The sequence below is a fragment of the Bubalus kerabau genome, chromosome 2 (assembly GCF_029407905.1).
Source record: "Bubalus kerabau isolate K-KA32 ecotype Philippines breed swamp buffalo chromosome 2, PCC_UOA_SB_1v2, whole genome shotgun sequence".
In the NCBI taxonomy this organism is placed as follows: domain Eukaryota; kingdom Metazoa; phylum Chordata; class Mammalia; order Artiodactyla; family Bovidae; genus Bubalus; species Bubalus kerabau.
In genome coordinates, this window is record NC_073625.1 from 165,133,826 (window position 1) to 165,189,077 (window position 55,252).

Consider the following 55,252-nt stretch of genomic DNA (forward strand, 5'->3'; position numbering starts at 1 on the left):
TTTTTCACTCTCCTCTTTCACTTTCATCAAGAGGCTCTTTAGTTCTTCACTTTCTGCCATAAGGGTGATTGTCTTCATTATCTCCACCATAGTTTGGTCTCAGGGCAAACAACAGGAAGGGAACACAGCCTCACCCATCAACAGAAAATTGGATTAAAGATTTACTGAGAATGGCCCCACTCACCAGAACAAGACCCAGTTTCCCTGGCAGTCAGTCTTTCCTATCAGGAAGCTTCCATAAGCCTCTTATCCTTATCAGAGGGCAGACAGAAGACAACCACAATCACAGAAAACGAATCAGACTGATCACATGGACCACAACCTTGTCTAACTCAATGACACTATGAGACATGCTGTGTAGGGCCATCTAAGATGGACAGGTCATGGTGGAGAGTTCTGACAAAATGTGGTCCATTGGAGAAGGGAATGGCAAACCACTTCAGTATTCTTGCCTTGAGAACCCCATAAACAGTATGAAAAGGCAAAAAGATATAATACTGAAAGATGAGTTCCCTAGGTCAGTAGGTGCCAATATGCTACTGGAGAAGAGTGGAGAAATAACTCCAGAAAGAATGAAGAGACGGAGCCAAAGAAAAATAACGCCTAGTTGCAGATGTGACTGGTGATGGAAGTAAGGTCCAATGCTGTAAAAAACAATATTGCATAGGAACCTGGAATGTTAGGTCCATGAATCAAGGCAAGTTGGAAGTGGTCGAACAGGAGATGGCAAGAGTGAGCATCGACATTTTAGGAATCAGTAAATTAAAATGGCCTGGAATGGGTGAATTTAACTAAGACAACCATTATATCTACTACTGTGGGCAAGAATCCCTTAGAAGAAATGGAGTAGCCATCATAGGCAACAAAGGAGTCTGAAATGCAGTACTTGGATGCAATGTCAAAAGCGATAGGATGATCTCTGTTCGTTTCCAAGGCAAACCATTCAATATCACAGTAATCCAAGTCTCTGCCTCGACCAGTAACACTGAAGAAGCTGAAGTTAAATGGTTCTATGAAGACCTACAAGACCTTCTAGAACTAACACCCCAAAAAGATGTCCTTGTCATTATAGGGGACTGGAATGCAAAAGTAGGAAGTCAAGAGATACCTGGAGTAACAGGCAAATTTGGCCTTGGAGTACAAAATGAAGTAGGGCAAAGGCTAACAGAGTTTTGCCAAGAGAACACAATGGTCATAGCAAACACCCTCTTCCAACAACACAAGAATAACTATAAGGAGTAGAGGCAATTCAAGTTTAGTATTATGAAAACACTATTTATATTCAGCAAGGCTCCAGCCAGTTCTGCTTCCTGCTTTGTGAGATGAAAATGGGAATTAGGGACAAGATTCCAGTCTTGGCAGGAAACCTAAGCAAAGAGTCAAGCTTGAGGGTGTGTAATGGGGCAGGTGGGGAGGTTTTGTAAACCTGGCCATCCATGTAAGAGCCAACCCATGCCTGACCCAAGGAACACAAGCAATTCAAAATAAAAGACTTTTACGGGTTAATATGAAAATACACACATGCATACAAGTGCACACATGCAGACACACATCTAATTTCATTCCTGCCTAATATTACATTAGATTTACAATAAAGAGGTTTAAAAAAAAAAAAAAGACATAAGCCAACAAATAAGGGGAAATTATGGAGGAGACAACAGCAATAAAATTTTGGAAGCTATGAAGCATACTGATGAGATGTAACTGAAAAAACAACTCAAAAAACATGAAAATCCTGAGCTATCACTGGGGAAACTGAGAAAACCTGACTTATATCTTGAAATCTTCAAAATACTCCTAAGTGGATAGCACCAGATTCCTCTGAAACTGGGAGTAGAGGAAGACCTCTAAAACAAGAAGATTTGGGTGCATCCCTATGTCCCCTCTGCTCCCCAAGCCACTGGGAAGGGGCAGACATATAAAGTATATTCTCTGGAAATGGTCAAACAGAGGGTCTCTGAACTAGAGAACCAGGTTCACCCAAGATAGGGCTACTACACCAAAATCAGAGATTAAGGGACTGGTACATCCTTAATGATGACTATGAAGGCACACCCATCTCCAAGCCCTCTCATCCCACTAAGATCTCAGAACAGCAGCCATTATTTTGCTTTCCAAGCTGGAGTCTCTTTCTCAGGAGTCTGGCCAGTACAAGAGGAAAATATAGATACTGTGATAGACTGAATAAGTGAAAAGCCAAAGTGTTAGTCATTCAATTATATCCAGTTCTTTGCCACCCCTTGGACTTTGGCCCGCCAAGCTCTTCTGCCCATGGGATTCTCCAGGCAAGAACACTGGAGTGTATAGCCATTCCCTTCTCCAGGGGATCTTCCTAACCCAGGAATAGAACTCAGGTCTCGTGCAATGCAGGCAGATTCTTTACCATCTGAGCCCCTAGGGAAGCCTGATAGGCTGAATAATACCCCCCACCCCTGCAAATCAGTTCAATTCAGTTCAGTCGCTCAGTTGTGTCCAACTCTTTGTGACCCCATGAATCGCAGCATGCCAGGCCTCCCTGTCCATCACCAACTCCCGGAGTTCACCCAGACTCACGTCCATCGAGTCAGTGATGCCATCCAGCCATCTCATCCTCTGTCATCCCCTTCTCCTCCTGCCCCCAATCCCTCCCAGCATCAGAGTCTTTTCCAATGAGTCAATTCTTCTCATGAGGTGGCCAAAGTACTGGAGTTTTAGCTTTAGCATCATTCCTTCCAAAGAAATCCCAGGGCTGATCTCCTTCAGAATGGACTGGTTGGATCTCCTTGCAGTCCAAGGGACTCTCAAGAGTCTTCTCCAACACCACAGTTTAAAAGCCTCAATTCTTCGGCACTCAGCCTTCTTCACAGTCCAACTCTCACATCCATACATGACCACAGGAAAAAACCATAGCCTTGACTAGAAGGACCTTTGTTGGCAAAGTAATGTCTCTGCTTTTCAATATGCTATCTAGGTTGGTCATAACTTTCCTTCCAAGGAGTAAGCGTCTTTTAATTTCATGGCTGCAGTCACCATCTGCAGTGATTTTGGAGCCCCCAAAAATAAAGTCTGACACTGTTTCCACTGTTTCCCCATCTATTTCCCATGAAGTGATGGGACCAGATGCCATGATCTTCATTTTCTGAATGTTGAGCTTTAAGCCAACTTTTTCACTCTCCTCTTTCACTTTCATCAAGAGGCTTTTGAGTTCCTCTTCACTTTCTGCCATAAGGGTGGTGTCATTTGCATATCTGAGGTTATTGATATTTCTCCCCGCTATCTTGATTCCAACTTGTGTTTCTTCCAGCCCAGCCTTTCTCATGATGTACTCTGCATATAAGTTAAATAAGCAGGGTGACAGTATACAGCCTCGATGTACTCCTTTTCCTATTTGGAACCAGTCTGTTGTTCCATGTCCAGTTCTAACTGTTGCTTCCTGACCTGCATACAGATTTCTCAAGAGGCAGGTCAGGTGGTCTGGTATTCCCATCTCTTTCAGAATTTTCCACAGTTTATTGTGATCTACACAGTCAAAGGCTTTGGGGTAGTCAATAAAGCAGAAATAGATGTTTTTCTGGAACTCTCTTGCTTTTTCCATGGTCCAGCAGATGTTGGCAATTTGATCTCTGGTTCCTCTGCCTTTTCTAAAACCAGCTTGAACATCAGGAAGTTCACGGTCCACGTATTGCTGAAGCCTGGCTTGGAGAGTTTTGAGCATTACTTTACTAGCATGTGAGATGAGTGCAATTGTGCAGTAGTGTGAGCGTTCTTTGGCATTGCCTTTATTTGGGATTGGAATGAAAACTGACCTTTTCCAGTCCTGTGGCCACTGCTGAGTCCTTATACTTGTGAATATGGTGATTTGGGGCTTCCCTGGTGGCTCAGGAAGTAAAAAAAAATCTGTCTGCAATGTGGGAGACCTGGGTTCAATACCTGGGTTGAGAAAATCCCCTGGAGGAGGGCATGGCAACCCACTCCAGTATTCTTGCCTGGAGAATGCCCATGGGCAGAGGAGCTTGGTGGGCTACAGTCCATGGGGGTCTCAAAGAGTTGGACATAGCTTAGCAGCTATGCATGCATTTGAATATGTGACCTTGAAATGGACTTTGTGGATGTGATCAAATTAAGAATATTAAAATTGGGAGATTATCCTGGATTATGCAGATGTGTCCAATGTAGCCACAAGGGAGGCAAGAGTGGCAGATTCAGAAAGAACAGAAATGGAAATGGGAGAGGAGAGAAGCTGCTGCAGTGCTGGCTTTGAGGATGGAAGGGGACATCAAGGCACGCAGCCAGCCTGGAGAAGCTGGGAAAGTCAAGGAAATGACTTCTTGCCTAGAGATCCCAGAAGGAATCCAGGCCTGCTGAAGTTTTGCTTTTAGTCCAGAGATGCTGATTTTGGACTTTCTGCTCTCCAAAACTGTAAGACAGGAAACGTATGTTTTATGTCACTAAGTTCAGGGTTATTTGTCACAGTAGCCATAGGACAGTATTTTGTTGGCTCAAAAGTTCATTTGGGTTTTTCCATAAGCTGGTATAGGAAAACCATAAATAATTTTTGGTGAACTCAATGTTATAATGATATTTGAAATTACTCAATAAATGGCTCAACCAGTTCACCCAGAAGTGAATTTCAGAGTCCATAAGCTCCACCACCCCCCACCATACACACACACACACACACACACACACACACTCAATTCCAGTCAGCTGTTTCCTCCATTCATTGCCATCAGCAGATAGACAAGGATCCCCAGACATCTGATGAAAGCCTCCTATAGGAAAGACAGAGATCAAAACAAATTTAAATAAATACCAATTTGGAGGCAACCAACTTGCAGAAAAGAAAGCCTAAAACAAAATAAAAAAAATTATTACTCATTCCTTAGAAAGATAAGAGAAGATTCTGTGCTCATGAAAAAAAAAATAAGAAAGCTATTTTAGCAGGAATATTCATAGGACAAAAGAAGAGCTCTGGGGAGTTAAAAATAAGATAGCATAAACAAAATCTCAGTAGAAGACTGGGAAAATTAAGTCAAGGTATTATTCAGACATTCAGTTCAGTTCAGCCACTCAGTCGTGTCTGACTCTTTGCAACCCCATGAATCGCAGCATGCCAGGCCTCCCTGTCCATCACCAACTCCCGGAGTTCACTCAGACTCATGTCCATCGAGTCAGTGATGCCATCCAGCCATCTCATCCTCTGTCATCCCCTTCTCCTCCTGCTCCCAATCCCTCCCAGCATCAGAGTCTTTTCCAATGAGTCAGCTCTTCGCATGAGGTGGCCCAAGTACTGGAGTTTCAGCTTTAGCATCATTCCTTCCAAAGACATTAGAGCAGAAAGAAAAAAATATATTTTTAATGGTGTGAAAATTAAGAAAAATAGAGAACCAGTCAGTCTGAGAAGTTGAATACTAAATAACAGGAATTTCTACAACAGAAAAAATGGAGGGCAGAAATCATTATAATTCAAAAAAATTCCATGAAACTGAAGAGCATGAGTATCCAGATGGAAAGAATAGACCAAATGAAGTTTAAACTACCCTCTCCCCAACTGAAAGAAGATAGTGTATATGCTTCCAGAGAGAAAAGAACAGGTCACATAGAAACATAGAAAATGTAGGGAATCATATTGGCTTTAAGCTTCTGAACAGCTCTATTAGATAAAGACTGTGGAGCAGTGCCTCTTAAATTCTGAAGGAAATTATTTCTATGATGTTTGTGTGTTAGTCGTTCAGTCGTGTCTGACTCTGCGACCACACAGACTGTAGCCTGCCAGGCTCCTCTATCCATGGAATTCTCCAGGCAAGAATACTGGGGTGGGTAGCCATTTCCATTCCAGGGGATCTTCCCTGACACAAGGATCAAACTGGGGTCTCCTGTATTGCAGGCAGATTCTTTACCATCTGAGCCACCAGGGAAGCCCCCCAGGAGAGAATGCACTTCACCAAAATGAAAGAATTATTCTTCCTCCAAGAAGAGGAAAAAATAGGGTTCAGGAAACAAAAGACAAAGCATAGGAGGGAGGTCAGGGGAAGCCCCTGAAAGAAGGGAAAGAATGTTCTAGAATAAAACCTGTTCACCACATGTAAAGGAACCAGCCCACTGGAGTGGTGTGCCTTGAGAGACAGAAATGCCCAGGACAGTCATCACCAAGAACCCTGATGCCAATATCGTATCGTTTTGACCTCAGGCCAGTAAGCCTGGCTGCAATTTCTATCTGTATTTGGTTTGGCTTAACCATGTGCTGCTGATGTTTCTGCTCTTTCTGTTCTCCATGGTTTGGATCTCCTAAGAGCACTCTACTCCTGAGAGCTGGAGTGGAACCAGACTGTGACCCAGAGACTTTCAACTTATTTATTGCCCTTTCCGAACACAAACAGGTTTATGTTTGCTATTATTTTTTCTTCAAAAATAAACAACATATTGTTTAGGGATAGATATCCTAGTGAAAGGACTTCCTAGGTGGTGTTATCAGTAAAGAACCCACCCACAAATGCAGGAGATGTAAGAGATGTGGGTTCAAACCCTGGGTTGGGACGATACCCTAGAGGTGAGCTTGGCAACCCGCTCCAGTATTCTTGCCTGGAGAATAACATGGGCTACAGTCCATTGGGCCACACAGATTTGGACGCTACTGAAGCGACTTAGCATGCATGCATGAAAGTGAAAGTGAAGTCGCTCAGTCGTGTCGGACTCTTTGCGACCCCATGGACTATAGCCTACCAGGCTCTTCCATCCATAGGATTTTCCAGGCAAGAATACTGGAGCATCCTGGTAAAATCTTAAAATGATACAGAGTAGAAAAATTTACTTTCCAGGGTATGAGCTGTGTTCACCAAGGTAGATTCTAGTGTCACCTTGGCAATTCCTGGATCTTTAACTATCATTTGTGGCTTTCATACAAAATGTTTCATTGACGGAACTTTCCAGAACGCTCAGTGAGAGGCGGAGGAGCGGCAACTGCCCAAGCTGCACACAGCAATGCGCTCCTTCCCGCTCCAGCATCGGCCCGCACACCGGCTGTATAAAATGGTGAAAAACCACTTACTATGATGATTTGGGGGGTCAAACCCAATGCCACCCAAGAAGAACTGAAAAAGGCTTACAAGAAACTGGTCTTGAAGTACCACCCTGATAAGAATCCAAATGAAGGCGAGAAGTTAAACAGATTTCTCAAGCTTAGGAAATGGTCTCCGATGCAAAGAAAAGGGGCTTATATGACAAAGGAGGAGAACAGCAATTAAAGAAGGTGGAGCAGGTGGTGGTTTTGGCTCCCCCATGGACATCTTTGATATGTTTTTTTGGAGGAGGAGGCAGGATCCAGAGAGAGAGGAGAGGTAAAAATGTTGTGCATCAACTTATAGTAACCTTAGAAAATTTACATAATGGTGCAACAAGAAAACTAGCCTTGCAAAAGAATGTGATTTGTGACAAATGTGAAGGCCGAGGTGGTAAAAGGAGCAGTAGAATGCTGTCCCAATTGTCGAGGTACTGGAATGCAAATAAGAATTAATCAGATAGGACCTGGAATGGTTCAGCAAATTCAGTCTGTCTGCATGGAGTGCCGGGGCCATGGGGAGCGGATCAGTCCTAAAGATAGATGTAAAAGCTGCAACGGAAGGAAGATAGTTTGAGAAAAGAAAATACTAGAAGTTCATATTGACAAAGGCATGAAAGATGACCAGAAGATAAAATTCCTTGGTGAAGGAGACCAAGAACCAGGACTGGAGCCAGGAGATATTATCATTGTTTTAGATCAGAAGGACCATGCTGTTTTTACTGGAGGAGGAGACCTTTTCATGTGTATGGACATACAGCTGGTTGAGGTATTGTGTGGCTTCCAGAAGTCAATATCTACTCTTGACAACCGAACCATAGTCATCACTTCTCATCTAGGTCAGATTGTCAAGCATGGAGATATCAAGTGTGTGCTAAATGAAGGCATGACAATTTATCATGGGCCATATGAAAAGGGTCGCCTTATCATTGAATTTAAGGTAAACTTTCCTGAGAATGGCTTTTTCTCTCCTGATAAACTCTCTTTGCTGGAAAAGCTTTTCCCTGAGAGGAAGGAAGTAGAAGATATTGATGAAATGGACCAGGTAGAATTAGTGGACTTTGATCCAAATCAGGACAGACGGCACCATTACAATGGAGAAGCATATGAAGATGATGAACATCATCCTCGGGGTGGTGTTCAGTGTCAGACCTCTTAATAGGGCCCTTGAATAACACTCACTGCTGGTGTTTTATTTGCAGTAGTGATTGAGTGAAGGACTATAATCATAATATGCTCACTACTTGCTTTTGTTTTAATATTCAACTTTGCTGCTGCTGCTGCTAAGTCACTTCAGTCATGTCCGACTCTGTGCGACCCCATAGACGGCAGCCCACCAGGCTCCCCCATCCCTGGGATTCTCCAGGCAAGAACACTGGAGTGGGTTGCCATTTCCTTCTCCAATGCGTGAAAGTGAAAAGTGAAAGTGAAGTCACTCAGTCGTGTCCGATTCTTCGCGACCCCGTGGACTGCAGCCCACCAGGCTCCTCCGTCCATGGGATTTTCCAGGCAAGAGTACTGGAGTGAGTTGCCATTGGTAGTGTTTAAAAGTTAAATGAAGAATAAACTCGAATATAAAAGCTCTGATTTTGCCCTGTATGTATGATGACTTCAATGTGCAAGATAAGTTTAATACTTGTGAAAATTTCCCCTAGCATTTGTCAGGCCATACTTTGTAATTGATTTCAGCTATTGTACATGGAATAGCTTAGACTGAAATGCCAGGTATATGTATTGACTTCAGTGTATGACCCTTAATTACTAAGCTATGAAATTAAAACTGTATTTAACTGACGGTCAGACAAAGAACTTAATTTGTAGAGAAGTGTTGGTCTGTATAGTTGTATTAAGTAGGATTCATTATAATGCTTCTGCATTTATTCTATTGCCTTAACTGTTACCTGAAGATGGCCTGCTGTATAATTTAATTTAGCCTGTGGTATCAGTGCTAGAGATGATACCTTTCTAAAGAAGGGGTTTATCATAATATGCTGCTTCTTGAGAGCTTGCACTTGTAGAATTGCATTCCCTTCTGCTGTGCCATCTTTTATTAATATATATAACTATTGGTCCTGGTTACTTCCCCCCCGACCTCTTCTCTTTGGACCACAGTAAGCCTTAGAGTAGTGACTTCTGGAACAGGGAAACTTAGAGGTTAGAGTGGTGAGAACTTTACATAGAGAAGTAATTTGCATATATGAGATAGGAAGGTGTTTTTGTAGGTATGTTACAGGCTTACTTTAAACCATTTAACTTATGCTCCAGAGTAACTGTAACTTAATGTTGGTAGTATAGAAAATTATGATGAATAGCTTTAATTGTATGTTTAAAGTCATATGTTCACAAGCTTAAATATGGTATCAGAATTTAAGCAATTCTTGAAATTTATGAATGTTTCTTTAATATACTGATTACAAAGCAAAAAAAAAAAAAGTTTCACTGAAAGTCTTGGGAAATTCTAGTTCAAGGAAACCCCCAAGTACAGCATCCAGAGATTCACAATAATATTGAGATCTTTATCTCATATTCTCCAAAATTTGTCTGTGTAACCCAGATCTAGTCCTATAGTTCTCTCTGTGTTGCTTCAGATATTTGAGCTCTGGTGGTAGGAGAGTTAATAACTTGTCACTCTTGACACTAGGGTTTATATATTTGAGCAATGCTCTTCCCCCATGGCTCAGTGGGTAAAGAGTCTGCCTGCAATGCAGGAGACACAGGAGACATGGGTTCAATCCCTGAGTTGAGAAGATCCTCTGGAGAAGGAAACAGCAACCCACTCCAGCAGTCTTGCTTGAAAAATCCCATGGACAGTGGAACCCGGCGGGTCTTCATTCCATGGGGTCTCAGAGTCAGACATGACTGAAGCAACTAAATCCACACAGAGACATGTTTGGAGAAATTTATTTTTATCTGTAGACCAACTCGGAGGCCTGAGAGCTTCAGAAAGCAACTTCTGAACTCTCCCTCCACCCTTTTATCTTCATGAGACTCTGGTTTTCCACTTGCAGAACCACAGCATCTAACGTAGGGTACAGCAGAAGATACTCATTGAAGTTGGAGATCTTCAAGGCTGGGAGCTGAGTTTTTTTCTGCAGATGAAGAATACAGAAACCTACTCATTGAATACTACGGAGTTCTCTTGGCCTCGGGGCACATAAAGTTATTATCAAAAGATCCAGGGGAGGAAAAAAAAATAACAGAACTAGAAATAAGCCTGGGAAATAAGCAAGATAGGACCCTCTGCCCTGGGTTACAGGATTAAGGCTTGCATTAAGTGATTTAAGAGGGTGTGGAAGGAAACAAGGCCTTGCTCTGGATTGAATGCAGTAAAGAAGTAGGGATAATTCTACCATTGGATGTCTTCATAAATCTTGTCTATGAGGCAAAAGGGTTAAAACCAAAGGTGTAATTGGTAAAGAGGTAGCCTTCAGTTCTGGCCAGAATAAGGGAATGCTTGGTTACTGTAAAGATTTGGACAATGTTCATGCTCTCTCGTGTGTGTTCAGACATGATTATGGAATGGTCCTGTTTTCATCTTGATCTACCCTGGTCACCAGTGGTGTTGTCTGATATTGGTGTTCTAGAAATTACGTTCAACAGAACACCAGGCCTACCTGTGAATGCCAGGCCAATTCTGGATGTCAGGGGCTGCTTTTCTCTTTCTCATCAGCCCTCCGTATCTTACCTCTATGCCCTTCTATGCCTTGTTTTGTGGACATCTGGTCCTTCATGGAGTCTAGACCATATTGTGAAAGCTTGCAATTTCTATAGTCTTAACCCAAAAAGGATACAGGGATTTATCTCAAATGCACCCATTTGTCCTGGCTCCTAGCTCTTCTACTTATAGAATTTCCTCTAATATCAATATCCTACTTGATAGTTTGCTACAGAGTAATCTAGATTACAAGGCAGAACATTTAGTAGTAAGACCATCCACCAGCCTTTAAGGCCTTCATTTAAATTTTAGCTTTAATATCGAGTTGGCCAAAAAGTTTGTTCAGAAACATCTTATGGAAAAACCCAAATGAGCTTTTTGGCTAACCCAAAACCTACTTGCTTTGGAAAGTTGTTTAAAGCACTCAAGTTTCAGTTTCCTCATCTAGAAAAACAGCTTAGTAAACTTCCCTTTCCGGATTGGCTGACACAATTAGAACCAGTGTTTAGAAGGCAGCTAAGGAAAATCTGATGGCCGTTTCAACAAACAGTAATTATTGGTAAATGTAATAGAAAAAATAGAAATAGGTATGAAAGTTGCTGGCACATTCCTCTTGTTTTTAAACTCCTCATCTTGTCCCCACACCATTTATATTCCATTTGTTTGCCTTGTTGGAAGATATGGTTAGCATCATACATTCTGAGCAAAACTTAACATTTGTTGATATTAATAATATAGAAGTATGTGAAAGTGAAAGTCACTCAGTTGTGTCAGACTCTTTGAGACCCCATGTACTTAAATAGTCCATGGAATTCTCCAGGCCAGAATATTGGACTGGGTAGCCTTTCCCTTTCCCAGGAGATCTTCCCACCCCAGGGATTGAACCCAGGTCTCCCGCACTGTAGGCAGATTCTTTACCAGCTGAGCCACAAGGGAAGCCCAAGAATACTGGAGTGGGTAGCCAATCCCTTCTCCAGCAGATCTTCCCAACCCAGGAATTGAGCTGGGGTCTTCTGCATTGCAGGCAGATTCCTTACCAACTGAGCTAAATTATGAGGACAAGTAAGGTCACTTGAAATAAACATTTGACTTGGAATCCAGTGATTTATATTTGAATCCTGGCTCCATAACTGGGGAGTTTACATCCTGCAACTACATACCTGACCTTTGAGCTGTCCATATCTCAACTGTGAAACAAGTATGAGGGGTGGAAGTTAGGGGACAGTGTTTTGAAGATTACATTGGGTAATTTTTTTTTTTCTGTAAGGTATTTTAAATATTGTAAAGCTTTTTACAAACATAAAGTTCCATTATCATTGGGTCTTTATGCATAGTTTCATGTGCTCGGTTTATTTCTTTAACTTATTTTCAGCTATGAAAGAGGAAAACCAGAGGAGAATTCAAATTTTGTCCAAGGTGTTTGTGCTCACATGTTGGGACAAAATTCAGTGAAGCTTCTCTAAATCAGTTACATTATGTTCCTGGGCTAGCAACCAAGAATATAGTCAAATAATGATGACTAACATCAAATCCTGCTGTGCCAAAAAACTGACCTACTGAGGGCTAAGCAGGAAGAGATGGACAGGACTCCAAACATAATTTGCCTATGGGTGCATGTGTGCTAAGTCACTTCAGTCATGTCTGACTCTCTGTGACCCTGTGGACTATAGCCAGCCAGGCTCCTCAGTCCATGGGATTCTCCAGGCAAGAATACTGCCATGCTCACCTCCAGAGGATCTTCCCGACCCAGGGATTGAACCTGCATCTCTTATTGGCAGGTGGGTTCTTTACTACTAGCTCCACCTGGGAAGCCAAATTTCCCTATGGATGCTGCTGCTGCTGCTAAGTCGCTTCAGTCGTGTCTGACTCTGTGCGACCCCATAGATGGCAGCCCACCAGGCTCCCCCGTCCTTGGGATTCTCCAGGCAAGAACACTGGAGTGGGTTGCCATTTCCTTCTCCAATGCATGAAAGTGAAAAGTGAAAGTGAAGTCACTCAGCTGTGTCCGACTCTTAGCGACCCCATGGACTGCAGCCTACCAGGCTCCTCCATCCATGGGATTTTCCAGGCGAGAGTACTAGAGTGGGTTGCCATTGCCTTCTCCCCCTATGGATGAGCCATAAAGTATAATATTACCCAAGACAAAGTGTTCCCCACCTCAACTCCCAAAATGGAAGTCAGTTCTAGTCATTTGTTGAGAAGAAAACAAAGAAACAATGGACATTTACTAACACCATTTTCATTGTCTCAGGGGAGGATGCTAAGTTTCTTTAAATGCATACACTGTGTCAGGCTGGAAGAGGAGCCCTGAAATTTAATTATTATAACCTTCATATTACAAGTAGGAAGGGATGGGAGTTCAGAAGGAGTGTGCACCTCATTCCCAATCACACATCTAGTAAATGGCAGAGTGGGAACTGGAAATAGATCTGTTTGAAGTGATGTGTTTGAACTTACTGGGGTAACTTACTGAGAGCAAAATATGCCAGCTCAATGGCTCTTCTATTATCTACATTCCAGGCTAAAATTAATGTGCCTAAAAGAAAGAAAAAAGAAGTTATAGAAGGTAAAGAAACATCTGAAAGTCCTTTTAAGGGCATCTTGCCCCCTGCCTGATGGGTGGCCCCTTCTATGGCAACTAGTCTAAGACACAGTGGCAGGGAAGCTTGTAAGGTTTTTCCATACACAGAGGAATATGCGTGACTGCGGCATCCAACTGCTCCAACCAAGTTGGATCTCCTTACTGAGGCCAGAGAGCCCATCCCTAGCTCCTCTTTCATGAAACCCATTGTCCATGACCTGGGTCCTCCCCCAACCCTGTTCAGCTGCTTCCCAAAGGGTGCTTGCTCTCCTGGGGCTGATTTCTCCACCCACCATGGTTCCTCCAGGCCTAGCTTTTCTGAATTTCTTCTAGTATCTGCTGGTGACATATAAATCTCCCAAAGCAGTGGTCTGTTTCCCTAGCTTCCTCTTAAAGCTAACCAGAGCACTCACAAATGTGAAAAACTTAGTAATATGACAGCCTAGATGTCTTAGCCTTTGTAGAATTTAGTAATTGTTGCTTATAAGGAAGATACTTATATTCTCATTATTTTTCAATGAAAAAAGGATTAAAAATTGCAAATATTTTGTTGTTTTTAAAATCAAGTAATACGGAAATGTACTCTTCTCATAAAAAACATTTTTAATATAATAATTCTTTCTCTTCCTCTCAGAGCTGTATTTAGTTTATTATGTCCTTAAGTATGCATATTTATCTATATAAACAGCCAGAAAAAAAATACTTTGATCTTGTGTATTATTAAAAAATAAATGAAGGGGCTTCTGCACCCGTGCAGAACAGCAGTTACTTAACCATTTCCTTACCTCCAATCACCTTTCCCCACGCCTCAGATCACTCTGCTTCTTTAACTCATAGGTATCCCAGCTTTGAGGAGACAGATGTGAGACCTGTTCTCCTCTTTGTGTAAAAATCTTTTCTTTGCCACAAACCTTGGCATCTTCGTGTTTGACTTGCTGCCCATTGGACAAATAAACCTGATTCAGTAACACAGTAAATTGAGAAAGAGAGGGATATCTGTAGACTAGACTAAACTGGAGGTGATTCTTATCATGCAGAAATAGATAACAATCTTGAGGGGCTAATGAATAATCTGTGTAGCCCATCTACTCAGTAATTCAAGCAAGCTCTTAATTGGTAAGGTGTACTAGGTCAAGAACCGGCATTCTCTATGTGTTGTGCAACATTTCACCTGAGCTGACTAGTGAAAACTAAATGCATTTGGAATAGAAATGACATATATGTAGATGTAGCACTTGATGAACTCTTATGCAACCCTGACTTATGTAAACAAACATAAATAAATAAATAAAGGAAGAATATGTGGATTATAAAAGGAAGGGAAACATAACTCAGTTAGCCTCTCCAGGTGCAAGGTTTGAAAATGAAGATCCTTTTTTCACTGACCTATCTGATTTTTATTAGTTCTCTAGGTTGGACAATAGATAGGTACTATTACATAGGCATTGAAGAAACTACTTGGAACTATGCTCCTACTGGTAAAAACATGCTCAATGGAATGCCTTTTTCGGACGATCAGTAAGTAATACCTTTGCGTTGAAAAATTTGCTATCAGACACAAATGTTGGTAATTGTTATACACTGATAAAATGCTGCTGAAGAAGTTTCCATGATAGACTCTTTAAGGGCACATTTTGCTATTAGAACTGCTTCCTTTGAGTTTTTTAGTATAAGCGTACATGGAAGCCAGCTATTAATATAAATCAGAAATTGCTCCTTCCTGGGATTCCTGCCACTCTTGCCTTCACGATACATATTTCAGGGATCATCTCTAATCCTGTATTTATCATAGATTTTGTATAAGTGGTTGTTGTTGTGGTTGTTCAGTCATGTTTGACTCTGTGACCCCATGGACTGCAGCACACCAGGCCTCTCTGTCCCTCATCACCTCCTGAAGTTGACCCAAGTTCATGTCCATTGCATTGGTGATGCCATCCAACTGTCTCATGCTCTGACGCCCTCTTCTTTTGCCTTCAGTCTTTCCCGCATCAGGGATGAGTATGAATGGTACTCAAGAGCTAAAACAACGCTTTTCCTTCTGGTATGGAGTCTATGGCAGAGATTGTAAAATTGCAGCTGTCTTCTTGATTTTTCTGTTCAGAAGATTGGGACAAAGAAATCTAAAGGTTATATGCGGGGTTCTGATTCACTATGTTTGTCTGCCAAAATGCTCCCAATTCTACCAACAAATCCCTGAATCATTGAAATGTGTAAAGAATCTTAAATTGTAACATTGATCTAATGTTGGAGAGCTAAAGTAACCTCGAAGTAGGGTCAGAAACCTTCCTCCATACATGGCTCAGTACAAAGAATTTCTAAGTCATTAGAACCGAAATGCCATGCCTATGACTTGATACATTTGCATTTCATCTCTTCACCAGACTTTCCAGGCTTCTCCTTGCCTATGGTATTGTTTCTGACTTATTCTAGATTTTCACCAGTGTCTGGGTTTTCTCTGCAGAATTAGACTGGAAAGATTCTTACTCCTAGTTTCAGCTGATTTGACATTGCTTTGTTTTCAGTTAAAATTTGTTAAAGTTCTTGCTTGTTTGTTTGTTTACAGAGAGTTTCAATCTGAAACATATCTCCAACCAAGCCGAGATAGGATAGGATCTGTTTATAAAAAGGCTTTGTATTTTGGGTACACGGATGATACATTTCAAACCACCACTGAAAAACCATCCTGGTTGGGATTTTTAGGTCCAATCATAAAAGCAGAGACTGGAGACCTCATTCATGTACATGTGAAAAATAATGCTTCCAGAATGTACAGTTTCCATCCTCATGGACTCAGCTACACTAAAGATAATGAAGGTAAGTGAGTTCCTGTTCCTTAGGTTCCTGAGTTTTTGTTAATGAAGAGTACAAACCTCAGGAAAAGCAAGGCAGTCATGAACTAAAGGAGTCGTTTGGGTGAATACAGATTTTTACTTCAGATGTCTCAAATTTTTATATCCCAGATTGTTCTTCAATTTCTCATTTGAAATGAATGAATGACAATCCCCCTCCCCCATTCAACTTCTGGGAAAGAAAACACACTTTTCTCTCATGTAAATAAATAAATACATAAGTTTGGAGGGTAGGAGACACTCATGAGCTAAGTGTTAAGTTGGCAGAAATACCGTCCTGCCATTTCATATCCATGTCCTGTCATCTCATTTTCTAGTGAATGAGGGTTAGCCTCTTAGAAAACATCAGTGTCAGGTGAAGTCACTATTTTCCAGACAGTATCTTCTCTCTTAAACATCCACACTCACAGCTGCTTGATGGTGTTGGGAAAAGGAAGGGAAGAGAATGCTAACACAAAATAGGGTTTTGTGTTCTACACGGAGCAGGTTGGTCTCAAAAGAGGATAAAGGATGAGAGGTTGGTCATGCTTCAAAGTCTCCTATTGAATGAGGGAATGTTATCCATACTTATTAGATTCCAGCCTCAAATGGTGGAGATCTGAGGCAAAATTCCAGGATAATAAAAAAGAAGAGGGCAAGGCCCCAGATTCAGAACAAAGGCAGTAGCTCAGGGTAATGTCACCTGTGCAGAAGACCACTTCCTGACATCAGTGGGCAGCTTGTAGGTAACACAGATGCTCTTTTTTCTTTTTTAAAAACTTTTTATTTTGTGTTAGGGCATAGCCAGTTAACGTGTTGTGATAGTTTTAGGTGAACAGCGAAAGTACTCAGCCATACATATACATGTATCCGTCCTCCTCTAAATTCCCCTCTCATCCAGGCTGCCACATAATGTTGAGCAGAGGTCCCTGTGCTATGCACTGCATCCTTGTTGGTGATCCATTTTAAATATAGCAGTGTGTACAGTAATATGGATGCTCTTGATGCCCTCTGGAAGATGCAGTTCAGGTAAAGCCGGGTCATGGGGCTTCCCAGGTGGCTCAATGGTAAAGAATCTGCCTGCCAAGCAGGAGACGTTGATCCCTGGGGTTGGATCCCTGGGTCAGGAAGATCCCCTGGAGGAGGAAATGGCAACCCACTCCAGTATTCTTGCCTGAAAAATCCCATGGACAGAGGAGCCTGGCGGACTGCAGTCCATGGGGTGGCAAAGAGTTGGACTCGACTGAGCGGCTAAACAACAACAGTAGCTTGGATGCTCTTGATGCCCTCATTCCCAAATCTGATTTGCAATGAAGATGATACAGAGTGCAACTCAGGAACTCTCTGTATCTAAGACCTACACAGATGGTGCACAGTGAATATTTGTGGAATCTATCGATAAAGGTGATGATAGTTCATTCATATGCTCCCTGACTCATTTCAATTTAAGTCTGGAAACTGGCCAAGCTGGGCATTCAGGTAGAAACCAACTAAGGGGAATCTAGGGAGACAGGAGGCAGGAGACAGGAAGGGGGAAACACAGACTTTCTAAAAATACAAATTAACACACTTTCATGGCTTAATGCAGAAAGCATGAGTCACGTTAAGAAAAATGTTGTCCACTGGTTGCTGTAACCACAGTGCAAGTTCCATTTTCTAGGCGCTCTCTATCCAGACAACACTGTGGGCCTGCAAAAGGAAGACGACCGTCTAGAGCCAGGGGCAGAATACACTTACACGTGGTTTGTAGAAGAAAATCAGGGGCCTGGTCCCAATGACAGTGACTGCGTAACACGGATGTACCACTCCCATGTAGACACTCTAAGAGATGTGTCTTCAGGACTTCTGGGACCAATTCTGACTTGTAAAAGAGGTAACATTTAAAAAACTCTCACTGTAGCAAAGAGAGCCAATTAGGATGTGTGGGGTCTCCCTCACTCTCCTAGTGGAATTTTGCTAACAAACTCTCTTCCTGTCTTGACCTTGAGTCTCCAGTCAGAAAAGTAACGTTGCAATTTGGCCTCTGAGCACCAGATGGCGCGCTTGAGTCCAATGTCTCCATTCAAGTCCAATAGAGCGGGTTGGACACTAGACGGTAGCCAAACCCAGTAATCTTCATCCTAGTCACCCTCACACAAAATTCCGCCACCTTTCTCCTATAGAGAAGTGTTGAACCCACAGGGTGGGGGGAAATAGGGAGAAGAGAAACCGCCTGTTCCTTGCATGCTTAGTTCCTTAGGGTTCTGTCTATGGAGGTGAAAGGTTTTCCTTTTATATTTTGAATATCAGATTCAGAATCACTAGTTTATTTCATAGCAAAAATAATTTTTGCAAAGAGTAAGTTTTGCCATTCTTTTTGTTTTAGGAACCCTGGATGGAGATATGGAAAAATATATCGATGAGTATTTCATTCTGGTGTTTTCTATAACTGATGAAAAACATAGCTGGTATATCGATGACAACATTCGTACATACACTGAAGCTGGTCAAGTTAATGCTAATGATCCTGACTTCGAGGAGAGCAATGTCATGCGCTGTAAGATTATGAAGAAATTTCTCATTCCTTATATCCTATAGTTCTAACTTCTATGACTTTATTTTGTGATTTCCTTTCATTTAAGTTTGCTTCGATGAGTTTCTGTTTCCCAGTTCTTCATTCTGGGTCTAGCAGGCTATGTTTCAAGGGGTCGCAAAGAGTCAGACACGAACATGCCATTTTTGCCGTGAAAGAAAGTGAAAGTGAAAGTCCCTCAATCATGTCAGACTCTTTTGCGAGCTCATGGACTATACAGTCCATGGAATTACTCCAGGCCAGAATACTGGAGTGTGTAGCCTTTCCTTTCTCCAGGGGATCTTCCCAATCCAGGGATGAACCCAAGTCTCCTCCATTGTGGGCGGTTTCTTTACCCTCTGAGCCACAAGGGAAGCCCAAGAATACTGGAGTAGGTAGCCTATCCCTTCTCCAGCAGATCTTCCTGACCCAGGAATCCAACCGGGGTCTCCCACATTGCAGGCAGATTCCTTACCAACTGAGCTATCAGGGAAGCTCAGTGTTGCTATGAAGGCATCTAGAAAATCCTGCCGGTTTCCAAAGTGTCATAGCAAGTGAAGTTAGATAGATGCATTTTTTTCCCCTAACATCTGATATTGATAAAAATAGATGGTGACAACAGAGAGATGTAATTTTTTAAATATTCATTTGGCTGTGTCAGATCTCAGTTGCAGCAGATGGGATCTTTTGTTGTGGTGCACGGGACTCGGTAGTTGTGGCACCAGGGTTTCGCTGCTTCATGGCCTGTGGGATCTTAGTTTCTGACCAGGGACCAAACCCATGTCGCCTACATTGCAAGGTGGATTCTTAACCACTGGACTGCCAGGGAAGTCCCCAAATATTTAATTTTAGGGTAATACAATATTATGGAAGAACTAAGACATAAATGAGCAGAACTTTTATGGAAATGTGCTTCTACATAGAACTTTTCAGAAAAGGTGCTCTTGTTATCTCAGCCACCCTCAGCTTTGTCTCCTTCTTCCACAGACTTAGCTTCTTTCTATTCTTTTCCCCTTTTCACTGCTTCCTACCTTGCAGCTTAGTTTTCTTCCTCTTGCCTTTAAATTTGTGTTGTCCTCAGTTTTAATCACAGGTAATGTTTATAGCCTCCTTTTGGGGGGAAACAAACCAAATCCTGTTGCAGATGATGCATGAGAACAATGATGGCATGCCAGATTTATGTGATAAGGAAATGCATAGAATATATACCATGTGGCCTTGCGGTAACATGCTTGCTTGAAAGGTTAATTTACTTCTGCTTTCAGCAATAAATGGATACTTGTATGCAAATCTACCTGATCTCATCATGTGTGCAGAAGACAGGGTCATGTGGTATTTCATCAGCATGGGTAGCCTGTTGGATGTACACCCCATCTACTTCCATGGACAAACTCTGATATCTCAGAATCATAGAAAAGACACCATTACCATCTTCCCTGCCTCCATGCGTGATGCCTTCATGGTGGCCAAAAGTGTTGGAGAGTGGCTGCTGGACTGTCGGATACACGGTAGGGATTTATTCCTTCTACATAATACAGGGTCAGGGGACTCCCATAACAAACGCCTCATCTTCCAAATGGGGAAAGATGTCACCATCAGGCACGTGACAGGATTGCCTTTTGCAAAGTCAGTAATACACTCAGAACCAGAACTCAGGTCTCTGACACTTTTAACTTTATGGTAATAAGCACTTTTAGTCATATAGGATTTTTGTTGTTGCTGTTTTTACCAAAAAAAAAAGTATATAATTGTTATCCAGTGAGCCTTGAGTGTCTGACAGAGTTCATATAATTACTCTTCTTTTTTAAATTGAGAAGACAACTTCCAAGAGGTTGAAACACTAATCCAAAACCCTGTGAGAGTCAGAAATTATATAGGGCCAAGTGTTATGTAAATTCTGAACCGGTACCCAGTAATGGTTTCCTGGTTTATTTCCTTCTTCAATCACACTTCATATTTAATAATAGAAAGGCCCATTATGAAATTACTGATCTTCTCTATTCTTAAATCTGACTAAACTCTACATGCAATCATGTAAATGTTTTGTATTATTTTTCAGTCAGAAAACACAATTGTTACTTGAACTGAAGAGTTTAACTTTTCTCCCTTTTTTACAAAAATGGGATTTACTTCTCTGATCAAAACCTTTCTTAGTTCTAAGTCCAATACTTTGGTTAGCACCATACTTCAATTAATTATTTAAACAACTAAACAACACGTACTTATTGGGATTTCCTGTGTGCTGTGTCCCTCCCTCCCAGGGTTGTGAGAAAAGGGAGACCCACACACGGCTGTTGTAACTCAAGGACAGAATTTAATGATATTAATACAAAAGTTCTCACTTAGAAAGGAATATTGCTTTAAAATATGTTTTAAAGATTAAAATGTACACCAGACCTACTCCTCCTCTTGACCTCATTTATAGATGTTGCCTTTAAGCCAGGTCTTTCCTCTTCAACTCTGCAGGAAAGATAGGGTCAACCTTGGACACAATAAAAAAAGCTTGGCTAGTGGACTACACAGCTTTCCCCTATGTTTCTTCTCTTCCCATGGTGTAGTTTGGGGGTGTTTTTTGGTTTGTCTGTTTGTTTTGGCTTTTTTGTGTTTGTTTTGTTTTTAGTAATTATAAGAATGCATGAATAGACTTGCTGGAAAGAAAGGAAGAAAGCAAAGAGGAAGGAGTGGAGGGAGGGGAGAATTTGGTGAAGGCAGCAGGCAGAAAGAGCGAAAGTCTAATGTGGTATATGACAGCCACCTCTTAGGAGCTCCAGAGAGCTTCTAAGCTACTTATTAATTAAATAAGCCAGGTGATAAACTTGTGGTAGCTTCAAATTTGGCCACAGGAAAGTGCTTACACCACCAAAATTAGCGTGTGCGCACACACACACACACACAAAATCAGATTTAGCATTCATCTTTGGAGAAATAGTTTAAGAATGTGTCATTAGTCCAACCCTACCCCACCACCATCCCAGTTCCTCTCCAGAGAATAATCCCTGTAAGCCATTTGTGTTTACACAAATGTGTATTTGTGTATTTGTGAATACTCGCAAAGCTGTTTACTATGTATTTTCATACAATATACATGAACACTTAGAAATAAAAATGCACAGGTACTGTTTTAAATAAGGAGATCACACCCCATATAATAGGTTTTATTTAACTATTAACTTTAAAAAAAATAGGTTATTATTTGTATATAGTAGGTTTTTCTATCTTCTGCTGCTTGCTTTCTTCACTCATCCTTATATCTCAAAATCTTTTCCATGACATTCCCTATACTTCTAAGCTACTCTTTTATTTTTTAAGTTTTATTTTTAAAATTTTTATCTTATAGTTGCTGTGTTCCTTCTACTGTACAGCAAAGTGATTCAGCTATATATATACATATACATATATATATATATATATATATCCCTCCTTTTTTGGATTCCCTTCCCATTTAGGTCACCACAGAGCACTGAGTAGAGTTCCCTGTGCTATACAGTAGGTTCTCATTAGTTATCTATTTTATACATAGTATCAATAGTGTATATATGTCAGTCCCAATCTTCCCTCTCCCCTCCTTTCCCATTTAGTATCCATAGGTTTGTCTCGCTTACTTTTCTAAATGGCTGTATAGTTTTCTGTGTTTGTTTGAGATGTAGGCTAATTTATTTAACCATTCAGCTATTGATAGATATCTAAATTGCTTTCACTTTCTTGGTTCACTGTGTGTGTATGTGTGTGTTAGTCGCTCAGTCATGTCCGACTCTTTGTGACCCCATGGACTGCAGCCTGCTAAGTTCCTCTGTCCATGGAATTCTGCAGGCAAGAATATGTCCATGGAATTCTCCAGGCAAGAATCTTTTCCATGACATTCCCAAAATAAAGCTACTCCTTTATTTTTAAAATTTTTATTGTATAGTTTATTTACAATGTTGTGTTAATTTTTACTGTACAGCAAAGTGATTCAGCTATACATATACATATATGTATATCCCCTCTTTTTTGGATTTCTTTCCCATTTAAGTCACTAACAGTGTTATAGCTAGCCACTTTTTATTTGTATCTTTTTATGTATGTGCAAATTTTTATCTTGCCTAACCGAAAGAAGTGAAAGTTTATAATGGAAGTGTTCTTAATTTTAAAAAAGGCTGCCTAATCACCTTCCAAAAAGTCTGTATGAATTTACACTCCCACCTATGTTGCTCTTAAATCAAAACACAGGACTTATGCTCTTATGAAAACGTACCTGCCTTGGTTTTCTTCCTGCCTGCCAACTAGTTAATCTAGTAATTAATGGTAACAACTTCAGAACCATAAGGGAAGATACTTTTGATTAAACAGACTCAAATTCCTCTCAGTAGGCAGGTACCATATTCCTTAGGAGTTGGTCCAGTGCTGGTTATTAATCTCCACTAATATCCACTCCTCAACATTCACTTTGGCATCCTGAGTCTGGTACTTGCTTCATACATTTCAGGATTTTAACAGATTCCTTAAATAAAATACCTCAAATTTCTGAAAAGAAAGGGAAGTTGCAATGTTGTTGGCTACAGTTTTAAAAAATATATATATGGACTAAGAAAAATGTTTTAATGTTTTCATAACATTCTCTACTTGGATTTACTATTTTTCAGAGAGTATGCAGGCTTTCTTCAATGTAAGGGATTGCCAAAAATCTCCAGCAGATGTTACGGGGACACAAGTTGTTCATTATTACATTGCCGCTAAAGAAATTTTTTGGGACTATGCACCATCTGGCATAGATTTCTTCAGTGGAAATAGTTTAACAGAAGCTGGAAGGTAATGATTCAGTGATTAAAATATTCATGGTTAAATAAAGATAATTGGACTTTTTCAAAACCTAGCTATTCCTACAAGGACTTAAGCATTTTATAATAAAAAGATACTGATAAAATAAAGATGGTGTACACCTGTGGCGGATTCATGTTGATGCATGGCAAAACCAATACAACATTGTAAAGTAATTAGCCTCCAGTTAAAATAAATAAATTTAAATTACAAAAAAAAAAACAAAATAGAATGAAAATCTCCAAGGTCCCCAAATACTGGCATTCTTTGGCTTTATATGGAGTCTCACTGGATCTCTAATTTCAATTTTAATAATGCTGACATGTTATACCGCAAGCAGTATGTCTAAACACACACTGGTCCTGATAAATAATTAAATCTAGCATTTGGCAGCTGGAGGCTATCGAAAAAAAAAATAAAGATGGGAAAATAATTATAATAATAATTGGAAAATATTCAGCCGAAGAATCTTTGCTATATAGCATTTTTCTCTAAATGCCTTGGAAGCCACTGCAAAGAAAAACGTACTTCTCATCTTTTTCTTAGCATTAGATTTTAAAATGGATTTGTTTATAATTATAAGATACTTAAAAACATAGTGAATTATGTTGTCAATTGCAAATTTACAAAAATTAAAAAATATTTCTCACATGTAATTTGTACTTTCCTGCTAAGATCTGAGGGTATAGTCAATCATTTCTTGTGTCATCCTTAAATCATATTTTATATGTGTATATATATATATATATATTTACTCAATAACACCTAAGAATTTATTACCAATTATTTCTTTGATAACCAAAAACTAAGACTAAAATACATTACTGTGGTATCAGCATTTAGAAGTGCACAAAAGTTTTTCTGTAGTCTGACTGATAAATATATTTACCAACTTGAAAATTACAGGAGTTGTAATTCTTTTGGTCTATTGAATGAAAGTTTTATGTCAGAAAATATTAAGTTCTATAACCACCAAAAAATAATATTCCCATAGCATTTATTTTTTTAATTTACTCATAGAAAATTTAAGAAAACTGAGAATGTTCTATCAAATGAATATTTTCTTACTTTAATATTTAAGAATATTTTCTTACTTTAATGCTCATCAACAAATTATTCAATCTGTGTAATGGAAATTTTGTGTTAATTATTTAAAGCCTATCAGGGCTTAGAACAAAAATTAGATTCAACTCTCATTTTATATTGACTAAAATAAGTATGAATTAATAGATTCTTTCAGCTCACATGATTCTCCTGGTTATGAAATTTGATGCTGTCTCAGCATTGCAAGCCATTATTTCCTCTTGGAAACACTTGTCCTCATTTTATGTTATTACAATAGAATTAAAAAGTTAAGAATGACATCTCTCATCTCAGTACTCTAGCATCTCAGCACAGTTGTTTTAAAAGCAAAGTTTATTACTACCTGCCTTAAAAAAAATCAGTCTTAATGTTTTTAAAATTTTATTCCAAAAGAAAAATGTATAGATCAACTAATAGGTAGTCTACAGACAGAGACTTGTATACATGCACAGACAAAAGACTGAAAAGACATCCATGGAAAATGTTGATAGTGATTATATAGAGATGGTAGAATTATGAGGATCTTAAATTTTTGTTATATGTTTTTTTTATTTTCCAAATTCTCTACAATGAGCATGCATTATTTTTATAAATACATTGCTATTGTTCAGCCTCTGTCATGTCTGACTGTTTGCAGTACACGGACTGCAGTGCACCAGGCTCCTCTGTCCTTCACTGTCTCCCAGAGTTTGCTCAAATTAAGGTCCATCGAGCCAGTGATGCCATCCAACCATCTCATCCTCTGTTGTCCCCTTCTCCTCCTGCCTTCAATCTTTCCCAGCATCAGGGTCATTTCCAATGAGTCAGCTCTTCACATCAGATGGCCAAGTGGAGCTTCATCACCAATCCTTCCAATGAATATTCAAATCAAAGGGTTGATTTCCTTTAGGACTAAAGGGTTTGATCTCCTTCCCGTCCAAAAGTGAAAGTGAAAGTCGTTCAGTCGTGTCCGACTCTTTGTGACCCCATGGACTGTAGCCCATGGAATTCTCCAGGCCAGAATACTGAAGTGAGTAGCCTTTCCCTTCTCCAAGGGATCTTCCCAACCCAGGGATCGAACCCACGTCTCCCACACTGCAGACAGATTCTTTACCAGCTGAGCCACAAAGGTCTAAAAAGTCTTTCAAGCACCATGATTCGAAAGCATCAATTCTTTTGTGCTCAGCCTTCTTTAGTCCAACTCTCACATCCATATATGACTACTGGAAAAACCATAGCTTTGACTATATGGATCTTTGTCGACAAAGCAATGTCTCTGCTTTTTAATATACTGTCTAAGTGTGTCATAGCTTTCTTTCCAAGGAGCAAGCATCTTTTAATTTCACGGCTGCAGTCACCATCCATAGTGATTTGGGAGCCCAAGAAAAGAAAATCTGTCACTGCTTCCACTTTTTCCCCTTCTATTTGCCATTAAGTGATTCCATGATCTTAGTTTTTGAATGTTGAGTTTTAAGCTAGCTTTTTCACTCTCCTCTTTCACCCTCATCAAGGGGCTCTTTAGTTCCTCTTCACTTTCTGCCATTAGAGTGGTATCATCTACATATCAGAGGTTGTTGATATTTGTCTTAGCAATCTTGATACCAGCTTGTGATTCATCCAGCCTGGCATTTCACATGATGTATTCTGCATAGAAGTTAAACAAGAAGGGTGACAATATACAGCCTTGACGTACTTCTTTCCCAATTTTGAACCTGTCAGTTGTTCCATGTATGGTTCTAACTGTTGTTTCTTGACATGCAAACAGGTTTCTCAGGAGCCAAGGAAGATGGTCTAGTACTCACATCTCTTTAAGAATTTTCCAGTTTGTTGTGATCCACACAGTCCAAGGTATTAGAGTAGTCAACGAAGCAGATGTTTTTCTGGAATTCTCTTGCTTTCTCTATTTTCCAACTAATGTTGGCAATTTGATCTCTGGTTCCTCTGCCTCTTCAAACCCCAGCTAGTACATCTGGAAGGTCTCAATTCAGGTACTACTGAAACCTAGCTTGAAGGATTTTGAGCATAACCTTGCTAGCATGTGGAATGAGTGCAATTGTATGGTAGTTTGAACATTCTTTGGCATTGTCCTTTTTTGAGATTAGAACAAAAACACCTTTGCCTGTCCTGTGGCCACTGCTGAGTTTTCCACAAATAGATTACAAGTACTAGATTACAAATACCTTAAAAGATGCATGTAGGTTCTTGCTTTCTTTTCACATGGTTATTGTAAATGTTAAAGTTCTCTGTTTCTACTTTCTCTGCACAGTGAATCCCACTTCTATTTTGAACAAGGCCCAACCAGAATCGGAGGAACTTACAAAAAACTAGTTTACTTTGAATACACAGATGCTTCCTTCCAAACTCAGAAGGCAAAAGCAACACACCTTGGACTCCTTGGTAAAATTATTTCATAGCTTGTGGGATTATAAACACAATTTATACATATTCTGTGCCATCAAAAGAGTACTCACCAACTCACAGTTTTTGGGATTCCCTGGTGGTTCAAATGGTAAAGAGCCTGCCTGCAATGCGGGAGACCAGTATGAATCCCTGGGTTGGTAAGATCCCCTGGAGAAGGAAATGGCATCCTACTCCCATATTCTTGCCTGGAGAGTCCCATGGACAGAGGAGTCTGGCAGGATTCATCCAATTTGAAACTACATTTTTTTTGTCCCTGCAAATCCATGTGAGTTTCTAAGATACTGAATCACCTAGACTTCTTTTCATTGGACACATTTCTGGTTCATGGCATCATCCCTTCAGTTTGGTCCTAGAAGAACCTCACCCAAGTAACACAACCTGACAATGACATTTATGAACACCAAGGACAACTCCTAACTCTGTTGGTTTCCAGGCCCTGTCATTAAGGCAGAAGTGGGGCAGATCATCCAGGTCACTTTCTACAACAATGCTTCCCGGCCGCTCAGCATTCATCCCCATGGATTGCTTTACAACAAGAACAACGAGGGCTCCTTCTACAGAACACCGGGAGGAGGCAAGTACCACAGCTCAACCCAGGTGCAAGCAAGGCAGACAGCAATACAGCGTCAGCAAGAAAATCAGACTCCTCCTAAAATCCTTGGGCCGCTTACTTTTCACATCATCACAAATCTGTGTACTTACGGTGGCAGAGGGGGTCTTTGGCCCTGTTCAGCTGTCACCCAAGGTACCACAGTGTGAGCAGGACACAGTTCTTGATTACAGAGATCTCAGAAGCTAGACTAGGGTACTTTGGGTCGTAGGTCCTATTTCACAAATGTTTCTTTCTTACTAGGTACCCCGTCGCCCTCCTCATATGTAAATCCTGGTGCAACATTCGTTTATACATGGGAAGTTCCAACAGATGTGGGACCCACTTCCACAGACCCCAACTGCCTGACCTGGTCATACTTCTCCTCAGTAGATTTTAAAACAGACATCAACAGTGGCCTTATAGGGCCTCTTCTTGTGTGCAGAAATGGAAGTCTTGCAGAGGATGGCAAACAGGTTAAGTGATGGGACCTATGTCTGGGTATGCCTTGGTGAGAGGTGGCCTGAAACGGATCTTCAGGGGAAAGGCAGTGTGCAGTGGGCACCTTCAACTTCTGTGTGCTGGTGTCTCTCAGTTTTACTCTTTCCTCAGCTTCAGACCTGTGTCTTCTCATGCCCAGTGAACTCTGGGCATATTTCAAACACCTTTATTTCTGCTGGACTGTTCTGTAACTTTTTTAAGATTTTTTTTTTTTTATATGGACCATTTTAAAAGTCTTTATTGAATTTCTTGCAGTATTGCTTCTTGTTTTTTATGTTTTGGTGTTTTGGCCACGAGGCATGTGGGATCTTAGCTCCCCTGCTGCTGCTAAGTCACGTCAGTCATGTCCGACTCTGTGCGACCCCATAGACAGCAGCCCAACAGGCTCCTCTGTCCCTGGGAATCTCCAGGCAAGAATACTGGAGTGGGTTGCCATTTCCTTCTCCAATGCTTGAAAGTGAAAAGTGAAAGTGAAGTCGCTCAGTTGTGTCCGACTCTTAGCGACCTCATGGACTGTAGCCTACCAGGCTCTTCCATCCATGGGATTCTCCAAGCAAGAGTACTGGAGTGGGGTGCCATTGCCTTCTCTGCTTAGCTCCCCTACCAAGGATCAAAACCACATCCCCTGTATTGAAAGGCAAAGTACCAACCACTGGACCACCAGAAAAGTCCCCACTTGACTGTTTTAACTCTTTGTCTCCCTCTAGACAGCCACTGCGTGTCCCACCCCTCTCTGAGTCATCTCTTTTTCCTCTATCCTGTGTCTTAAAGAAGGACACCACCAAGCCCAGGACTTCGATCAACAACTCCTTGTTTCTCACCTCCAGCATTGGTCACTGGCTCTCTGATCCCATTGCCTTATTTGAGGCAGCATCATCTCTTTCTGAATTCCTGTAACCTCCTAACTCCTATCCCTGCTTCCATTCTGCTTCAGTATAGCTCCACATTCCTCCCTTTCTAATCAGATTATAGCACTCTCAACCCTAAAAATCACCCTACAGTCTGTTGGCTCAGAAGGCATCATATCAGACCCCATGGATCCTTCCAGATCTATGCTCCCCCCACCCCCCGCCCCCCAACCCTGCACACTCTATTCTGGTCTTACTGTAAAGTTAGCCTGTTAGTCTTGAGTAAGGATGGCTAGTTCACATCTCTTTGATTTTGCCCTTCTTCTCTCTGTCTGGAGCGGACTTTCCTCACTGTTTTACCTGCTAAAAGGGGAGAATTTTTAATTAAAACTCAGACTGAGAGTCCCTTCATTTTCTTCAAACAATATTCCGCAACTAAAGTTAGTTCAAGTTCCCACAGGTTATTGCAGTTCCTTCTGTAGGTTTCTGTCAGAGCACTGTGCTCAGTCACTTCAGTTGTGTCTGTGACCCCATGGACCATAACCCGCCAGGCTCTTCTGTCCATGGGATTTTTCAGGCAAGAATACTGGCATGGGTTGACATTTCCTTCTCCAGGGGATTTTCCTGACCACGGGACTGAACCTGTGTCTCTTGTATTGGCAGGCAGATTCTTTATCACTGAGCCACCTAGGAAGCCCTGTTAGAGCACGTCCCCAGGCAGTTATTTTTACTGGCCTGTCTCTCCCACTAGACTCTAAGTGCCTTGAAACCATAGATAGGGTTTTATTAAATTTTTGGTAACAAACCCAGTCCTTCTGTGGCATGTAGTAGGTGCTCAATAAATGCTTAATGAGTGAATTTCCCTTGTTCTTTACTCACAAGTGAAGTAATATCCAAGTTCTTTTGTAATTCATGTATTGGAAAGTCTTATAAGGGCTTCCCAGCTGGCTCAGTTGGTAAAGAATCCTCCTGCAATACAGGAGACACAGGTTTGATTCCTGAGTTGGGAAGATCCCCTGAAAAATGAAATAGCAACCCACTCCAGTATTTCTGCCTGGGAAATCCTATGGACAGAGCAGCCTGGTGGGAAACAGTCCGTGGAGTCACAAAACAGTCAGACGCAATTTAGCAACTAAAGAACAACAACAAAAAAGCCTTATAAATCCCCAGTGTAAATATATAAAATTGAGTGTATATTTTATTTTAAAATATGGCTATGTATTTATCAGATCAGATCAGTCACTCAGTTGTGTCCGACTCTTTGCAACCCCATGAATCGCAGCACGCCAGGCCTCCCTGTCCATCACAAACTCCCAGGGTTCACTCAGACTCACGTCCATCGAGTCAGTGATGCCATCCAGCCATCTCGTCCTCTGTCGTCCCCTTCTCCTCTTGCACCCAATCCCTCCCAGCATCAGAGTCTTTTCCAATGAGTCAACTCTTCGCATGAGGTGGCTAAATACTGGAGTTTCAGCTTTAGCATCATTCCTTCCAAAGAAATCCCAGGGCTGATCTCCTTCAGAATGGACTAGTTGGATCTCCTTGCAGTCCAAGGGACTCTCAAGAGTCTTCTCCAACACCACAGTTCAAAATTATATAGCCTCATAATTTTTACAGTACATATAATTTTTCTACTTTATCCAAAAATATAAATATATACATATATTTCTTCAGAAACCCTAAAATACATACTTTCTAGAATTGAAAACATTTTATTTAACTTACTTTTTACAAAGCTTCCAAGAGAAGCCACTATAAACATCTGTGATTATAGTGTTTAGTTTTATGGAGTTAAGATATAGGGGGTCCCTAGAGTATGAGCTTTACATGAAAACAGTGGTAGAGATTTCTCCCAACTTCTTAGTTCTGTGATAAATCTATCACTGGGATTCATACATTTGTATAAAAACTTCCATAAGTGGGGAAGTTAACTGATCAGTTTTTCCAAGAACATACAAATCCCATTGCATGGGAAATCCTATACGAGGGCCAACCATTTGACTAGACTTTGGATATGTACTATGCATATTTTGTGTTTGTTTATTTTTTCTATTCTCCTCCACAGAAAGGAATAGACAAAGAATTTTACCTACTTGCCACAATATTTGATGAAAATCGAAGTTATCTCTTAGATAAAAATATCAGGATATTTACCACAGAGCCTGAAAATGTGGATACAGAGGATCCAAACTTCCAAGAGTCTAACAAGATGTATTGTAAGAGAACACTTAACTTAAAAGATAAATGTATTAAGCAGTTTAATTTCACTAGGCCTAAAGAATTACAGATTTTTTAAGAGAAACATATTTTCCCCTCAATGGTTGGCTAATATGTTTCATGTTTTCTTTAAATATAATTTCCCAATAAAAATAGTGCCTACTAGGGTGATTATGTTACATTCTATCAAATGTTTACCAATGCTTTTTTGGTGCAATACATTATTTTAGCTATTACTAAATATGATACAGAAAAGACATATTTCTCTATTGCCAAAGTAATGGAATGGATAGGTGGGGTGTTTCTTGAGTTGGTTGGTTGGTTTCTGAAGACTTTAAAGTGTGGAGGGAAAAAAGAATGGTCTAGAATCTGGAGACTTGGACTCTGGTCTCAACACTTTCATTCATTAGCTTCATGACACTGAACAAGTCTCTCTGATCTTAGTTTCATCAAATCTAAAAAAAGGGGGTTGGCTTGGGTAATCTTGATATCTTACATGAATGAACTGCTTAATGAATAGTCCTTGGTTGAGTCCAAGAGATGTCAAGTACCAATAAATTAAACAATCTTTTCTTTGTCACAATGTCTTGCAGCGATAAATGGATACATGTATGGAAATCTGCCTGGACTAGATATGTGCTTAGGAGACAATGTTTCATGGCATGTTCTTAGTGTGGGATCAAGTCAAGACTTACATGGGATATATTTTTCAGGAAATACCTTCACTTCCTTAGGATCAAGGGATGACACCATAGTTGTGAATCCCCATATCTCCCAGACACTTCTTATGACCCCTGATTCCACAGGTAAGTTGTGGATCTTCTCCATCAGCCTGAAATATGCCCAAACTATGAAAAAGCAATGTCTTCATATGCACTGAATATTGTTTGTACAGGAAAAAAGGAAGTTATCCAAAAAATGTTTAAGAATACTTTTGCCCTCCTCCATTTAATTTATAGGAGTGTTAGTATATCATTTTCCGTACACAAAAATCCTCTCAGCCCTTTCCATTTTTCTCTTCCCAGGTATCAGGCTCTAAATCAACTCATACTTTTCAAAAGCAACAAAGATGCTCTGAAGCATTTTAATTTGCTTTCATTCTATTATCTGCTGCATTTCTTACTCTTCTGTCCATTTGTTTCCCAGGTCTTCCTCCTTCATCAACCTTTCCCTTATTTTTTACCCGTCTCTTTTTCGCCTTCCTCTCTTATCACTCTCCTTGCTAGTTTTGCTCCCTTGGGAAATATTTTTACTTCAATGAGGTTGACTACTTCTGGCAGTTTTTTAAAGGCACCTTGTATCAGAAAATTGTTAAGGGAATCAGAGGAGCCTTCCCTCTCCTCTGAATATAATACCCTCATTTATAAAACAGGGATTGTAATAATTCACAATCCATAAAAAGCAATAAACACAATCATATGAGATAGATGCAGTGTAGTGAAGGGCATGGTATATGTTAGACTTAAAATTTTAGTATTTTCTTTCATCCCACCTTAACAAAAAATAAAATAAACAAGCAAACAAAACCCTTTTTGGTCAAAAAGTACTGACACCGGTTGAATACTGGCTATACAATAAACAAGTGAAAGTGAAAGTCGCTCAGTCGTGTCTGACTCTTTGCGACCCCATGGACTATACTATACAGTCCATGGAATTCTCTAGGCCAGAAAACTGGAGTGGGTAGCCTTTCCCTTCTCCAGGGGATCTTCCCAACCCAGGGATCAAACCCAGGTCTCCTGCATTGCAGGCGGATTTTTTACCAGCTGAGCCACAAGGGAAGCCCAAGAATACTGGAGTGGGTAGCCTATCCCTTCTCCAGTGGATCTTCCCGACCCAGGAATCGAACCGGGGTCTCCTGCATTGCAGGTGGATTCTTTACCAACTGAGCTATGCGGGAAGCACTGCAATAAACGTATTACTCTATAAATACCATGGATTTGTATCTTAACTCTTTGTGATATCACAAATTCATCTGACTATATATTTACATTTCAAAATTTTTTATTCTACTTTCCAAACAAACAGTGCTGGTGATTATGAGTAATCAGAAGATTACTCAGCCATTTTTTAAAAAAAGAAATATTGCCATTTGCAGCAACCATGATGGACTTTTTTATACTAAGTGAAGTAAGTCAGACAAAGAAAGACAAATATCGTGTGATATCACTTATATGTGGAGTCAAAAAAAATGATACAAGTGAATTTCTTTACAAAATAGAAGTAGACTCATAGACATAGACAACAAACTCATGTTTATCAAAGAGGAAAGGGGGATAAATACACAGTACTATGTATCAAATAGATAAACAACAAGACCTGCTTACAGCACAGGGAACTATATGCAATATCTTGTAATAACCTATAATGGAAAAGATTCTGAAAGATACATATACATATTACTGAATCACTTTATTGTATGGCAGAAACATTGCAAATCAACTACACTTTAAAAAATAATATTTTAAAAAGATTATCCAAAAAGAAGTAATCACAAGAAAAAAAGAAAGGTCTTTCTTCACTACTTTCTCTTCTCTGCTGTACTCATTCACCTAGTGGCAAGTTATCACCCATTCCCCTCCTACTTCTTCCTCTCCTTTCCTCTGTAGATGTTTCCCTGGTCTTAAAAAAAAAAAAAAAGTAGTCTGCTTTTTTTCCTCTTTCCTAAACAGTATCCACCACAGTAAACACACAGCAATGTGATGATAAGTAACAATAACCACAGAAATATGTACAGAGTTGAAAGAGAATGCTAATGTTGATTAAGGTGATATCAATATTAATAGAAACAAAGTCAGAACACGAAGGGCATAAAATTACCAAAATAAAAGACAACTGGAATTTAGGTGGAATTTTCTGGTCTGATCCATGCTGGAATTTGTTGTTGTTGTTGAGGTGATTTGTTTTCATTGTGGTCACTGTTTTGGGTTCTTATTAATAACATATTATTCTGATTTCCTGCAACTTCCTTTCACTACCTCCACACTACCTCTCTGCTCCAACCATCATCATCCCTTGTGGGTTATTGTAATAGCCTCCTAATAAGTCTCCTTCCTTCTTCCCTTGTCCACTCTGGTCTATTCTCAGCACAACTGCCAGAATGTTCTATGTCACTCATAGACTCAGTTAAAGCTACAGATCTTTCAGTGGCCCACAAGGGCCTATGTGACTTTGTCCTCCATTCCCCACCAATCCTGTCTCCTAGTACCCTCAGCCTTGCTCACTCTAATCCAGACCCCCAGGCTTCTTAGATGGCCTTCAAACGCACCAAACAGACCCTCAGGCAGGGAATTTTGCTATTTCCTCTTGCTGGATTGCCCTTCCTCTGGATCCACCATCTACCTCTTGTGAATCTTTGCCCAAATGTCACTCACCCATCAAGACCTACCCTGATCATCCTATAAAATATTGTTCATTACCCTCTCCCTCCACACATTCATCCAGAATTCTCAATACTCCTTACACTGTCCTACATTTTCCTTAATCCATAGCACTTATCACCTTCCAACCCACATCAACTTTACTTACTAGGTTGGTTGTCTGTCTCTACAACACCCTGCAATATAAACCTCAAGGGCAAGAATGTTTACCTATTTTATTCATTAATGATTCCCAAGTGCCCAGAAATATGCCTGGCATAAAGAAGATACTCAATAAATACTTGTCAAATTAGTGAAAGAATGAATGAACCATCTTATAGTATTTCTCTGGGGGATGTATATCTTATAGATGACTTAGAGAAAAGAAATCTGAATGCAATGCCTTAAGTATGCTTTTCTTATTCCCCTCTAGGCATTTTTGATGTGGTTTGTATGACCTCAGAGCACTATATTGGAGGCATGAAACATAAATACCAAGTGAGGAAGTGTTCAGAGCCAAACCCAGATCAAACACAGTACCAGGAGGCGAAGGTTATTTATATCGCAGCTGAGGAAATTGTGTGGGATTATTCTCCTAGCAGGGAGTGGGAGAGAGAACTGCATCGTCTCCAAGGACATAAGTATGGCAGTGACTTCCATCTCTAATTGGGCAGGGTTTATTCTGTAGTCCTCCACCCTTTCCTTTCAGTCTTGTGTGTGTGTGTTTGTGTGTGTGTGTATGTGTGTGTGTTTGTGGTGTGTGCATTTTTTTGTGCGTGGTATGTGTATGGCATGTGTAGTTTAGGACACATTTAATTACAAATAACTTCAAAATGTGTGTGTGATGTCTTTAGTTATAAATACTTCTAATCTTTCCAAATAGTAACATAATTCTTCTTTGCTGTTTCTTCTTGTCTCTCTTTTCATTTCTTGTCTTCTCTCTTCCTTATGTATTTTACTACCCAATCTCACCACTTTAGGTATAATAAGTGTAATTTCAGCTACATTTAACATTTGGAATCAGTCAGAATTTTTTTGTCTTCATTTGTTTCCGGCTATTGCTATTCTTCTTTGAACCTCAAATTGAAGACACTAATTTTTATTTTTGTATAAAATTTGATATCTTTCTCTGATTTTTCTTTCTTACTATTTATTCATTTGATCAAAACTGAATTTCATCCTAAAAACATGTTTTAAGGTACAGGATGAATATCCAACAATCTTACCAAAATAAATATTTTTTTTAAAAAATGAAATTAATTTCTAAGGTAAAATAGACTCTCAGTCAGTCAGTCAGTTTAGTCGCTCAGTCGTGTCCAACTCTTTGCGACCCCATGAATCACAGCACGCCAGGCCTCCCTGTCCATCACCAACTCCCGGAGTTTACCCAAACTCATGTCCATTGAGTCAGTGATGCCATCCAGCCATCTCATTCTCTGTCGTCCCCTTCTCCTCCTGCCCCCAATCCCTCCCAGTATCAGGGTCTTTTCCAATGAGTCAACTCTTTGCGTGAGGTGGCCAAAGTACTAGAGTTTCAGCTTTAGCATCAGTCCTTCCAATGAACACCCAGGACTGATCTCCTTTAGGATGGACTGGTTGGATATCCTTGCAGTCCAAGGGACTCTCAAGAGTCTTCTCCAACACCACAGTTCAAAAACATCAATTCTTCGGCGCTCAGCTTTCTTCACAGTCCAACTCTCACATCCATACATGACCACAGGAAAAACCATAGCCTTGACTAGATGGACCTTTGTTGGCAAGGTAATGTCTCTGCTCGTCCATGGGGTCACACACAGTCGGACACGTCTGAAGTGATTTAGCAGCAACAGGTTGGTCATAACTTTCCTTCCAAGGAGTAAGCGTCTTTTAATTTCATGGCTGCAATCACCATCTGCAGTGATTTTGGAGCCCAGAAAAATAAAGTCTGACACTGTTTCCACTGTTTCCCCATCTATTTCCCATGAAGTGATGGGACCGGATGCCATGATCTTAGCTTTCTGAATGTTGAGCTTTAAGCCAACCTTTTCACTCTCCTCTTTCACTTGCATCAAGAGGCTTTTTAGTTCCTCTTCACTTTCCACCATAAGAGTGGTGTCATCTGCATATCTGAGGCTATTGATATTTCTCCCGGCAATCTTGATTCCAGCTTGTGCTTCTTCCAGCCCAGAGTTTCTCATGATGTACTCTGCATATAAGTTAAATAAGCAGGGTGACAATATACAGCCTTGACAGACTCCTTTTCCTATTTGGGACCAGTCTGTTGTTCCATGTCCAGTTCTAACTGTTGCTCCCTGATCTGCATATAGGTTTCTCAAGAGACAAGTCAGGTGGTCTGGTATTTCCATCTCTTTCAGAATTTTCCACAGTTTATTGTGATCCACACAGTCAAAGGCTTTGGCATAGTCAATAGAGCAGAAATAGATGTTTTTCTGGAACTCTTGCTTTTTCGATGATCCAGTGGATGTTGGCAATTTGATCTCTGGTTCCTCTGACTTTTCTAAAACCAGCTTGAACATCTGGAAGTTCACGGTTCACGTAATAGACTCTAGATATTAATAAATTTCATTATTCCAATAAGTTCTTCCATACGAGAATTTGTCTAATTTAATGGTTAAATTAATTAACTGTGATTTTTTTGTTTTTATTTTCTCAAAGCGAAACAAACATGTACTTGGATAGAGTTGAGACATATCTTGGGTCCAAATACAAGAAGGTTGTATACCGCCAATATGATGACATCACATTCACAAATCAAACAGTACGAAATGAAGATGAAATACATCTGGATATACTAGGTATTAATACACTAGAAGATTGGTTTGGGGTTTGTCATCTTGTCCTCAACCACTGGAAATTGTTGCCTACATAAGGATATTGTCAACTTCTACCTCAACGGAGAAAAGTGCCTATAATTCTAACTTTAATTTGTTTGCTGGTAGACACTTTTATTGGGAAAAGAAAAGTGATTCAAATATTTTTAAATGGACAACAAAGATATCATAGACAATGAATACAGTTAGTTTCAGATTATATGGCTTCTTGCACACAGAATCCCAAGATTCTGGGAGGGACCTTAGAAATAACATTTAAAGATAATTTCTTTGAAGTTAAAACAAATCCCAGAAACCCTCATATAGTTAGGAGGGGGCCTTCTTTGTTTAAATTTAAGTGTTTAAACAGTTAATTGCTCAAGATTTAATTTCCTCTTCTGTCTAGGAGTGAGAAAAATATAGCCCATACCTCCACCTTTGACAGATCAGCTAAAAAACTAGTAAGTGCCTCCTAGGCACCCACATGTAACATTTCTATAAGTCACACAGCATTTCCATAAGTCACACAATGTATTCACTTGTTATGTCAAATGGCATGTCCATACATTGCATAGTGTTTCCAGAGGTCACAAGGCATATCCATACGCCCAGATCTTATTTCTGTCGTGATATCTGTGTGTCTATTGGAGGCCATGTTCTGGCATGGCACCCTGAGAAGATGGATGTGCATGCTGACAAGGAGGAATTTTAACTTTTCTTGGCTCCGCGTCAGCCTCTTGGGCTTTGCAACCCCTGGAGGGAGGTCTGTGGTATTCAGTTTCCAGTGCTTTTGAATGGACCCTTCAAAAAAAGTAACAGTATTACATTTGTTTTCTCTAGGATTCTGGCCAAATGCACTAAGATAAATAACACAATATGACCCTCTAGATTCCTTTATTTACACACACACACACACACACACACACACACACAAAAACCCCACTTTTTAGAAAAGGAAAAGCAAGCATAGTGTTTGAGATGGTAGAATTGCCATGGGCGGCAAAGAGGTGCTTTACTTCATTAGTATCTAGTATCTACCAGGTCTCTTCGGGGTTCTGATATTAATAGTTATAGCACGTGTTTCAGGAGAGTTCTGTCTGCTTTATTGTTGTTTAGTCACTAACTGGTGTCAGACTCTTTGCAACCCCATGGACTGTGGCCCCCCAGGCTCCTCTGTCCATGGGATTTCCCAGGCAAGAATACTGTAGTGGGTTTCCATTTCCCCCTCCAGGGGATCATCCCAACCCAGGGATCAAACCTGCATCTCCTTCATTGGCAGGTGGATTCTTTACCACTGAGCCATCAGGGAAGCCTTAGTTCATCTCAAAACCATCTCTGTTTCAGAATTTTTAGAGCCACAAATTCTATCTGCCTTCAAATAGAAGTTTTATAATAAATTATATACCTCCAGCTCTTAGCATGGGATAAAAAAGAGAGTAAAACGAAGGGTCAATTTGTGAGAGATAATAGCCCTGGGTCAATGAAAACACCTTGCAGTTTCTCCCAATCTTCCACTAGGGTAAAGGGGGGGTGGGGTGCAGAATAAAAAGTTTTAAATGGTGAGGTTGGTCAAGAAAGAAAATGTTCTATTTCTAAATTGTGTGTTTTCATAGGCATTAACTAATGCTCATCGAAGTAAGTTTTCTAGAACTGGAGCTTATAAAAATTCTAGATGATTTAAATTTTCCAGGCAAAAGCCATGTGTCATAAAACAGCAATGGTCCATTTGTTAAATGTGTTTGTGTTTCATTTGGCTTCATGTTAAGGAATATAATAAGTCATTGTGTATATCTTAAGGGGGCAGATGACTCATAATTTAAAGTAAATAACAACTATCCATCCATTTTTCTTTTTGTATTTCCTAGGTCCTATAATATTTCTCAGCCCTGGTGAGAAAATCTATGTTGTCTTTAAAAATAAAGCCTCAAGACCATATTCTATTCATGCTCATGGAGTGAAAACAGACAACCCCACTGTTGCTGCAACACAGCCAGGTACCTGCTTTGGGAGAAAGAAAAGTCCCAAAGCTTTTATGCAGGACTGTGAGGATAACGTCTGCTCTTTTTTCCCTCTTTTTTTGTTTGTTTCTTTCTTTTGTGAAATACCTACTATATTTCATGCCTATGTCTTTATTGAAGTATAGTAACTGATTTACAATATTATACTAGTTTTGGGTGTACAACATAGTGATTCAAAATTTTTATAAATTATACTCTATTTATTATAAAATACTGGCTTTATTCCCTATGCTGTACAATATATCCTTATAGCTTATTTATTTTATACATAGTGGTTTGTACCTCTTAATCCCCTGCTTCTATCTCGCGTTTCCTCACTTTTCTCTCCCCAGTGGTAACCACTAGTTTGTCCTCTATATCTATGACTGTTTCTTTTCTGTTATATTCACTAGTGCTTTGTTTTTAGATTCTACATATAAGTGACAGTATAGTATTTGTCTTTCTCTAGTTGACATTCCATTAAACATAATACCCTCCAGGTCCATCTGTGTAGTTGCAAATGGCAAAATTTCATTCTTTGTAATGGCTGAGAGAAGTGAAGTCGCTCAGTCGTGTCCGACTCTTTGTGACCCCATGGACTGTAGCCTACCAGGCCCCTCCCTCGATTCTCCAGGCAAGAGTACTGGAGTGGGTTGCCATTTTCCTTCTCCAGGGGATATTCCCAACCCAGGGATCGAACCTGGGTCTCCCGCATTCTAGGCAGATGCTTTAACCTCTGAGCCACCAGGGACTCAATGGCTGAGTAGTGATATATATATATTCATCTCCTTCATCTATTCATCTGTTGAAGGACACTTAGGTTGCTTCCATATCTTGGCTATTATAAATAATGCTGCTATGAACATTGGGGTCCATGCATCTTTTCAAATTAGTGTTTTCATTTTCTTTGGATGTATATCCATAAGTGGAATTGCTGGATCATATAGTAGTTCTGTTTTTAGTTTTTTGAGGAACCCTCATATTGTTTTCCATAATGGGTTGTTCCGACTTACAAACAAAATCCAAGTTAGTAGAAGAAAAGAAAACATTAAGATCAGAGCAGAGATAAATGAAATAGAGATTTTAAGAGTAATATAAAAGATCAATGAAACTAAGAGTTAGCTCTTCAAAAAGATAAAACTGATAAACATTTAGTCAGATTCATCAAGAAAAAAGAGAGAGAGTACAAGTAAATAAAATAAAAAATGAAAGAGAACTTACAACTGACACCACAGCAATACAAATTATCATAAGAGATTACTACAAACAATTATATGCTAATAAAATGGACATCCTAGAATAAATAGATAAATTCCTAGAAATATGCAATCTTCAGAGATTGCATCAGGAAGAAAAATTGAAAACATGAAATGAAACTGAATCTGTTGAAAAAACAACAACAAAGTCCAGCACCAGATGGCTTCATGGGTGAATTCTACCTAACTTTTAGGAAAGAGTTAACACCTATCCTTCTCAAACTCTTTCAAAAAATTGCAGATGAAAGAATGCCTCCAAACTTATTCTATGAGGCCAGCATCACCCTGATACCAAGACCAAACAAAGATACCGCAAAAAAAGAAAATTATAGGCCAATATCACTGATAAACATAGATACAAAAATCCTCAACAAAATACTAGCAAACTAAATCCAATGATACAATAAAAGGATCATATACCATGATCAAGTAGGATTTATCCCAGGGATGCATGCTAAGTCACTTCAGTTGTGTCCGACTCTTTGCGACCCCATGGACCCCATGGACCGTAGCCTGCCAGCCTCTTCCATCCATGGGATTCTGCAGGCAAGAATGCTGGAGTGGGTTGCCATTTCCATCTCCAAAGGATCTTCCTGACCCAGGGATCAAACCTGCATCTCTTATGTCTCCTAGATTGGCAGATGGGTTCTTTACCACTAGCGTCACCTGGGATAGTTCAATATCCACAAGTCAATCAATGTGATACATCACATCAACAAATCATCAACAAATTGAAGATTAAAAGGATATGATCATCTCAATAGATGCAGAAAAAGCTTTTGAAAAATTAAACAACTATTTATGATAAAAAGTCTCAACAAATTGAGTACAGAGGGAACATACCTCAACATAATAAAGGCCATATATGACAAGCCCACAGCTAACATCATACTCAACAGTGAAAAGCTGAAAGTGTTTCCTCTATGATCAGAAGCAAGACAAGGATGCCCACTCTCACCAGCTTTATTCAACGTAGTATTCAAAGTCCTAGTCACAGCAATCAAACTAGAAAAAGAAATAAAAGGAATCCAAAACTGGAAAAGAAGAAGTGAAACTCTTACTGTTTGCAGATGACATGATACTGTACATTGAAAATCCTAAAGCCACCACCAAAAAACTCCTTGGGCTCATCAACAAATCTGATAAAATTGAAGGATACAAAATTAATGTACAGAAATTTATTGCATTTATATACACTAACAACAAGATATCAGAAAGAGAAATTAATGAATAAATTAAGAAATTAATCCCATTCACAATCACATCAAAAAGAATAAACTACCTAGAAACAAACCAACCAAAAGAGGTAAAAGACTTGTACTCAGAAAGTACAGAAAGCTCTTGTACGCCGAGAAAAAAATTTGAAGACAACACAAACAGATGGAAAGATATTCCATTCCTGGAATGAAAACAAACTATCCCACCAAAAATAAACAAACACGGCCAAGTAACTGCTTTGGGGAAAAGAAAAGCCCCAAAGCTTTTATGCAAGACTGTGGGGCTAATGTTCTTTCTTAAATAGGAGTATAGTTCCAGGTGAGAGACAGTGGACTAGGAAGGAGAAGGGGCGACAGAGGATGCGATGGTTGGATGGCAACACTGACTCACTGGACATGAGTTTGAGCAAATTCTGGGAGATGGTGAAGCACAGGAAGCCTGGAGTGCTGCAGTCCATGGGCTCACAGAGTTGAGTCTGACTTAGCAATTGAACAACAGCAAGAAGGGCCTGAAGAACAAGTTTGAGAGAGAAGTTCCTTTTGCAAATGAAGTTTGCTTCCAGGATAGGGCACCATGTGTATACAATTTGTGTGCAGCTCTCCCACCTCTTTACCTGTCCAGTTGTCAGGTATTTATGCTGTGTTCAATGTCTCCAACTCAAGTGCTAAAGTAGGAGTTGAGTACAAGGTGCAGTGTGTGAAGAAGGAGGCAAGGGAAAGAGTTGAGCAGCTAAGAAAAAGGGAGAAACCTCATGTGCTAATCATCGTGACATGACCCTGTACAGCATGCCACTCAGCATTCTAAACTTAAAGGAAATGAATGCTTTTTAATATAAATGCCCAGGAGGGAGACCCTAAAATGAAGATTTGTGTGCAGACAGTGGTCTTGGGATAAACAATTTGGGGGGAATAAAAAAAGAAAGAAGCAAAATTGGACAGGGAAAAAAGGTTTAACAGAGATGCAACCTCAACAGAAGTCACAGCCACAACTCTGAGAAATTTCAAAGATTGGGTAGCCTGAAGCAACGTAGCAGCAGCAGCAGCAGCTCTCCTGAGTTGGGGTAAGAGAACTGGCACCTTTGTATCCCTGCTGAGTCATTGGATGCAGGCATGGGGGACATGGCTGTTGATACCTGGTGGAGTATTTTTCAAGGGGGATATAAAAGGGGCATCCAGAATGTCCTCTTGTAGAAAGAAATGGCAACCCACTCCAGTATTCTTGCCTAGAGAATCCTATGGGCGGAGTAGCCTGGTGGGCTGCTGTCCATAGGGTCGCACAGGGTCGGACACGACTGAATTGACTTAGCATGCATGCATGCATTGGAGAAGGAAATGGCAACTCACTCCAGTATTCTTGCCTGGAGAACCCAGGGACAGGGGAGCCTGGTGGGCCACCGTCTATGGGGTTGCACAGAGTCGGACACGACTGAAGCAACTTAGCAGCAGCAGCAGAATGTCCTCTAAAGGTGCCCGTCACAATAAGTAGTTCTGGAAATTAAGGGTATCAAAGAAAGAGTCAAATTCAGAAGAAAAAAAAAAAATTTGTGGGGCAGAAAGACTAAAGATAGACTTTGATGATAGGTAGAACATTCCCTTTTGATTTTAAAAGTAGACAGTCCTACCATGGGACCAAGATGAATCTCCTGCCAAGGGAGTTTGCAAGTCAGCACTTTGTTCTGATTTGCCAGGAAAGGATCACATTACATGCATTTCACTAACACTTCTGAGTACCTGCTGTGTCCCTGGACCTGTGCAGTGTGCTGGAAGGAGAGGGCTAATACTAAGATGATTGTTCAAGATTTGGAACTGGGGAGGCTGAGGATGGGGTTGGTTAGTGGAGAAGGAAGACTATGTCACAGGTGCTTGGGAACACCTCTGGAAGGGAGAGATGTAGAATGATACAGCAAGGGGTGAGGGTGGGGACCAAAAGAACTTTCCTGCAAGAGTCAAGAAGATTCAAATTAATGCAAACAGCCTTGGGGGTAGGGAGGGGAAGGAGGTGCATGTGATCTTCAGATTGGAAGGTTCGGAGCTGTGATTCAAAACAATTCTGTCACATTTCACAGACTGAGTTATCTTCACTACAATAAGTATTTGTTGAACAAGTGAATTAGATTTAACAATTGATATTTTTCAATGGCAGAATCACTATAAAGGTTTTTTTTTAGTTTACTTATTTATTTTTGGTTGTGCTGGGCTTTCTCTAGTTTCAGTGAACAGGGGCTACTCTCTAGTTGCGGTGCACGGGCTTCTCATTGCGACGGTTTCTCTTCTTGCTCTAGAGCACTGGCTCAGTATTTGTGGCAGTTGGACTTTGTTGTCCCTTGGCACATGGGATCTTCCTAGACCAGGGACTGAACCCATGTTCCCTGCATTGACAGGCAAATTCTTTACTGCTGAGTCCTCAGAGAAGCCCCCATTATAAAGTTTTGATCCTGTAATGCTGAGAATCTAACAACCAACACGGACAGTGACATCAACCTTGCCCTGTGGGTCAGATGATGTAACACCAAGGGCTTCCTTTGCACCATCTTGTCTAATCCCTAAATTCCCATTTTATGTGCATGAGGAAAAGCAAAGTGAAGTAAAAGTGTTAGGCCCTCAGTCATGTTCAACTCTCTGTGACCCCATATGGACTGTAGCCTGTCAAGCTCCTCTGTCCCTGGGATCATCCAGGCAAGAACACCGGAGTTGGTTGCATGCCCTCCTCCAGGGGATCTTCCTGACTGAGCATGAAGAAACAGAAGTCTAAACCATGTAAACACATTGACTAAGATCACAAAGCAAGAAGCTGTGGAGCCAGGAGTGAAAATGAGGACTATGCTGTTGAATATCTGTATAGCTTTAGGGTTTGTTCATTTTCTGGTTTTCCATAAAGAAATGCGACTTAAAAGATTCAGTTTAAACACATTGCATTTACCTATTTCAGGAGAGATCCAAACATACGTTTGGCAGGTTCCTGAAAGATCCGGTCCTACCTCAAATGACTTTGAGTGCATACCTTGGTTTTACTATTCGACTGTGGACATAGTTAAGGTAAGCTTCAAATTCCAGTTTTTATACTTAGAAATTATGACGAAAGCAAGGTTTTATTTTTCTTTAAAATTTCAGTTTTATGTAAACTTTCTAAATACTGCTTAGTTTTTAATTCTATACAAGTTTGCATTTTTCAAGAGCAAAAAATTATTACATTATGATTACTTAGATTTAGAATATTTTCCAACATGTTACTGTGGATTGAAGTACATATATATATATGGAATATATATATATGGGATAAACACATATATATGTATAATTATATGATAATACCCTCTTCTTTGTTTCATTGGATAAGATTTAGTTTCCAGAAAATTAAGGATGAAGTTTTAAAATTCTGTAATTAGTTACAAATTAATGGACACACAGTATTTATCTTTTAAAAACTCTCAACTTAAGGTCCAGTTCATTTGTATTAAAAAAAAAAAAAAGAGCTCATTTTCTGGCCTTTTAGTTATTTTTGGCCTGCTTTCCACCAAAACCAAGAGCAGACACAGACATTCAACCCCAAAAGAAAATAAATACAAATGAACCAGGGATCCCAACTGAAAGTGGCTACAAGAACAAATGTATTATTGGTGGGGGAGGATCCATGACCTTTAGACAAGTCTGTCAACCAACTCCAATGCAAGGGAATTCTAATTAAAACCGAAGTTCTGTTTTTTAATTAAAATTTCAAAGATAAAGCTAAATCCACTCGGGAATGTATCTAAAATCCCTTTCAAGAGTTTGTTGTTCACTTTGGACCTCAACTCTAATGAGTGAGATGATCATTGTTTTTTCCAATCAAGAATTTAGCAAGTTATTTGTGGAAATTCTGATTTGAAAAAAAAGAAAAAAGGAAGAGAATTTAGCAAGTCAAATATTGTTCCTTATGCTCAGAGTTAGAACCCTAATCATTCAAAACTCAGGATCTAACCTCACTCAAACGAAAACTTGTTCCCACTCTTTTCCTTGTCTGGGGGAGTTTTTTAGCTGTGGACACAGTTCATTATCTTGCTTTGTCTCTCCAGGATCTTAATAGTGGACTGGTAGGTCCTTTGATTGTATGTCGAAAAGATACCAAAGAAAACATAGTTCACCGTGTTCTCTTCTTCCTGACTTTTGATGAGAATGAATCCTGGTACATTGAAGAAAACATCAATACCTATGCTCCAGATCCAAACCAAGTAGACAGGAATGATATTACTTTTAAACGAAGCAACAGCATGCATGGTAATGTCCACTCACTAACTCACTGACTGGGGCCTACAGGTGGTTCTCCCCAAAGGGAACAGATAAAGGTTTGCATCCGTCACTCTCAGCACAGTCTAAAGAACACAATCCATAGAGCTGGGGTGCAGATCACATAGACCAGGGGCCAGCGAACTTTTTCCATCAGGGGCTGGATAGTAAAGAGTTTAGACTTGTAGACCATAGCGTTTCTGCCTTGAACTCTTCTACTCAACCCTTGTGACACCAAAACACTCACATGTAAGTGAGTATTTACACGCAAATGTAAGTGGCTTCAAGTCAGTAAAACTGCACTGGAAATAGTATTTCACACAATTTTCACATCAGGAAATATTTTTTTTTTATTTTGTTCAACTGTTTAGAAGTTTAAAAACCAGTCTTTGCTCATGAGTAGTAGAGAAAAGGACAGTGAGCGAGCTGGAGTTGGCACTCAGGCTGCAGACCACGGTCCTAGCAGCGTGGTGAATTCTAATGTCCCTGGAGCCCTGAGAACAATGCAAAACTGAGGATATCAGCTAACATTCCTTGAAGGGCTAACTACATGCTCTAAAGCACTGTCTGAGGCCTTGAGGAGATACAAAAGCCATAAGGTGGATCATCTCTCAAGTTGTTCAGCGTGTTTCCACAGTAAAAGGCTGACTCAAAGGGATGCTGTGACAGGATTGTAAATAGCACTGTGTTTTAAATTCTTATTTGGGACGTCAAGAAAGGTTTCATGAAGGTGAGGAGAACTTTGAGTATTTAAAGATGCCTAGGAGCCTCTCTAGTGGAAAACGAAGGGAATGACCTTCCAGGTGGATGGAAGAAGGTAAGCTAGGTCACAGAGCGCCTGGAAAGAAAAAGCCATCAGTGTGGGGAATGAATACCCTGTTAAGAATTTAAACTTGATCTAAACCAGGGTTTCTCCAGCTTGACACTATTGACGTTTTTGGTTGGATAACGCCTCGTGGGGGAGCTGTTCGGTGCATTGTAGGATGTTTAGCAGGAGCCATACTCCCAACCCCCTAGATGCCAGTAGCCCTTCTCCTCAAATTGTGAGAACTAAAAAAATGTCTCCAGACACTGCCTCCCTTGGAGGAGAAGATCCTGTTGAGAACCACTATGCTAAAGGTTTCAAGAGCACTGAGCTAGAGAACAATAGAAATAGATGTATGTTTTCCGAACAATTCTGGCACTTGTGCTCCAAGTGTGGTCCATGAACCAGTAGTGGCAGCCCTTCAGAGTTTGTTAGAAATGCAGTATTTCAGCCTTCACACGCCCAGTGGATCACAATCTGCATTTTAACAAGATTCCCAGCCATGCACACACTGAAGTTTGAGAAGCACTGATCTAAAGCAGTGTGTCAGTGTCTCCTAGTTTTTTCCTATTACTCCCCTCCATCAGCTAAAAGCATTAGAGCCCAACCTCCACAGATAAATGGTTATTAATTACATATGATATGTGTGTGCCCGTGTGCTCAGTCGTGTCTGAGTCTTTGCAACCCCATGGACTGTAGCCCACCGGGCTCTTCTCTCCATGGGATCTCCCAGGCAAGAATACTTAAGTGGGTTACCATTTCCTCTTTCAGGGGCTCTTCTTGACCCAGAGATGGAACCCATGTCTCTTGTGTTTTCTGCACTGGCAGGAGGATTCTTTTACCACTGAGCCACCTGAGAAGCCCAAAGAAAGGGCTTCCTGAATTAATTATATATTTGTGTCACTGTGATAATATATTCCATGTATTTCCAAAGACAGACACAAAATAGAAAAGGAAAAAAAGGATATATAGTTTTTTATCTTAATATTTTCTTCCTATTACCCATTGGAAGCCATATCTGGTGAGGATTAAAGCGGGGGCAAGACAAGACCTCAGGCAAATGGCCATTCCTGGAGAAGGAAACGGCAACCCACTCCAGTATTCTTGCCTGGAGAATCCCATGGACAGAGGAGCCTAGCGGGCTACAGTCCATGGGGTCGCAAAGAGTCAGACAAGACAACTTAGTGACTGAACAACAAATGGCCATTCCAGTCATACTCATGACAGGTCATGAAGGAAATGGGATCACACTGCTAATGTTCTGAGCCTATTGAGATAATTTCAAGTATGCTTTAAATTTATAGACCTATTTAAGTATCCACCAACTTAAGTATCCTTAGTTGTGAATTATTCTAGAACAACCCACTTATGTTAAAGTCAGTGCCTCATTTCCTCAGGCAAGGAAAAACTCTCCAGCATCAGACACACCCATGAAAGGGTGGTTTGGTCATGTTTAACAGTGTCCTTAGGCTAGCTTGAAAACCCTTATGGCCTCTGAAAACATCATGGTGCTTTCTATAAGGTGTTTTTTAAAAAACATTATTTCAAATCCTGGTCGAATATAACAAACTGTGTCCCCCTCTCCACCCACAGCAATTAATGGAAGAATGTTTGCAAATAACCAAGGCCTGGTATTTCACGTGGGGAGTGAAGTGAATTGGTATCTGATTGGCATAGGGGATGAGTCTGGCCTGCACACAGTTCACTTTCACGGCCACAGCTTTGTCTTCACGGTAAGAGGCCTGGGCAGCTCCTCTTAATTACTTAAGTACCTTGTTATTGGGGCAGCATAGAAAGATAACAGAATGAGAAAGGAAATGACCACGCCAGAACGCAAGTTCATTACATACAATCTGCAGTATGTCTGATGCAATAGTTATACATTTAGCTCTTTATATCCCACAGACATTTGATGAATGCTTCTGAATACATGAATTGCACTTCTTACTTTATTCTAATATTTCTCAATAAGTAAATAAAACATCTATAATCATCTTAATTTTACCCCTCTTTCCCAACTTATCTTTTTAATTTTCAAACTCTCAGTCACATAAAATAAAAATACCTTGAACACTCCTATATATTTTTGCTGCATTTGCTTTCTCTCTGGTTTTTTTTTTCTCTGAATCCAACTGAAAGTAAATTGCAAACATCATGACTATTCACTCCTAAATACTAAAGCAGGTGTATCCTAAGAATGAAGACAATCCTGCCTCAACCACAATAATATTATCATACCCTTTAAATTAACATTCATTGAATAATATAGTCTAACATACAGTCCATTCAAATATCACTAGTTGGCCCCAAAATGCTAGTTGTAATGGTTTTTCTTTTAATCACAGATCTAACCATTTATACTTAGCATTTGGTTGTCATTGTCATGGTGGTTTTAGTCACTAAGTCGTGTCTGAGTCTTGCGACCCCATGGACTATAGCCCACCAGGTTCCTCTGTCCATGGGATTTCCCAGGCAAGAATACTGGAGTGGGGTGCCATTTTCTTTTCCAGGGGATCTTCACAATGCAGGAATCAAACCCAGGTTTCCTGCATTGCAGGCAAATTCTTTACCAACTAAATATCTTTCCTAAAATCAGGATACCATATGACGTTTATTTCCCTGATCTTTCATGATCTTTCATTTTTGAAGAGTCCAGGCCAGTTTTGTAGAATGTGCCATATTCTGTATTGTTCTGATCATTTCCTTGTGATTGAATCCATGTCAAACCCCTTGGCAAGAACACTACCTAGGTGATGCTGTGTATTTCTCGTATATAACATCAAGAGATACACAGTGTCATCAGGTCCTAATACTGTGAAGGTTAAAGTTTGATAACTTTCTGAAGGTGATGGGTACCATTCTCCCCACTTTGAAAGTATCATTTTCCTATTGTAACTAATAAGAAATCTGTGAGGTGATTTTTATGTGGTTTATTACAACAGTTTTTCATCTTATAGTTTAAAAAGTATCCATTGATGATCCTTGCCTGACTCAGTTTTTCTAATGGGGATTCCAAATGGTGACTTTCCAATTCTACCATTCTTTTAACATTTGCTATAAAATTAAAATATGAACTAGGTGTGAAGTGGCTTTGCAGTACCTTTATTTTATTATTATTGTATTGCCATCTTTTTCTACTTTATGATTTCTTGGTTTCCTTATAGCTTCTGTCTGGTTTGCTTCCCATCCCTCCACCTGTCACACTTCTTTGCAGTTGTTTTTCCTGACCATTCTTGCTGGCTATTTCTCTAGTTTATTATAAGTATTTTCAATTTTATCCTTCCTCTGTCTCCAAGTTAGTATCATTTATTTACTTAGAGAGCTTTCTCTTTATTTCCTCATCCTAATCTTATATAAATGTTAATGTGCAATGCAGGATCGATTATATTTTTTGCATTCGACACCTCAAACTTCCAATCTAACCGCTTGGCATGATACAGTCTATCTTTTATACATTTATAGAAGTTTCACATAAAGCTTTCCTGAATTCTAGATGCATTCTGTTCATAGTTTCTGTAATGCTTTGGGTCTATCATAAAAATAAATGATTATGTACAACTTAATTTAGACAAAGCTTTATTTGTGTGTTGCTTTATTTCCTTTAATAAAATTATTCCCTGTAAATTTTTTTTGCTTAAAAAACTAATTTTATTATAGGGAATTTTATATAATAAAGTACACAGAATAATATAATGAATCTCTTTATCCATTGCCCAGGTCCAGCAGTCTTGACATTTCCATGCTCCCATCTACACTCCTCATATTTGTTAAGGAAAAACCTAGATAACAGGGTTGTTGTTAAGTTCTTAGATGTTTATATTAGACTTTAAAAATTAGAATGCTGCTGCTGCTGCTAAGCCACCTCAGTCGTGTCCGACTCTGTGTGACCCCATAGACAGCAGCCCACCAGGCTTCCCCGTCCCTGGGACTCTCCAGGCAAGAACACTGGAGTGGGTTGCCATTTCCTTCTCCAATGCAGGAAAGTGAAAAGTGAAAGTGAAGTTGCTCAGTCGTGTCCGACTCTTAGCGGCCCCATGGACTGCAGCCCACCAGGCTCCTCCGTCCTTGGGATTTTCCAGGCAAGAGTACTGGAGTGGGTCACCACTGCCTTCTCCAAAAAATTAGAATAAAAGAGATTAAAACCCAGATATAGTTTCTTACAGTGTACTTATTGTTCAGTTCAGCAATGCCTGTGATATTCCTATAACCATGCCAAGTGCTATGTGGAGATGAAATCAGAGTTATCTTTCAGGAGCTACATTTACATAAATGATCACAGTATAAGGTGTCAAATTAAGTGGAATTTATGGCAACACTTCTATAGTGGTGATTATAGCTAACCTTTGAGTTTTTATGTACTAGATGATATGCTTAGTGTTTTGCATGGATTTTTCATTGAACCCACACAACTTTCCCGTGAAAGACGTACTATTTTATCACCATTTTACAGGGAAGTGAAGGATGGACAAGATAAAGAACTTTCCTACAAGCAAGAAGTGTTAAACTTAGGATTTGAACCCCTGGCTCTCACTCCAGAGCCCCTCACTCAACCTCTTCACAAAACTGTCTTCCTTTAGAATGATCCAGTTTGTACCATGCAGACTAGTACCACCAGTTATCAGCTCTAGCCGCCCATTCTAAATTCATCACAGATGGATACAAGGTCTTTCCCTTCTCTTGAGGCTGAATTTATCTTTATTTAAAAAAATTTTTTATTGGAGGATAATTGCTTTATAATGTGTTGGTTTCTCCCATACAACAACACGAATCAGTCATGATTATATACAGAGTGAGAAAAGTCAGAAAGAAAAAAACAAATATATATTAACACACATAAATATGGAATCTAGAAAAATGGTACTGAGGCTGAATTTAATTACTCCAGCAATGATCCAGCTGCTGGAATCTACTCTCTGGGACATCTAGGGACAGCAGAGCAGCCCTCTGGGGTTACTAACTGGATCTTGGGACAAACCAGCCAGTCACCTCCTATTCCCTAAGGCTATGATTTCCTTCGTATACATTTCCAGGTATATATGGTACATTTCCCAGTACCTTGTGCATGCCTTGAAGTGAAAATGTGTTCAGTTGTGTTCAACTCTTTGTGACCCCATGGACTGTAGCCTACCAGGCTCCTGTCCATGGGATTTTCCAGGCAACAGTACTAGAGTGGATTGCCATTTCCTTCTCCAGGGGATCTTCCTGACCCAGGGATTGAACCCAGGTCTCTTGCATTGTAGACAGACGCTTTACCGCCTGACATTGTCAATTCATTTAAATTGTTTCATATTGTTTCTTAAATTTTCTGACATCTTAGAAATGTATCTAATGTCATCCTTATTATTGTCACCTTTGATGCAAAATTAATTTCCCTAAATAGCAATGACTTAAGGCCCTACTCTGCCTCTAGTGGGAGATAGCTCAGCCTTCCTCCTCTCTACCGTCCAGTTTCTCCAGAGAGTCTTAAGAGCCTAAATTTCTTCTAGTCATTTACAACTCTCACTTCCTGCATCTGCTCAGCTTCCTGCCTTCTCCCCTAACTCCTGTGGCTGGTATTTTCTCATCTCTCTGAGCAGCTCCAAATTGGAATACACCCCCATTACTTAAAATTTACCTGTGCAAGTATAAAATCAAGGACATTGTGGGTCATAGAGTTCAAGTGAAATTTTGGGGGTAAGTTAGAGGGGTTTTATTATTGTTATTACACAGTGAAAGTGTTATTGTTGTTACCAGTTGACATTAAATGTCGCTGTTTTTAATTATCCTTCCACCATGAACCTCTGGCTCTCTTGCTTTTTACTGTCACTCTCAACACTTCTTTCTCTGCATTCTTCCTCTCCTGACTCTCTTCTCTCTTCTCCTCAAATTATTCTGGACCCCATCATGAGCTGCACTCTCCAACACATCCCCCACCCTCCAAACACCTCCCATCTATCAATATGATGCAGAGAAATTCAATCCCTCTTACTCTTTTTCTAATCCATCCAAGCCAGGCCTTGCACTTCATTTATCAAAATCAAAGTAGCCTACAGACAAGATAGTCTGCTAAACCTCAGGTTTTCTGTTTAGGGGAGAAATTGGCCATTAAGCCCTCAGCCTTCCGGCTCAACCCCAGAGAGCAGAGATGTGGCTCCTCTCTTTCCTGAAACTGTGAGTTTTCCTGATTAGTTACATCTTGAGAAATGATCATATTCATGTCACCAACATCCCTAGTTACAGTTAGAACATGTGGGATTTGTGAAACTGATGTTCTCTGAAATCTGTAGCACTCTGTATGAGACTCCGACAAGGTATCTAAAACCTGTACTGACACAAGTACCCTTTTAGAGCGAGATGTTTTTCCTGTGGCCTTTCGCTTAAAAGCCCTGGGACTTCCTTCGCCAAACTCTCAATTGTATTCAGAGGAGAGGTTCAGTGGCACCTAATGCTTTCTAATCATCATCTGATAAAGTATATACAAGAGAGGAGTTATAGCAAACGGTAAGTTGGGTAACCAGGAACAAGTGAAGGGCAGGGAAACCTGGTGTCCTTGGGGCTGCGGTCCTTGGGGCTGCAGAGTCGGACATGCTTTAGAGGCTGAACGACAACAAAAGGTGTAAATGACAGATAGCTCTTAAAAGCTATTTAATTGTGTTTTGCCTTTTTTTGTTGAGGACATGGGAGCGTTTCGCTCTGATGTGTATGACCTTCCTCCTGGGAGCTATCAAACTGTAAAAATGTATCCAAAAGATGTTGGAATATGGTTATTTCATTGCCATGTCAACGTTCACATCGGGGCAGGAATGGAAAGCGTTTACACTGTAATCGAGTGAAAAGGTATGCCAAATTCATTAGAAGTGCTGATATTTAAATAAGTTCATATAAAAGTGTTTATATAAGGATATCTGATCTACTGAATATTTACATTTACAATAATCAAAGATTGCTGTTTTGATGTGACCAAGATAATCTAGCTTATTTTCTTTATAAATTTAGGTAAATTGTGTCTAATCTGATAAAAGATATTTTAGAGTTAAATGTAATTTCTAGATTCCTATAATAGCTGCATCCGGATTTGAACAGATAGTTCATGAAGATGAAATACAAGTGACTACTGAACCTATAAAGATATATAAACTTGCTTATAATCAAATCATGTAAAATTGTATTTAGACAACAATAAGATACTTTTGAATAAGAAAGCAATCTATTTGGCAAGGTTTTTTTTCACTGGTAGTATCAATAACAGTGTGGTGAGAGGGTAATTGCACATACTTTGGTGGAAGTATATACTGTTTTCACAGTTCTGGAAAGAAACTATTGATAAGTAACAATTCTAATAATTTCATTTTCACATTCAAGTGACATTTTATTTTCTCTCATTTCCATTTCCCCCTTCTCTGATACATTTTATTAGCAACTTTTTATGAAAATAGTGTCTTTGTTACTGAGATTTTTATCAGTTCCTTGGTTACTTAGACTATTCATGAAGTCATTTTCCTTTGGTCTTTTGACAGAATGATTCTAACATTTTGACTCAGTAATTTTACATGACAGTTGATCTCAGAAAATTATCAGCAATACTGAAAAATATTTATCACTATGTTATTTTGTGCTGGTGGAAAACTGAAAATTAGGAAATGATCTATTATAAGTTTTGCTACATTTATTATCTGAAGTATTATCCCATTTTAAAAATCATGCCTTAAAATTTTAATGGGAAAATGCTTATAATACAATACTAAGTGGTTAAAACCAGTCTACAAAATAGTATTTGAAATATAATCCAAATTTTATATATATATATAATAGATATATGTACATTAACAGAAATGTTAATGGGCACTTTCTCTAGGTAGTAAAATTCTTTTTTTTTTTTTAGGTGGTGAAATTCTGAGTGAGGTTTATTTTCTTCTTGTATGCTTCTGCTTCTGCTGAGGTTACTTTTAAAATCAGGAACACTATTGAACATATATGTCATACACTATTTAAAATATGCTGTGCCACTCTTGAGTTCTGTGGGATCCTCTTTGAATTTAAGGACCACATTTCTTACAAAACCAAAGATGTATTAGCTCCAAATATAATTTTTACCTACAATAAAATATTAACATCAAGAATAATATTATTAACACAGTAATAGTAATTATTACTCTTATTCTTGTAATCATTCATATTCATTCTTTTTTAGTTGAAGTATTGTTGATTTACAATGTTGTGGTAGTTTCAGGTATATAGCAAAGTGATTCAGATATACGTATATTTAATACATATATTATATATATATAATATACATATATTCTTTTTCAGATTCTTTTCCCTTATAGGTTATTACAAAATATTGAATATAGTTCTCTGTTATACAGTAGGTCCTTGTTGGTTACCTATTTTATTTTATTTTTATTTTGGCTATATTGCATGGCTTATGGGATCTTAGTTCCCTGACTAGGCATCGAACTCATGTCCCCTGCAGTGGAAGTGCT

The 55,252-nt window shown here is 39.7% G+C and overlaps 1 protein-coding gene, 1 non-coding gene and 1 pseudogene across 2 annotated transcripts; 2 read left to right on the plus strand and 1 right to left on the minus strand.

Moving 5' to 3' along the window:
- The first annotated feature begins 7,431 nt into the window (after positions 1-7,431).
- On the plus strand, positions 7,432-8,261 carry LOC129644982 (dnaJ homolog subfamily A member 1-like; annotated as a pseudogene).
- A 4,923-nt stretch (positions 8,262-13,184) lies between these two features.
- Positions 13,185-53,602, plus strand: LOC129644511 (ceruloplasmin-like). The gene is made up of 19 exons (XM_055570113.1): positions 13,185-13,257; positions 14,685-14,790; positions 15,836-16,086; positions 17,761-17,973; positions 18,466-18,636; positions 19,917-20,159; positions 23,274-23,439; positions 26,777-26,907; positions 27,365-27,686; positions 27,753-27,996; positions 30,935-31,085; positions 31,680-31,892; positions 34,876-35,083; positions 37,098-37,237; positions 39,118-39,246; positions 44,652-44,758; positions 45,775-45,976; positions 48,384-48,523; positions 53,444-53,602. The coding sequence occupies exons 1-19, from the start codon at positions 13,185-13,187 to the stop codon at positions 53,600-53,602; spliced, it is 3,369 nt and encodes a 1,122-aa protein (XP_055426088.1).
- On the minus strand, positions 39,929-40,000 carry TRNAS-AGA (transfer RNA serine (anticodon AGA)). The gene has a single exon. It is a non-coding gene; the product is annotated as a tRNA-Ser (tRNA).
- Positions 53,603-55,252: the final 1,650 nt, after the last annotated feature.

What these genes read in the sequence shown, in the direction of transcription:
- LOC129644511 (XM_055570113.1), top strand. Translation starts at nt 13,185, where the DNA reads ATGGCTCTTCTATTATCTACATTCCAGGCTAAAATTAATGTGCCTAAA. An exon ending in ATGCCTTTTTCGGACGATCA is followed by an intron (nt 14,791 to 15,835) that starts GTAAGTAATACC and finishes GTTTGTTTACAG; the next exon opens with AGAGTTTCAATCTGAAACAT. An exon ending in TGTTGCTGCAACACAGCCAG is followed by an intron (nt 39,247 to 44,651) that starts GTACCTGCTTTG and finishes TACCTATTTCAG; the next exon opens with GAGAGATCCAAACATACGTT.